The sequence below is a fragment of the Pteronotus mesoamericanus genome, unplaced genomic scaffold (assembly GCF_021234165.1).
Source record: "Pteronotus mesoamericanus isolate MK-2021 breed Mesoamerican mustached bat unplaced genomic scaffold, CSHL_Meso_final scaffold_31, whole genome shotgun sequence".
Classification (NCBI taxonomy): Eukaryota; Metazoa; Chordata; class Mammalia; order Chiroptera; family Mormoopidae; genus Pteronotus; species Pteronotus mesoamericanus.
The window spans coordinates 23,380,032-23,452,120 of record NW_026555312.1 but is presented as its reverse complement, the minus strand read 5'-3'; the positions used below and the strand labels follow the sequence as shown (position 1 = coordinate 23,452,120).

Below are 72,089 nucleotides of genomic sequence, written 5' to 3'. Positions count from 1 at the left end.
GTTGCTTGCTATTAAGGTATCTGTCTTTTTCCTGGTGCAAACCCAGGGGTCTTTCAACTTGGGGAAGTCCATAACTTGATTTGAGAGAGACTACAGTGCTGTGAGCAAAGCTGCCTTATAGAGGGGAACAAGAACAATTTATATCTGAAAACAACAACACAGTGACATTTTAAAAACATTTAAATATGACAATTAATTTTAAAGTTAATGTTAGAGAAATGTCATCTCTAATCCTATGTTGATTCCCCCCAACAGGCCAATGAAAGCCTGTCAAGACCCTCACAAGGTCTGGCTTCATTTAGCATCAAGCTGTCATTAAGAAGAAAAGCATTTCTCCCATCTAATTTTTTTAAAAAAGATAATAAAAATGAGTAACTTACAAACCAAATGTAAATTTACATTTTTTCTGTTGTCGGGCTTATGTAGGTCATGCAGTAGGGAAAGGAAATAATCTGAACAGGAGGGAGCTTGTGTAGAATTTCTTTGCCAGCAGAGTGAACAAGGTCATGTTTCCATACTGCAAAGTACTCATAGTGCCAGCTGTAGTTATTTAAGTATAAGTCTAGGTGCCTCCCAGGACATTTGATTTTCAAGCAGGTTAGAAGTGTTTCATTCAATGCTGCATGTTAAAATGAGGGTTATAGTGACAGTATTGAATGATCTGTACCTATTTATGATTCCTATTTTGAAATGTATATCCTCTTTATATGTAGTGAGTAGGATATTTTGATGATGGATATTATGCTTATCTTTTTAAAAACATAATTGTAAGTTAACCATCCTTTGGGTTCATAAAATGAGCTCATAACCAAAGCATCTCTCTCATCCTGGTCCAAATGCAGGCAAAGTACCTGGGAGAAATCAACACTTTCTCAGGGAACAGGCCTCACAGACTACAACCTATACTGTGACAGAATTGCACTGTGGTGTTACATGACATCCCTGTTGAGTTAGGTGTAAATATACCCAGATGAGAAAAAAATGATTACTGGGTATCAAATTTAGGCAGAGTAGATGTGAAGTTCACATCGGCTACTGCTCATATTCATCAGATAATTTCTGTTTGCTTTGGCAGTATATGTATTTTTGCCCTTGTTCTTTCATGTATTTGTTCATGTTATTAAATACTTAAAATGTAATCAGTGCAGTGTACAAAACAACAGTCAGGGAACCTTCAAGTCTTCAAAAAATCCTCCTGTATTTTGTTTCAGTGTGAACCCAATTTAAATGTGGCCGACATACTCTAATTATAAGATCTGGCCTATCTAAATTCCCTCTGAGGAATATTATGTTGTTCTTCCTTTGTTAAACTGCCAGTTAGTGTGGCTGTTTATTAACATAACAGTGACTCATTGCTTTCTTAAACTGATTTCACTAGTAGATAGCAGTCCCTCTGAACAGACTGTTACTCAAGATTATTAAAATCCTTTGTAACGTTATGTGCTGCTGGAGTATGAGATTGTTATCAACTATAATCCATTTGTTTTGGAGTTCAGAAGACTGATGGAGATAGGTCATTCTTTTAGAAAGAAAAGAAAAGTAAAACAAGAAAGAACTGCAAGTAGTCCAGGACTCCAGCCATAGCATGTGCCGCAAAGGCAGTGTGGTGCCAGTGGGAAAGATAGCAAACCAGCATTTCACCTTGATCTGGAATGGTCTTTCAAGTGTTTCTCACATGTCTTCATGGAAAATTAGTGACTAAGAATATTATCTGTTTCTCTTTAAATTTCAAACTAGTAATAAAGTACCAGTAGAAATACAGAGGGAATGGTTAAGTAGAAAGAGCCAAGCATCACTGACACACTGGCATGTAGACCAGTGAGGAGCAGGAAGGGGTAACTAGAACAATTGCATTGTGTTTCCTGTTTTACCTGGATGGGGGCGGGGAGGGGGGGCAATGACACCAAACTTGTCCACTAGAAATGGGAAAACCAAGTCGTAAGTGACATAGTCAATGGGGATTCCATCCAAAAAGTTCTAAAAAGAATAAGTTTGGTGCTGTTTGTTTACAGTAAGTTCAGAAATAGATTGTCTACCCAAAAAGTAGCAAAGGTAGCAAGTAGAGGTCAGTCATAATTATCTGAGACTCAAGGGACAAGCTCCAAAGTTTAAACTAAAAGGAGGTTAAGTGGTAACTTGCACATTTTGGAAAAGCTCTGTGTCTCTCTAGCAAAGTTTTCTGAGGGAAAGTGAACAAATTTATATTCTCTGAAATACATCATGTAGATAAAAATTATTAGAGTACATTGGAAAGTGTTAGATGAAGTTTAAGAAGGTCTTGGAATAACAATTATTTTATACAGTGGATATGTTACAATCCTTACACTAGAGATTCTAAATATGAAATTTTTAAGTTGAAGAACCATGATTTTGCTGTGTGTTAATAGTTATTTTAAATAATAAGCCTGGTAGCAGCATATGCTAGTCCTCTGATAGCAGACACTGTTCTGAAATGTAAATAGTAAATATACATTGGCTTTTTACGCTGTTTCAAAGTCTCCATGATCAACTTGCATAGTTGATCATGCAAAATCATAGATCCAACAAGCATTAGTACTTTGTTGTTTGGAAATGCTTTCTTCTTGGTGCATTTAATTCATTCTGAAAAATAACATCTCACAAAAAATGGCTGAGTAGAGACCTTATAGAAGAAAGTTCTGGAGAGAGTAAATTGTAAGAAAGTGGTCAGATTTGAATGATCATGAAATCATGTTGGAGTAAAACTTGTTTTTCTTTTTTTTTTATTATTAATTAATTATTTTTTTAAAAAAATTCACATACATTTGTCTCCATTTTCCCGCCACCACTTTCCCCTGCCCCACCCACCCCCGTCTCCCCCATCAATCCTTCCCCACCTGGGCTTTGTCCATGTGTCCTGCACACCTGTTCCTTGATCTGACCCTTCCCCTTCCCCTTCCAAAACTTGTTTTTCTCTTTGCTTTAACTATCAGTAAAGAGGTTTGCTGAAGTTGATTTTGAATTTTATTTATTTATTTAGGAGAACTCACCCCCATTTCCTATTAGATTTGCAGCTATGTTTACTAGTGGTTAAGCTTTTTAAAAAATCTTCCGTTTTCTCTTCAAAATCAGTGGTAAAGTTCACATATGGTAAAGATTTAGAAAAAGAACCAAAAACCTCTTTTATAAAATGTGTTTTACCTTTGGAAATACAGACTAATACTTAGTTTATTCCACAGTGGTTAAGTATGTACAGCACACCAGACAGGAATATAGCATTAATTCTTGTTTAATAAAAAGTACTTTTTGCTTAAAAAAGACATTCTTGACCAATTTTTTTATCTCTGTGCCATGGACTAATTATATTGTAGGTGAAACAGTTATAGTAGCGTATGTCTGGTAACTAGATGTAACCTTACACTCCCTTAAACGGGTATTTTTTTCTAATTTGCTATAGCAGCTTTTGTGTTAGGACTTAAACCCAAAACTTAAATTTTTATGTAATAGAAGCAGTGAGAGTCTCACTATTAATTATTTAAGTAAACTGGGCCAACAGAGATAGTTGAGACCCCCAAAGATAATATTAAAAGATCAGATACTGAAACAATGGTATCCTGAAGTCATAATGGCAAAAAAGGAAGGCAGGATAACTTGAATTAGTTTTTCTTTTTCAGTTGCCTCATAGTAAATATAAAATGGAAATAAGAGTTCACTTAAACATTTACTGAGAAAATACTATGTGTCTATTTTTTGGTTGCTAATATTATTTTGTATTCTGTAATAATTATTGCATACTATAGTGATTTATCCTTCATTTTTCTTGACCCAGTAACTTAACAGAGTATTTGTCTATAAGCACAAGTATGTATATGCTAATTCTGAGCAGCGATAGGACATCCATCTCACTGAAATTACCTTCCAACAAGCAGACTGCTAATGGGTTTGAACCACATGAGGGTGACAAGTATTTTTCTTTGTGTAAGCATTTCTGTCCATTTTATGGAAACTTGCAATACCCCTTAAATAAATGTTGAATTAACAAGAGGAGCAGGAACTGCACTACTTGTACATGGGTCATGGCTGGGAGTTACTGCCCTACGGATTTTCTCTTTACCGGACAACTCTTCATGATTCCAATCTCAAGATTTGTCTTAGAGAAAAGCCTAATTTAGAATTTGAGCCCAGGGAAATGATGGGCAACAACTCTTTTTTATTGCATCTTTTTCCAACCAAATCTCTGGGCATTCTTGTCGTTAGAGATTATATTCTGTAAACTGTTATATCCACTGAAGATAGAACTGAATTCAGCTTTATTGAAAATAGGATTTAGAAGGTCTGTGGTTCATCTGAGGAATTTACCAGTGAAAATAGCCCTTCCTTCTTGTATTAAGCAATAATCACTTAATTATATGAGTCATTGTCTTCTTGAGTGAAATTTTTCCCCAGAGTTCAATAGAAAGGAAGCATTAGTTCACATGTATATATCCCAGCCATCTATAAATATCTGTAGATACATACATTATGAGTTTATATAGTGTTCCCTTGTTAAGTATGTTAGATGCCACTAAATCTTTCTTTTTTTAAGTTTGCTCAAAAATATTAGAGAAAACCATGTCTTAATGTTTTGGAAGCTGTTCGCTTTCTTTCTCCCATTTTCCTTTACAAAAAAGTAACAACCAAACTCTTTGGGCTTCCAGAGCCTAGGTTAAAATAAAATTGGCATTTGTTGCAAACTTGATTTCCCTAGAAAGCACATCTGGTTTTGAACTGAACATAAAAGCATTAAACAAATGGATGGCTCTTCCAAGTGCCTGAAATTTTTCACTCCTATCTGAACATGTTGGCTTTGACAACTGGGTTTTTTTCCCCAATTCCTATCTCCTATTCAGATGCTATTAATAGTTGTGCTTATGTAATGTCTGTGTTGTGTATGTGTGTTTAATTTCTACTTAGGTTGACCTGACAGTTCAAGAAAAGGAGAAATATCTTAATGTGTCTCGCTGGTTTTGTCATATTCAGCATTATCCGGGCATCAGGCAACATCTGTCTAGTATTGTCTTCATCAAGAACAGACTATATACTAATTCCCACTAGAAGCTACCTGAAATACAGAAGAGTGACTAAAAATATTTTAAATGGAATGTGTATTCTGGACCAGAGGACTAATGTAAACTGAAATGCAGTCAGTCTTTATTTGCTGAAGTCGACAGAATTTTCAAAAGATAAACTTGTGTCTGAATGTTTATTTTGTTCTTTAGTTGAAATTTTGCAATTTTTTAATGTAAAAATTCAACTGCTATCAAAATTGAGTTAAGATCAAGTTATAAATTACCTTATTTTATATGAACTTTATTTTAATAAAAGTGAATCAGTGACTTAATTTTTTTAAAAAACAGTCCTTTTAATGGTTGACCTATTTGGCTGGTTGACATAGTTGGCTATTTATTGACCATTCTTTCATATTTTAAAATTCATTTGCCCCTTATGAATATTTACAGTACTTTGTTTATTAAGATCTATGATAAATTGTGCCATGGATAGAAAAAGGGAAAACAGATGTATTTGTTTTCAAGTATTTATGTGAACCAGTAAAGGTGGTTGAAAAAAAATCTTTTTTGTTTGTTTCTTTCTTTCCTGTAGTCAGTATTCATTGAGGTGAAACTCACTACTAAACTGTCCTATAGGGTAGTAGAGTAAGATACATTATCTTGAGTTAATGGTTCTTTTTTTGTTGTTGGACTTAGTGGAATATGCAGTAAATAAAAACAGATGAGAAATTCCTGCTATCCTGCTAATTTTGGACTTGATAACTACTAGATGTTTTTAAATTAAAAGCTAAGTCTCAAATACCATATGATTTCACTTATATGTGAGTCTAATCAACAAACTGAACTAATAAGCAAAATAGAGACAGACCCATAGATAAGAGAGCAAGGATTACAGCTATTGTACAGGGAGGTTAGAGGTTAGAGAGGTGGAGCAAAAAGGAAAAAGGACTCATGGACACGGACAACAGTATGGTGATTGCCACAGGGGTGGGGGGGGATAGAAGGAGGTTAAATGATAATGGAAAAATACAATAATTTTTTTTAAGGTAAAAATGCAGCTGATTTCTGGGAAATAAATAAAAGCCAACTCTTGTAGAAAGGCTGCTGTTGAAGCACTGTGTAAAGAAGGAACAGAGAGACACTTTATTTAACAGATCTATACAATGTGTAACTCACTGACTGAGTAAGCAGTTATTGAGCTAAAGAACTTACATTTCCAAATAATAAGAAAAATAGAATCTTCTGGTGCTTTACTGTTTAAGGCTATTTAGTATTTTGGTTCTAATGTTGAATCTAGGTATACAAGTAAAAGTTCAAGTGGAAAGAGCAGAGACAGGCAGTAGCCCTTTGGTTGAGTCCTGCTTTCATCATTTACTAGCATGTGACCTTAAGCAAGTCAATTAACCACATTTACTTAATCTGTAAAAATAAAATGTAAAGCCATCTTTAACTAAGTTATGAGGATAAAAGAAGAGAATGTATGTGAAAAAGCCTAACATACAACCTATGGCTATCAGTAAATTTTTCTTTTTTTGTTTGTAAGAGTTCCACATTTTTTCTCTGCATGTTACTGAGTCAAGAGATTTTCTAGGCCAAGTGTCTAAGTATATTGTAATAGATCAAGACAATTTTTACAGGATTGAACAATTCATTGCCCTTGGAAGCATTTTTAGTTTTATAAAATGGCCTTTAAATTGAAAACTGTTAACTTGTATTTGCATTTTCAAAGACTAAAGGGTTCAAGTTACTCTTGGGAGTTAGTATGTGTGCCCGAGAGGTCGGCCCAGTCCCTGACGCCATGCCCCCGCTGGGTCTGCACCAGCATTCCAAGGTATGTTTCAGTGCTGCAAATTGTTCCTGTCTTCACACCTCTCCTCTCCCCTGGACTGCAGGTGACCAGGACAGACAGGGTAGACAAAGGAAAGGCAACCCAGCCTTTCCATCCCATCCATTTCATTTTTTTTTTCTTCAGTTTAGGTTCATTGTGAGGAAAGGGTAGGAGGACACCCTTTACTTCCTTATCAAATGTCCCCTCTTCCCACTTCTACCTTGTGAGTTTTAACCCTCTGAATGCTCTTTATTGAAGTGCACAGCGTTACTTCAGCAGATGTTATATGGTGTTCCAATGTGCCAAGACTACCCTCTACCAACTTAGATCTCACTGGATGAAGGGATGGCATAAATACAAAGGCCCGGCCCCTTCTTGTCAAAGGTTATATAATGTTTTTAGTATCTAAATTGATACAATTCGTTTCCTCATAGAAATGCTGCTGTGCATCATGGGTCATTTCTGTCAGGTACTTCACTGCCTAAAATTCTCTTTGCTTTTCACTTGATAGCCTCTTTCCCTTCTTTCTAGCACTGATGGCATTATACTATTTCTGATTATTTGTCTCTTCCATCAAACTGTTAATTCTCTAAGAGCAGAGATTGTTTTTTCCCTTGCATATCCAGCCTCCAAAACAATGACTGACACATAACAGCAGATGCTCAGTGAGTGCTTGTTTGCACGAATGTAGTATTCTTTTAAGTACATTTTGAGCTGACCAAGAAAAGTAAAAGTGTGAATTGAAATTGGGTATGCCTGTGTAGTGCACAATAACCAGATAATGTTCAAAAAGGTTGTTTTTCTCTCATGTAAAAGAAGATGAGACAGTCCATGCTATTAGGCACCTAGCTCCCACCTTTCTTCATATTGAACAAGTAGTTTTCTCTCTCAAGTTCAATTTATGGTCCAAGATGGCTATCAGAGCTCCAGACATCAGGTCCATGATCAAGACCCAGAGTAAGAGGAAGGGAGCAAGTGCAAAAGACTCCTCTCCCAACTGAGTTTTGGAAGTCCTATCCTGCAATATCTATTTATATCTCTTTGGTATCCCAGCTGGAACAGAGTCCAGAAATACAGTCCTTTACCCCACACAGTGCCGTCCAGAATAAGGTCTGTGCTCTCAGGAAGAAAGGGCTATTAGGTAGGCATCTGGGTAGGCAGCTAGCTGGCTCTGTCACAGGAAGTAGTGTTTAAATGGGAAAATGCCTTCTGAATGCAAAATAATCAACTTGTAAAGTATTTTTTATTTTAAATTACATTTCATGTATCATCAATTTGCAAAGAATTAGAATGAAATAAGAATACTTTTCTTGACTACAATTTTCATGACTCAGAAACTGTTTCAGGATCCTACAATATTCAGTTACCAGGAGGATCTGTTAATGTGCACTTCTATTAATAACAGTAATAGCTAACAGTCATTGAGCATTTGGTATGTATCAGGCAGCATTTTACATGCTGTAAGTGAATTTAATTTTTATATCCTTTTTGCAGATAATGAAACTTGCCTAAGGTTACACAACCAGTATCAAGGGGCTGGGATTCAGACAAATGTCTGGCTCATACTTAAGCTATAAACCATTTTCTTGGTGTGCTAGTAAAGTTCTGCCTACTCAATTTGTGAAGTTAGTTTTTAACCAACCATAGAAAAAAGCTTCCCTAGACATTAGGTAAAAGAGAGAGAGAGAGAGAGAGTATGTGTCTTCAAGAATGAGGTAGTTACATAGTTCTAAATATACTAAAACTCACTGACATGCACACTTTAAATGGTTAGGTTTATGGTATGTGAATTACAGCACAAAAGTAATGTTTTTATAAGGAGAGGATAAATCACTGCACATGAAGTTCCTCTTATGAAGTAGAGGTAAATTTACTGATCTCATGGTTTTTGAATTTGCAATGACAGTGTATAAACATTACCTAGCACAGTGCTGGTACACAGAAAGTAGTCAGTAAAGGAATTTTTAAGGTCAAATTCTTAAACTAATTCTTTAGTCTTTTCCACCTGCCATCCTGAGGCACCTGCTCAAATGTAAACCTATCAGAGATAAGACAACTTGGCAGAGCATCTTGTGATTTTTGGTAAAACATGAATTCATCAACTTGCTTGCCAGTTTAAAAATCTCTGGTCCTCATATCTTCCAAACTGTTGAAAATGGACCATTCTGTTTTTTTCTTTTTATCTAAAATATCAATGAAACTCCTCTAAAACAAAGGGGGCCATCTTTGTCCATGTTATTCCTACTGCAAAGTAGATACCTTTTTCCAACCCTTTTCTTTCTGTAATTCCAAGAAGCCCACAGCACTGATCATTCAGTAAAACCTCAAATATATATTTAGTACCTACTACGTATGAGACACTGTGCTAGGCCTTGGGGATAACACAATTACATCTTTGCCCCCAGAGTTTATAATCCAGTGTCCTGAACAAATTTCTGAAATAGCATGTAAAGCATTCTTTGGGAGATTGCCAGCCACTGAGCATTCTTGAAAGTAAATAAATATCATCACGTGCCATTAACTGAGTGTCTACTATGTTCTGAGCTCTATCCCAGACACTTGACAACAACCATGTTATCTCATTAATTTGGGAGCTAGCGGGGTGCAGGCTAATCCATGTGGTAACCAGCATCTCAATTAGACCACGGCTGGAGTGAATGGGAACTGTACAATTTCAGAATTCAACAACGTAGTCTGTCACAATATTATGAACTGGAGTTGATTTCACTGCCCTGACTAGATAGTTGGCCTTATCTCCCAATTCTACATGATAACTTTTAAGGAAAGACCAAAAATTACAAATAAGACCCATGATTTTTTTCTTTACTTAAATACTGGTTTTTAAAATAGGAATAATAAAACTGCAGGCAATAACAAAAGGCTATTTGTCTTTAGACACAGTCATACTCAAAGCATCCATGGCATCATGAAGTATTTTGTGGAATTTCGTTGTAAATCTAAAGCTCCTGTTACAATACAGTTTAAGAAGTGACGTAACTTCAAGAATGACATAATCATCCACCCATGACTTTACTTCCCAGTTAAACTCTACCCCATCTCTGTGCAAATTAAGCCATAAGGTATTGCACTGAGATTTTTCACAGATATGTAGGCATTCTCATTTTTACTTCCTGTTAAACAGAGGTCCTCCATTGGCTCCACCAGTCATATGGGCTCATTAACTTTCCTGCCAGGGTGAAGGAGGAAGGTAGGAATGAAATAAATGGAAGATCACCCATTGCCAGGGCATCATTTGAGAGCCCTGTAAAAAGTCCTTCCAGAATAGCTACAAGATGCGTTGATAAAAATTTAAGCAGATATTATTAGAAAGGATAAAACTGTATTATATTTAGGTACATATGTATATCATACCAAAAGGTTAAATGCAAAACTAATTTGTTTATTGGCAAGTAGTCAATTTAGAACTGTAAATTGAGTTAAAATTGTAATTGTATAGGTGGTAAGTAACCCAGTTAGAATTATTGTTAAGTATAGCTTTTTCATGTATATATTTTTGCTAACATTTGACTTTTTTTTTTAATTTAATCTTCATTGCATTTTTTCCATTACTATTTAGTGCCCTTAAATTCCCCTTCCCCCAGCAATCACCACACTGTTGTCCATGTCCATGAGTCCTTTTTCCTTTCTGCTCAATCCCTCTTCCCTCTCCCCTTCCCCCCCAAAACTAGCTGTCATCTTGCTCTCCATCTATGAGTCTGTCCCCCAAATTAGATGTTACATGAACTTTTTTTTTTAATTCTCCATTTAAGTTACATTAATATTAATCTAGCTTTGGCAGGGTGTGGTGGTTTAATGGATTAGAGCATTTAGCTTTTTACCCCAAAGAGCAATATTTCTTCTTTCTCTCTGTAATTAGATAATCTGCTCCTACCCATTACCAGGGCACTAAATTTCAAATTCTCCATACACCTGAGCAGGCTGCTACATAGCTGGCCATCTTAATCTTAGTCTTGATTTATTGAAACTGAATTACATTCCTAACTCTTCCTGGAGCTCTGGGTGAATTTTATTGCAAAAGCAATGGGGAGAAAGTTGCCATCATATATCTCTCTTGCCGGGCAGAGCTTTTAGATACGCAAGGGGCTCTGTATCCCACTGCTCCAAGTCTTGTATGCTGGATTTATAACACTGTGAAGCCCAGCTCTAGGGTTACATACAGGCATATCAGAGATGGGATAGGGAATTTGATTTTGCAATAATGATTACTTGTTACTGGAGCCTACATTCCTGCAGGCTCTGCCTTTATTCCCCATACTGCTGATGAATAAAACTAATTCCAACTGCTACCTAGTCTAGCAAAAGTCATCTTTCACTTATGAGGCTAAAAAAAAAGTAGACAGGAAGTCAGGAGATTTTGAGGTGTTGGCAATTTTTGCTATTATGTCTCAAGTATTTCTGCTCCTATTAGCACAATTCCTTTAGGAATATTTTAATCTTTTAAACTTTCCTTTCTTTGTGGGGAGAAGGAAAGCTTTGCATCTTTTCCAGCCGGGTGAGTTGATTTGATGGCTCCTTCTTCCACTTCAAAGAGGCTTGGCCCCTAGGGCTAGCCCAGTTGTATAATGGATTCTGCAGATTTGGCTTGCCATTCCTGCTGGGTATCATCTGCCCTCACAGTCTTGCAGTGGATAATTTCTGGCCTCTCTAACATCATCTGCTTGAGAAATTAATGCCTGGCAGGCCTGTCTGTCCAAGTTAAGCTTGAAATAACAGTAGCCACACAACTAATTTGATGAGACATCTTTAAACAATAAGGCCACAGGCTTGCTTTGACCAAGACCACAAACTTATAGCCATTTGATTACGAATTCCGAAGTTTCTTTGGTGCAGCCCCTGAACTAGTCTCTTAATGTAATACAGATTATTCTTCTTCCACTGCCCCCTTTTCCTGACCTACAAAACACACACACACACACACACACACACACACACGCACGCATGCACGCACGCACGCACCCACCCAGCCACCCACCCACCACACCTTCTTAAAGGGCCTTAGAGGTTTTTAACCCTTTGGTTGGCGTCACCAGCACAGTTCCTGACTGTTTTCAGCATTTGACTCAAGCCCTGTTGCTTGGGTAAAAGAACTCTAGAGTTCATTACTGTCAGAAGTTTGGGGAATGGATAACAGACACTGCACTAAGCAGTGCAATGCTTCTCAGACTTCAGCCTGCATAGCCATCAGCTGGTGGCTTCTCAAGACACAGATTGCTGGGCCCCATTTGAGTTTCAGATTCAAGAGGTCTGGTGCAGAGGCCACACCATGAGAACTGCTGTATTAAGATCTGTCCGAATCTTAGGTGACAGGCATAGCATGGCTGCATTCATCCAGGGACTCATTTTTTTGTTTTTGCACAGCTGAGTCAAATTTTCTGAAGGAATGATCAGTGTGGTGGAGCACTCTGTTCTGCTTGGCTGGCCCTATCACAGGAGCACAGTGGCTGTCTCAGTAAAACACTACATGGTCACCAAGTGATGTAGCTACACCAGAAGCATCTCTATGGGGAACGAGCAGAATTCGGTACAGGAGGGTTTTACCACAGGATTTTAAAATTGCTTCTGCCTGGAAGCTCACTGATGCAATGTACCACCTGCCATTTCACACCAAACAACCTCACAGGCCTAGGGTGCCGGATGTATTTCCAAACCTTAATGAGATTAATATGCAGCAATATTCACTATCTAAACCCAAAATGCTCTCTAAATCTTTTCCCCTCCTTTGCTTTCATCAGTTTCTTCCATTTTTAGTTTTTTAACCCACTTCAAAAATATGTTAGACAAAAAGGAGTAAAAAGTAATACAGAAAATGTTCTAGAGGAAATCTAGTTGAAATGTATTTGATAAACAAAATAGCCCTAGCTGCTGTGGTTCAGTAGACTGAGTGCCAGCCTGTGGACCAAAAGGTCACCAGGTAGATTCCCCTTCAGGGCACATGCCTGGGCTGCAGACCCTGTCCCCAGCATGCGACAAGCAACCAATCTGTGTTTCTCTTGCACATCGATGTTTCTCTCCCTCTCTTTCTCCTTTCCCCTCTCTCTAAAACTAAATAAATAAAATTAAAAAAAATAAATTTAGGGGTCCCCTCCCTTAATTATGCTTATCCTTGATGGGCTTATACTAAGGAATGAATTTCAACTTTTGTTCTCAATATGCATGTAGTTATTTACATATTTTATTTTTATTTTCTACTTTTCATAAGATTCAATAGAGAATTAGCAAACCATTTACCCTGAAGTCAGAACTTTAATTCTATTAAATTCACATTATTTACTTGGTTTAGATGCCTTAACTCACAAGTACAATAATTAGAAAAGTCCCTTTACAATTCCATGGTTTTAAAGTGTCTGATATTTAGAATCTGGAAAATGATCTTATAAAGAGTATTATAAAGGTGAGAACAGCTAATCTAAAAACCATAAGGCAAAGTACTTAGTGTGTGATTCCATTTGTACAATATTTTTGAAATGACAAAATTTTGGAAATGGAGGGTACAATATAGGTTGCCATGGGTTAGGAGTGAGCAGAGAGGGAGGCAGGTGTGGTTACAAAAAGGCACCATGTGGGATCCTTTTGGTTTTGAAACTGTTCAATATCTTAACTGTGATGATGAACTTATAAACCTACACGTTATTAAATTGTACAGAGCTAAATACACACACACACACACACACACACACTGAACACAAGCAAAACTGGATAAATCGGAGTAAGACTGGTAGATTACACCAATATTAGTATCTTGATTGTGATAGTGACATTTGCAAAATGGTACCATTGGAAGAAAGCTAGATAAAGTGTACAAGGAATCCGTGTATTATAACATACAACTGTGTGAGACTCTGCAAAGATTTCAATTAAAGTGTTATTTTAGAAAAGTCTCATTAATCCAGAAACAACAAGAGCTACCACAAGACACTTTTAACTTCAAAACTCTGCAATTCCATGGGTCAGAAACCAAGGACACAGAGCTACCCCAACCTCAGCTGAAGCTGCAGGCAGAACAGTGCTGCCAGTGCGGCCCTTCTCTGACTCTCTCCTTGATGTCTGAGCTGCAGTTTAAAGATTTCTGGAAAGTGAGGGAATTAAAGGGCATACACTGAACCTGGCCATCCCAGAAAAATGACACAACTCAGTAGTGTACAGAGCAATGCAATCAAATGGCTAAAACACGTATCTACAGTCTATCAGCAACAGAATTGCAGAAAAGTAATTGTATAGTGATTTCATATTATCCCCTCTCGTGGACTGTATACTCCACAAGGAAAGGAGGAAGATGGGCAGTCTTGTCACCCTTATATCTCAGCTACTCGTACTGCATTTGACACATAGAAAGTGGTCAATACAGGAGCACTTTTTGCTGTGTTTGGATGAAAAAATGAAAATCCCACATGGCCTATTAGTTTCCTTCTCTCCAAATCTCCTTCACTTTCTCCTCATCCACCACCTACACTAAAGCACATATGCAAGGACCAAAATTGTTTCTGTCACATACAAGTTTAGCAGTCATTCAACCTGTCTGTGCCATAGCCCTACTCACCTGTGAAATGAGAATAACAACTATATCTGCTTCAGAGGACTGCCATGAGAATTAAAATGTGTATAACAATTACAACATTATCTGGTACATTGTAAGTGCCTTGTTGGTGTTTGTTCAGTTGCCACACAATTGTGACACTGGTTATACTGGAGTTAGCTTAGACCTCACAAGTGAAGGACACCATCTTCCACAAGACAGCCCTTACTTTAGACACGAGTCATAAGCTCTGGGGTTCCCAGGCTACCTGTGCTATCTACTAATTTTAGCAGTTCCCACTGCCCCCCTCCCTCAGGTTCAATAAGTCACTAGATTGACTCATAGAACTCAGTAAATCGATATAGTTAGGATTAAAGATTTATTGTAAAGGATACAGATCAGGATAAGACAAATGAATAGATGCATAGAACGGGGTCTGGGAGGGTCCCTAACACGAAGCTTCTTTGTCCTCAGTACTCCTTAGCTGTCAGCAATATCAGTGCCTGATTACCAATCAGGAGGCTCACTGGAACATCAATGTCCAAGAGGAGGTTTTTATCGGGGTTTCATTACACAGCCATGGATGATCGAATCATTGGCCACATGATTAAATTCAGTCTCCAGCCCTCCTCCTTTTCCCACTTGGGAAATTCCAAGGATTCAGAGGTTATCTCCCAGGAACCAGGGACAAAGATCAGCCAAATTCTTTATTATTGGTACAATATTAAGAAAATGTGGTAAACCGAATAGGCAGAAGGGGATGACAAAGTATTTCAGGATGGAGGTTGTCTAAAAGAGGCCGAAATAAGTCTGGCACAGTCAAGGCACACCTCCCTAGCTGACTGGGCTTTGCTATATTGGAATGCACCAACCTTGATGTCAAAACACTGATGGGGACCTCAAGAGTTGAAACGTTTTCAGTTTTAAGTTATAGTTAATAAACTCAGTAATTAATGCATGGAGAAAACTACTCTTCCAGGAACTGGTAATGACCAGACCCACCTTGACTCCAAGAGACTCAAAAGCAATTCGACCTTTGTGCCCACGAGGATTGCAAGCTATCAGGATAGTATATGAGCTATTGTGCTCCAGGGAGAGAATGTACATCTGTTGACCAGGGTGCAGATGAAGAATCACCAGTCAATGGACGAAAGTGCACTAGGAAAATCATCGGACTGCAGCTTTTATCTGATTAACCTTTCCCTGAATTCCAAACCCTCTAATCTACACTTTTCTTCTCTTTACAAAAATGGTCAGTTTGAGATAAGATGTAAGATGGTCATTTAGGGCACATAACCTGTAGTCTTCTCAGTGTGCCAGACATCTGAATAAAGTGCCCATAAAGATTCAATCCTTGTCTCTGTTTATTGGTTTTGGTAGTGACAGGCAGCACAAACACCAACTTTTCAGGTTTCAAGACCAGCACTTTGATTCTGGTCCTGCTATTCCATAACTATGGTGCCATCTTGTGGGAGTATAAGGATTATTTTAAGTCATCTTAAATCCTTTCTACAAAAGTGGGGCATAATTTAAGTACAGACACAAGTTAGGGGATTAAAACAACAAAAATAGATTATTTCTCACAATACTGTGGGCTGATTAGGCAGTTTTCTGGCTCCACTGCAGTTCATATGTCTGCAATGCATATGGCTGGTGGCTGGGCTGAAAGCTCCAAGAAGGCTGCCTCCACACATGGGGTTGGAGGGGCTTTGGTGCTGACAGCTAGGGTGTCTCAGTTCTCACCTACACAGCATCTCTCTACAGGTGAAGCCTCATCTTCCAGTGCTTCTCTACACGATGGCCTCACAACAGCAGAATAGCCTGGACTTCTGACAAGAGGGCAAAAGCAAAAACTGCCAGTTGTGTTGAGGCACAGCTCTTTTTTCCATCACGTTCTATTGGTCAAAGCAAGTCACGTGGCCAATCCAAATTCCAGGGAGGGGAAACAAACTCCAGCCTGTTGCATGTGTGTGCAAGGAGGGGAGGAATGATCTCAGCCATGTTTGGAAACTGTACCATATTCTCTGACTCCCAGTTTACTCATCTGAAAATAGATACTTTATTATCTACTTCAACTAGATTAATGAGATTAAGAGACATATGATATATGATACATGATAGCATTTTATAAATTGTAAAGTGCTAAACAAGTACAATATATTATAGTGGTAGGTAATGAAGGCAGATTGAAAGAATGAGAGCAGATTATACAGAACTATAGAAGGAGACAGAGGAGGTTATTGTAATATTAAGAACATTTATTGAGCATTTGTTGTGTGCCAGACATTGTACAAAGTGCTTTGCAGGTATTATCTTCTTTAAGTCATCACAACAACCTTAAAAGATGGATATTTCATTGCCATTTTACACAGAAGGAACTGGAGGCCAAGTGGCAGAGCCAGAATTTGAACTCAGTTCTGTTTGGTTCCAGTCTTATCTACTGTACCCAGAGTTTTTTATCACTTGTATCATAATCTATCAGCAATTAAGTAAGGGGAAATAGCAGCTACCCCAGAACTACTGAAACAGAATTTTTGAAGGTGGAACCCAGAACTTGCATTTTTAACAGCCATGGTAACGAGGGGATAAGCCTTCCACCTCACTGTGTATAGTAAGCATACAAAGGTTTTTCAGTAGTTCAAAGACAATAAGAGAACCACCTTAAGAGGAAACTTAGGATTGCAGATACAGAAGAAAAGGAATAAGAAAAGTGCCTAGCAGTCAGAGAATAATGGAGGGCTTTCAAAATAATTATTCTTTCTAGAGGCTGATGCTACAGCTGGGAAATGAAAGTAAGACTAGAAAAGTTAGTAGACAGACCCAGCAACTTGCAATTAACCTAATTTACATTTTATTTATTAACTCGTCCATTTTTCCTTTTTTGCCTTTGGGCTTGTTACTTCCTCTAAGAAACCCCAAGTTCCATCTTCACCCCACCCAACTAGTCTAACATCTCTTCATTTCAGTTCTGGGGACAAATGTGTACCTCCTCTGGGAAGTCCTTTCTGGCCGCCTCCCACCCCAAGGTGTCCCACATGTGTGCTGCATCTTCCTCTTGTATTATTTATAGGACCTATATTGTAAACGTTGGTTTATGTCCCTTCTTCAGCACCTGATCCCCGACCCATGACGGTAAGGACAGTGTAGAGAGGAAGGAGAAAAGGAGAGATTGAGATGGGTCTTATTAGAACCACTGAATATAGAGGTGAAGGAGCCACTACTAAGTTGCAGTTTGTATTTTGAAGACTTGTTGAGAGTACAAGATGAACTTTATGGAGTTTACCAAATGGCAGCAGTTTGATATATGGCAGCCCCACACGTCTCTTCATGACCAGAACAATTAAAAGCAGCCTAGAAAATCAGTCCCTTCAATACTTACATCCATTTTATCTTAGCCCATATAACAACTGGTTGAAATTTTGTAAATACAAGAGATTAGAACAGATTTTTTTTTTCTTCTTTACACGGGCACAAATGAGCCTGATAAATGATTTGGGAAAACTACTTAACCTCTAATCCTGTTTCTTAATTTGTTGGAAAGAAATGATTAAACCGTTCCTCCAAATTGCTATGGTGAACAAATATGGCAATGCACGTCCCTCAACACACTTCACAAGCTTTTGGTGGAAAGTAATGATATAGATAATATATTTATAGGACTACTATTAATATTACTCGACGACTGCATGCCCTCTCCCCAACCTCTCTAAATCACAACAAAGTCCAGCCGGTTTAGGGAGGAATAAGAGACTTTAGCTCTAACTTTCAGGCACCTTCCTATTCGGGCAGTACCTGCCCCAATGCAGCACAACAGCATCGGCTCCGTCAAGTTCACATCCTCAGTTACACCACAGGCCCCTTCCTGGAACCCCCCACAGGGTGGCTCCTCGGCGCCTTTTGATGACGGTACCCCCGCGCCGGGAAAACCGGCGGATCCCGTTCGCGCAGGCGCAGCCCGGCCGCGGGTGGGCGGAGCTGGTCGGGATGAGTGGCGGAGGGACGGAGACCGCTGTGGGTTGTGAGGCCGCCGCGACAGGAGGCGGCGGCGGCGGCGGCAGTAGCAGCAACGACGACGGCAAGAAGAAGAGAGATTCGCTAGGGGCCGCGGGCTCGCCAGCTCACCTCGTTATCAAGGGTACGAAGTGGTAGGGATACAGCGTTGGTGGACGCCAGGGCAGCTCCACCTCCGAGGCGGTGCCCTCTGACCTGGGGCGGTGCCTCAGGCCACCGCCCAGCTCGCTGAGGCCTCACATTTGGGTGTGTGTCGGGGGGCAGTTGTGGGGCTTGCCTGTGCTCCCTGTTTCTCTGCTCTGCTCCAGGGGCCTTCTAGTAACTACAAGCCCAGTCTCTCACTGCCTCAAGAAAACAAAACAAAACAAAAAACACCACCTTTTAGGATGTGAACCTTCGGGCAGCCTCACCCCGACCCCCACCCCCAAACCCGGAACCCCTGGGCCCCGAGCCTCTGGGCGCGGCCTGGACGCCGACCTGGAATGCGAACAACCGCGAGACTGGCAGTCGCGAAGGCCTACGCCTCCGGGCAGGTCGCTTAGGTGTTGTGTGACTTAGGTCGTTGGCTTTACCTAGTCTGGCCCTGTCTGCCCAGGAGTAAATGAGATAACATGAAGTGTCTTGAAATAATTAAATTTGTATTAGACGTACGCGGATATCCATTTGACCTGTGTGCCTTGAGAGGGGAGCAGATTACGACCTAGCTAAAACCTGGATTCTCACAGAACCAGTTTAGTTTGATTTCCAAAACTCACAACAGCCCGGTTTCCTGCAGCAAGATCTTTGCCAGTTTCTCATCGCCAGCCTTTCTTAACTCCATCCCTACCCCTGTCAGCCCCACCGCATGGCAGTGTTGAAGAAGCCTTTGTAGGATTCCGGAGTCTTGCAGCACCAGCCACGGAACGGCACCGGCACCCCTCGTTAAAATGCCGCGTAGGTCATTTTAACTGTTAAGATTTTTACAGCCCCAGCACGGCTGGCTGTGGCTATTCGTCTCTCAAATCTGCGATAATTAGGAGTGTGGGAGTGGTACATGAGTGTTAGGGCTAAATTATCATAGTTTATATATGTAATCTTAGTGAATTACTTAATTTTTTTTAGTTGTGCTAAAATACACGGAACAAAATTTATCTTAACTATTTTAAGTGTACGGGTCCGTGGCATTAGAACATTCATATTGTGCAGCTGTCACCACCGTCCATCTCCGTAACTTTTTCATCTTCGGAAAGCCAAAGTCTGTCCCCATTAAACACTTAACGCCCTGCAGCCCCTGGCAACCACCATTCTATTTTGTCTCTAAATGGGACTACTCTAGGTACTTCATGTAAGTGCGATTATACAGTATTTATCCTTTTGCGATTGGTGTAGTTGACTTAACATGACATCCTCAGGGTTCATCCCTGTTGTGGCATGTCAGAATTTCTTTTTTAAAGCTAAGTAATATTCTGTTGTGTGTGTATACACATGTACACACACCACATTTTGTGTATCCATTTATCTGTGGATGAACACTCCTGTTGCTTCCATTTTTTTGGTTATTGTGAATAATTTAATTATTTCAAGACGCTTTCGGTCGGTTATTGTGAACTTGGGTATCCAAATATCTGTTTGAATTTCTGCTCTCAATTTTTTTGAATATATACCCGAAACTGGTATTCCTGGGTCAAAGATAATTCAATTTTTTTATTTCTTTGATCAGTCATCATACTTGTTTTCCATAGAAGCAGTATGATATTATATTCTCACTAACAGAGAACAAGGGTTCCAGTTTCTCCACATCCTTACCAAGGCTTGTTGTTTTCTGTTTCCTTGATAGCCCCTCCTAATGGGTATGAGATAGTATCTTTTAGTTTTGCTTTGCAGTTCCCTAATGAATAGTGATATTCAGCATCTTTTTATGTGCTTATTAGCCATTTGTATAGCTTCTTTGGAGAAATGTGTATTCAAGTCCTTTGTCCGTTATTGAATCAAATAATTTGGGTTTTTTTTTAAATTGTAGGCGTTCTTTATGTATTCTAGATATCAACACCTTTTCAGATACATGATTTGCATATATTTTCTCCCACTCCATGAGTTGCCTTTTGATTCTGTTGATTATATCCATTGATGTTCAGAAGTTTTTAATTTTAATGTACTTTTTTTAAAAAAAGGTAATTCAAGGGAATTTTTTCAAGTTTATCCAAAACTGAGTTGTAATTGAAAATATGTCTAGAATGTCCTTGGCTTTTTCAGTGGAGCCATTCTTTTCATTCAGAAAAATCTATTTTCAGTTCATCTTACTTGAAAACTGTCAAATATGACCAGATGCTTGTTTAATCCTCCTGCCAGAGACTAGTGAAAGGGAAACATAAATGATTTCAGTACTTATGCCCTGGGTCTTTGAGGGATTCTGGCCCATGGGTGGGTGTTAGAGGTGGGGACTGGGAGACAGAAGGGGCTTCCTGGAGGATGGAGTATCTGATCTGAGTCTTGAGGAATAATGTATTGGCAGTTAAGAAAAGAGGGCAAGAGTATTTTGGACTTTGTTTGGAACAGCATGAGCAAAGGCATATCTACGAAACTACACATGTAGTTACAGTGGGACTCTTGAGAGAAGGGGAGTGGTAGATACCAGACCATACAAGACTTTCTGCCTTTATAAGGAAATTGGGCTTTTTCTTCAATGACAGGAAACTATCCAATAATAAGTATGAGAATCAGGTAGTTAGATTTCTATTTTTAAATAGGGCACTTGGACAGAGCGTAGTTGATCCTCAACTCATGGATTGCATTTTTGTGAATTTGCCTATTTGTTAAGATAAGTTCATAACTCCAAAACCAATGTTGGTGGTACTTTCATTGTAATTCCCACATAGGCAGAGTGGAGAAAAATTTGAGTTGCCCTATGTGCACATTTAGTTGACAATGAACTACACAACACTATGCTTTTTGTTTCATCTCTCAGATGTAAACAAGTGTGTTTTTTGCTTTCTGTTTAGTGCCATATTTTTCACATTTTTCTACTTTTTGTTGGTGATTTTGCTGTTGGAAGTGATTTTCAGATGTAGTGCTGAAGTAGCCATATGCACAAGAAGGCTATGTGATGTGCTTTACAGAATATTAGAGAAGTTTCTTTCAGGTATGAGTTACCGTGCTATGTAATGTGAGTTCAGTGTTAATCAGCAATCCAGAAAAAGAAAAAAGAAAATTCTCCAATCTGTGCGTGAGGCCACTTCAGGAAGTGCCAAGGTAACATGTACGGTGTATGAAGAAGCAACGGAAAAGCAGCTAGATTTGTGGACTTATGAGATGATGACCCATAGCGAAAGCATAGCAGATATCACTGTTGTGCAGTTGAAAGCCAAAGAAATTTATAGTCAGTTACCAACGGTCAGGAAAGTGTTAAATTCTTCTGCTGGTGCTGGCTAGAACTTTCAAAAGTGGTACAGTGTGAAAAATGTTAGACTTGTGGTGAAGCAGGTTCTGCAGATCAGGAGGCTGTAGAAGAACTTTAAAAATACCCGCTGAGGAACCTAACCAACAATACAAAGATGCAAGGAAAATAAGACCAGCAACACTGAAAGGAAAAGAAACCAACAGAGACAAGAGGGAAGGGGCGGGGGGACGGGGGAAAAGGAAGGGAAGGGGAAAGTCAAGGAACATATAGCAAGGACTCATGGACAAAACCAAAGAAGGGTTGGTGGGGGAGGGGGCAAGGGAAAGTGGTGGAGGGAAGGCAGAGACAAATGTATTTGGGGGGAAAAAAAAAACCCTGCTGAGTGTTATACAAGAAAAAGCATTATTGGAAGAGTAGACCTTCAACACTAAGGCTAGTGTGTTTTACAAGGGTCTTGGTAAAACTATATGACACAAATGGTGTTTTGGTTGACAAAAATGTGACAAGGGGCTTGCAGAAGCCTACCTGTATATCTTTTAGGAGCATAGTTCAGTGTTCTTTAGTTCTGTGCTTGTGACAACTTTATAATCATAATTACTGCAAATAATGAGAATTGACTCTGTATGGAGTGATTTATAAAGATAACTGTTGATGTAGTCCAAGTGAGACAAGCAGGGATGGAAAAGGGAATGATTTGGTAAGTTGAGAAGAACATCTATATGGTGACATCAAGGGTATTATCAGGAAAAATTGCTATGCAGTAAATTGTTCTTTAATATACACAAAGCTCCACCTATTACATTAAAAGCGTCCGAATTTAGGGCTGTGGGGGAAAACATCTTTTATTAGATAATGAGAGATCTGTAATGGACTGTGTTCCTCCTTTTCCCTAGTCGCATAGCATTTTGATCTTTTATTAAAGTGATTATCCTATCTTTGGTATGAAGGGATATTTGCCTAACTCCCACAGTAGAGTATGGACTTTCGGAGAACAAAAAATAGTATCTTTTGTTTTGCATATCAAACAACAAAAGAATACTTCCCATGTACAACAGCTGTGTGAAAATCTGTAACTTACAGTTATTTACATTATTCGTAGAGAATTTATTTGTAATCCTTGGATTCCTACAATCTCTGAATTATTATTACTATTATTATTATGTGCTTGTTTTGTTGTTGTAATGTTGTAACAGAACTAGTTAGTGGCTTAATTTCTATAGTAATGTATATTTCAGAATCCCTTTGTTTCCCTTCAAATCTTTACTATCTTAAATTTGGAGCACAGTCTTGGTTTTAGAAATGGTCGTTATCCACCTCTAAATAGAACTGAATTTTCTTTCCAAAGGTTAAGTAAATTCCCATTATATCAGGCCACAGAAACATCTCCCAAAATCAATAAAGCTTAATGACTTCTTAGTCACATAGACAATTATATGTTAATTCATGTATGCACTGTGAACAGTGTAAATACTTCGATCTCTGAGGTACTTGATGGAGGACAGAGATAATTTTAGGGCACCATGGTAAGTGGTATGATGAAAGTATATATCCTGAGTGCTTTGGGAACATAAAGTAGGGACACTCCTGAAACATAGGAGGAAACTAGATAGAATTAATGAAAATTTTAAGGAAGTATGATACCTGAGCAGTTTTGAAGGAAGAGCGCAGGGATTAGGGAGTTAGGAAATGGTTCCAGGTGGTGACAGTGTTATGAATGAGGCAGCATGGTGTTTTTGGAAAACTGCAGGTAGTTTAGAATTGCTGACAGGTGGAAGATGAAGCTGGAGCCAGACCATTGGAGGCCCTTATGTGACTTTTTAGGAGCCTTGGACTTTAGCCTCTTAGCCAGGCATTGGTGTTTGGTGAAATATGGATAGATGCCCTTTGCAAATAGATTCTCTTGTCAAATAAGGTCCGTAAATTTCTGCACAGCATAGCCCTCATTTAGGCATTCCTAATTTGTATCTGTATACTATAGGCTCCCAGAAGATCAGAAGTAAAGGAATCTGTGTAACTACATTTTATCTGTTTCCCAAACTTAGCTAAGTAGAATTTTTTTTAGATGAACTATTATCTTCTCAGAGATCTATTCTAATTAATGAACCATGGAAGGATTTAAGCAAAAGTAGTATTTTTGTGTATATATTTTTACTTACCACGACATATCCTAATAAAACTCATTAACACAGAGAATTAAAATTTGCCCCCATCGTGTGTCCGCACAAGTAAGAAATTTGAGGAACAGATTATACCAATGAGTGGATATGAATGGGACATCTTCTTTTTGGGGGGTTTAACTCCTCCGGTAATTTTGAGGTTTACCTCTTACCCTATATAGTTGTTACTAAGTAGAATGACTAGAGGACTCTTCCAAAACAGTTTAAATTCAGAACTTTTTTCTTTAATGATGACTTTTTCAGGCCTGTCAAAAAGTAGAGACTTTATAATGAACCCTGGCCACCCATCTTAACAAAGAAACATTAAAAGATCACAGTGTATCTTGCTTTAATTGCATTAATCTCCCTCGTCTAAAGGTAACTACTGTCTTGAATTTGGTATTATTCTCATAGATTTCTTTATAGTTTTATTGCTCCTGTATGTATCCCAAGAGGAAGTGCCCTTTTGCATATTTTTAAAATTTATGTAAATAGCTTTATCCTACTGAAACCTTTTTTGTGTATTACATTATATATGTAGAATTAATCTATGTTAATAAGTGTAACCCTAGTGTATTTATTTTACTTGCTGATTTACAGTATTCCATCATGAATATGTTCAGGTTGCCCCTTTTTTCTTTTGACATTACACTCATTTAAGTGTAAGTGTCTCTTTTGACATTTGACATTACATTCATTTATAAGTATGTCTTGTTTGGGTAAGTTTTTCTAGAATAGGCATGAAATTGTTAGGTATACATGTCTTCGGATTTATTACGTATTGCCAAATTGTTCTCAATATTCGTATCAATTTACTGACAGTGGATGAGAGGATTTCTTCTTAATTCATTACCTAAACTAAATTTTAACCTTCATATATTTATGGGAAACAGGAAGAGTAAAACAAGCTAGAGATTGTGTCACTTAACATGGATTAACCCAGAATTTTATTTTGTCTTACAGATCTTGGGGAAATTCATTCAAGGCTGTTAGATCACAGACCAGTTATTCAAGGTGAAATCCGTTACTTTGTGAAAGAATTTGAAGTGAGTATTTAAAACTTATTTTGTAAAAATACTTCCATAATTGTTAGTGTGTTCATATACAGAATGGACATTTTCTAGTTTTAAAGTTTCTGATTTCATATGTTCATAAAATTTACAAAATAAAACTAATTAAGAGTTATTGCTATTAATGGAAGGAGCACAAGACTAGGCAGCAGGTGACTTGGACTCAAGTTCTTTTGCCTACTCGGGCATATTTAATGTCTGTCGATGTCAGGTTTTTTTCATCTCTACAATGAGATACAGCAAAAAAAAAATTTTAAAGACTGATCTTACTTTTTTTTTCTCAGTTGGGACATCAGCACTTAAATTAATACATGAGAATCATCCTTAGGTATTCTCTCACCTTTAGGGCCCATATTCAGTGAGCAAGTCTTCTAGATGGTATCTAATAAATTGTTATCCCTTCTGACTTATGTGCCTGCTTTATCAAACCAGTCAAATCCAGTCTTTATTCTGCTGCCAGAGTACTCTAACATTATTTCACTTTTTAAAACTCTTTAATAATATTTGCCATCTACAGGATAAAGCCCAAGCATCATTTTGTGACCTGTTCTCTACCTTTCTAGCTCTCATGCCACCCACCTTGCATGCTATGGTTCAGCAATACTGATGCACCAACCTGCCATCCTATTTCATATTACTGTTATTTTGCACATATATAATTGGTTCCCCATTAAGGATTCACCTGATTAAGTCAGACCCACTAAGGATAATCTCCCCTTTTTAAAGTCAGCTGATACGGGACCTAAAATGTATTAGCAGAGTATCTTCACAGCAGCACCTTGGCCAGGGTTTGGTTCAGTAACTGAGAGAAGATCCGTGTACACTAGGGGTGGGGTCTGGATGGCCATCTTAAGAGTTCTGCGTACCATAAGCTCTTATAACTACCTGATAGTTTTCTTGTTATCTACTTGTATATTACCGGCCTCCCTCATTAGAATATAGGCACCTTGAGAATAGGGACTTACCTTTTTTATTTTCTGTTGTACTCAAAATGCTTAAAATAATGTCTGGTGCATGGTAGGTGCTTAATATGATTCAAAAAAACAAGTAGCAGAGCTGGGACTAAAACTTGGGTTTTTGATATTCAGTGATGTTATAAATCATCTTTTTTCATAAGTCATCTTTTTTGCCAGTATGGTTAATTTGAAATATTGACTAGTTATTAAAAGACAATTTTAAAAATATACCTTTAAAGATATACTCTATATAAAGAAGCATAGAATTTTATAATAATGGTGGATTCTCTAATTCAGTTTCCTCACTTCATAGAAACTGTGCCCAGAGATGGAAAGCAGTGTATAAAAAGCCATGCAGCTAAGTAGTGGCTGAGTTATCCCTAGAATACAGGTGTCATTATACTTATTTTGGTGTTCTTTAAATAGTGTGATATTTTCTATGAAACTGAGTCTTGTATGGAAGACAAAAGAAGTGTTACATTTATGCTACTGAATATGTTCTATTTAAGACCTCACTTCCTGTTGAAGCCAGTACCTCTTTCTTTGTTTTTTTATCCTCACCCGAGGACTTGTTTTCAGAGAGAGAGGAAGGGAATGAGGAAGAGAAAGAGAAAAACATTAATGTGAGAGAGAAACATCAATTGGTTGCCTCCTGTACATGCCCAGGCTAGGGATTGTTTGCACCCCAATGGGAAAATGAACCTGCAACCTAGGTATGTGCCCTGATCAGGAATCCATATCCGCAATCCTTTGGTTTTGGGATGATGCTCCAACCAGCTGAGCCACACTGACCACAGTGACAATATCTCTTTTAACTATGATGAAGATAGTTTACAGGAGCATGTGTCTAAAAGGAAAGGAATTACGGTTGCCCCTCTGTTTTCGTGGGTTCTGCGTCTGGTTTGAAAATATTCAGTAAAAAAACGTTATGTTATTGGTGTGTGTTATATATTTAAGCCTAAAATGGTTGTGTTTACTGAACATGTACAGACTTTTTTCTTGTTGTTATTCCCTAAACAATACAGTATAACAATTATTTATAAAGAACTTACATTATATTAGTATTTTAGGTAATCTAGAAATGACAAAGTATTCAGTGGCTGTGTGTAGATTATATGCAAATACTATGCCCTTTTATGTAGGGGACTTGAGCATCCTTGGATTTTGGTATCTGCGGGCGGCTCCGGGAACCAGTCCTTCACTACGCTAAGGAACAACTGTATCTGCATTCTGGGTTGTTAAACCCTCAAAGGTCTTTGTGGAGAGGAGGCTATGTTGAAGAGTAGAAAACAACATGGGCCTTGGAGCTTTACGTATCTGGGTTAAGTCCTGACACTCTTCTTACTAGTTATGATTACTTACTTTACTGAGGCTTAGTTCTCCTATTTTAAAAATAGGAACAATAATATATACTTCAGAGGTTTTGTGAGGATTATATGAAACATTTCTAAAAATTTCTGGTGTATATGTATTTGACAAATGTTAGTAACTTATTAAGAGAAAATGGTAGCAAGTACAATCAAATAAAAATGTATTGATTCAGAATGTGCAATAAGTTTTATGAATTTGGGTTCAATTTTTCATGGCTAAGGGAAAATAGGGATTTACTAAGCAAGTGGCATGAGCATTATCTGAGGAATATGTTTACTAAAGAATAAAATTTTCACCCTGGGTATGATAGATAGAAACTTACATAAATGTCTTAAGCATTGATTTTATGTGAGGCAATGTCAGGAACTAATGCACGAAGTGAGGCATTCTTATGTTGTCTTTGAAAAATGGTCTCTGAAGGGCTCAAAAATATTTTGTCAGCTAAGTTTGAACCATTATCTTCAACGAAATATATTTTCTTTTCTTGAAATGTACCTGATCCAGTCTTTTTACACAGTGACCTCCCCAGATGGTCGTCTTGAGGGTTTGGTGGAGAAAAGCTGAAAGCATTTTAGACTTTAGAGTTAAAAGGATATATGCATTATTTACAGTTCTTTTCTATCTTGGTCCAGACAATAATATCCTTTGATTCTAATTAGTCCAAGTGCTCTTCACCCAGAATTGCATGATTGGACAGAGAGGGGTGGTAAAGCAGAGCTATCAGTACATCTTCTTTATACCATTTAATTGTAGTTCACTTTAAGAAAAACTGGCTAGTATTTAAAACTAAAGTTGTTTATAGTGTATATATTTTAAAAAATTAACACACATAGCAACAATCATCTTTTTCTATGCAAAATTTATTTCTAAAAGGAGGGAATAAATGCCACATGGTGGCAGCATTACTTAAATTATTGAAGTTCTAATACCTATGTATTATCTTAAGCTTTCTTTTTCTGTGTTTCCTAGTATTTCTGGACATTGACTCTTTCTCCTGACTTTATACACATCTTTTATTCCCTTGATTCCAGTGACCACTGTGAACAGAGATTCCAGTGGGGCCCTTTCAGTGAGTACCAATTTGGTAGTGTAAGTGGATAGAGACATTATCTTCTGCACCATTGTCTTTCTATCCGAAGGAAAGGTGATAGTCCGTCTTGTGAAGAACAGAGGAGAGACCTGTGTTAGTCAGCATTTATGAAGTGCTTGCTTATGGGGTCCTGTACAAGTTTCACAGTTTATTTTTAGTAAATTTTGTTCTTTGCATGCTTTATTGAATAGTTAGTTATTGAGTACTTAGGTATATCAGTAAGGAATGTGCTTAGTTACTAGTGAAGATAGCTGAAAAATAGTAGCTTCTCACAATGCCCAGAGCCTATGGCTGGCATGGTGGCTCTATGATGTCACTCTTTTTTCCCCTCCCTGATTATTTTCCTTCTGCCTCCCTGGGATGTTGTCCTTATTCTTATGTTTATAAGGTGTCTTTGGGAGCTCCAGCCTTGACATCTGCATTCTGCATTTCACGTAGCAAAAAGGAAGGCAGGTGGGAAACATCTAGCAGTCCCTGTTATAGGCAAATTTACCACTCCAAATAATATTCAGGTGCTGCTAGGAAGATGGGAGAGGAGAATAGATCCAGAACTACCTGTCATACTAGATATGTAAAAATAAATAAGAAACAGTCTCTACCTCCGGGAAGTTTGTAAACTAGGGAGAAGAAAGACATTAAACAAAGAGCTTTTAAGGGTGGAATTATTATGATAAAATAAGCACACAGTACTTAAGATCGCAGAGGAGGAACTAGCGTTCAACAAAGCTGGGAGGAAAATTTTCATAAAGGAGGTGATGTTCGAGCTGAGAAAGAAAAACATGTTATCCAGATAGGGGGAAAAAATGCATGATTAAAATTAGAGGCACAAAAAAAGTGTTCAAATAAGTATAATAATTATAGGAGTTGGGAGGGATTGTATTGGTGAGTTTGAATGTGAGTTGAACTGACCAAGAGGAAATCCCTTTGAAGGCAGAACAAACTAGAATTTCACTTGACATCCTGACCTCTCATTTTTAGTTAGCTTATTAGAGTAACTGTCAGGTTATTAAATATGAGTATAAAGTCTATCTCATGTAACGTAATAAATATATGCACAATATGGTTTAAATCTAGAGGACTAACCAATTTTGTAATTGAAAGAAAATTTTAAATTACTGGTTCTCATTTTCTAATATTATCAAATTAAATTTTTAATGTAAACATTACAGTAACTATACTAATATTATTAATAATTGCTAACATGTTTAAGTGCTCAGTTGCCAGGCACTTTTTTAAGTACATTACATGAGCACTTGTATTACTTTCAACCTAAGAAAAATTAACTATATGAAAATTTTAGGGATGTGACACATTGGAAACCAAGTTTCATTAGTGCCAATCTTTATTCTGAGAATTTTCACCCCAGAAATAACATGAATATACAAATAAAAAGATGTCTTAGTTTTCATTTTGTAATAGGTGTCAGTAGCATACCTTAGTCAAAAATATCATTGTAAAGACAAACACAACCCAGGACAGGTGCCTCAGGTGGTTGGAGCGTTTTCCCTTACACCAGATTGTGGGTTCAATCCCAGGCAGGGCACATACCTAGGCAGGGCACATACTTAGGTTGCAAGTTCGATTCCTGGTTGGGGTGCTTATGGGAGGCAACTGATCAATGTTTTCTCTCTCTCTGTCTTCCCAAAATCAATAAATACATCGTTGGGTGAGGACTTGAAAAAAAAACAAAAACAAAAACAGGCACATACCAGGTGGTTAGCTTATTAATGTAACTGTCAGATTATTAAATAACTGTATAAAGTCTATCCCATGTAATATATTACATATATAAAAATTTAAGGGTAGAGACTTTCTGACATCTTGTCTCATGTAACACTATCATTGAGTCTATTTGTTGTTTAAATTAATTATTGTCATCAATAGGCTGTTACAGAGGTGAGGCAACAAATTCTCTTACTACAATACGTGACTACCAGTTTGCCTGCTACAAGAAATAACTCTTTAAATAAGTGGTTTAAGTTTAGGAGGTTGTGGACTCCTTGGAGAACTTTTCCCCCAGAAAAACAGAGGACATGTATTCAAGTTGAGTGCAGTTTCAAGGGGATTCTTGAGGAAGACCTGTACCCTGAATGGAGCTATAGAACTCCCCTCTCTTTTCTTTCTTGTTTTTCTATATCAGTTGAGGTATCATTCTTTTGTAGCCTAATAAATTAATGTACTTTAAGGGGTGAACTAATCTCTAGTCTTTTTTTCCTTTTTAATCTCTAGTCTTGATTCTTCCAAATTCCAGATCCATCTGGAGAAGATGGCATAGCTGTGGTTTAGTGTTTTTTCCTCCTCAAATCTGTTTGTAAAAATAGAATTAGGATAGTGAAACCAAGCAACATCTATAAAACCCAGGGGAAAGTCACTCTCAAAACATAAAATAAGCAAATCACCAACAGCTGAAAAGCTTCTGTGGTATAAACAATTGCAGGAAAAAGAGGAGAGAAGACAGAGGGTCTTGTGAAACCTTGAGTGCTAGAGAACCTCACAATTACTACGAGGTATCTCTGGATCATTTGATGGGCCAGTCTGAGAACAGCAGCAGAAACTGGGGAGAGACTTCACAGGCTCCAATTTATGAGTGCTAGCAAACCACAGGAAAGTCTCCTGGAGTTGAAGCAAGCAGTCTCTGAGCTTGAAAGTCACAAACCCTTTCCAGAACAAGGTCCTGCGCTCTGGAGGAACCTTAGGAAATTGAATGCTTTCTGAAACAGCCAAATGGGAGTTTTAGAACTTTGAAGTTAGACAGACATGTCCCGACCACTCCTCCCTTCTAAAGACAGAGGAAAACTTTTAAGCAAGAATCAAATTCCATACAAATTTATTAGAGGATGAAGAACAGATAATATCCTTTAAGACAATGAGTAAGAAAAATATGACCACAAAAAAACATGAAAACTATGACCTAATGTTTTCAAATGAGCTTGGGGATATAAGAAAATTATAGAAGCAAGGAAAGAATGGTATAAGTCAATTAGCAAACTCATAAATGATTGCATAAAATAGAAATAGAAAACATAAAAGGTAAAGTGAAAAATATCAGGAAAAAAGAAATTCTAAAAAGTGTTTTAAAAATGAAAACTAGAAAGCACACAAGGATGAATAAACACAATGAATTAAGTGACACTGAAAATAAAGTTTAAAGTTTGAAAGACATGTCTAAAGATATAAAAAGAATTCAAGAGAAAACTAGTTATGGTAAATACAGAATATTAAGTATATCCATTATAATGAACCCCTAGAGAAGAAAATTAAAGCAATGTAATAGAACAAATGTAAAAACTAGAATACAAGAAAACTTTCCCGAAATAAATATTAATGAAATTGTATTAAAGGATATACTGCCTTCAGGGAAAATCAACCCAGAACAGCCAACACTGAGACATTTTTAAAATAAATTTTTTGGACTTCATAGAAAAAAATTCTTTGGACAACCCAACAAAATGGCTAAGCCCTTTATTAGTGGGAGAAAATCTGATTATTAACAGATTTACCTGTCTTATGCCAGAAGACAGTGGAATAACAGCCAAGGGTTTTATATCTAGCCAAACTTGACCCCCAGGTATAGGGAGCAGAGATACACTGTGTTCGGGTCATGTGAGGACTCTGGGAATATTGTTCACATGAACCTTTCCTGAAGAATCTATTATATAATCAGCAGAATGAGTTTTAGATAACAAAATTATTGGAGAAACTTTTACCTAATGACAATTTGTAAGCATTAAGTATATATTTACTTACAGAACTAAGACTAAATTATGGTTATAGGGGAGAGAGTATAACATGTCACAGCTCTGTTCTGATAGTGTAGATACAGTCTGTCAAAAAGTGGAAGGAGAGGGAAGGGTACATGAAAGGTAGAATGTCCTATTTGTTGCCTTATAAATGTTAACTGAGAATAAAAGGATAGTTCAAATTGGGTCCTGAGGGAGAGGGAAAGGCTGTAGAAGAAACAGGTAACACCTATTAACATTGCTTATTGTAGGCAACTAGTAGACAACAGTCAATAAAGTGGATACCATAAAGTATTAGTATAAACATAATCATGAGAGCAAAAATGTCAGCTTTTCTAAATACTAGAATAAACAGGCCTCATGACCACATAAAGGTTACATACATTATGTTTGTAGTTATGAATCACTTATAAAGTGAGATAAGAAAAGTTTGTATATCTTGTTTCTCTTTAAGAAGGGAAGAATTGAAAAAATATATGTACACTCATACATATGTTTATATGCATTTTATTTATGCATGTGTGTATATGTACACATATCTATGTGGATGGATGTGGATGTGTATCCTTATACTTAAAACAATGGTGGAATTCAAAAACTTAAATAATTACCTAAAGAGAAAGTAATGGAGTAGGATATAAAGAATAGGGACAGAAGTGAGAGAGACTTTTTGAGTATATATATATGGTGATAATTTGGGAGCCATGTAAATATTTTTCACAATTAGAAAATTTAATGAGCAATTCCTCCCAAGTAAAAAATGTAATAAAGCAAACCTGTGTTTGTAGATATTGGAATTGCCATGCAGAGAAATTATTCCAAGGAACTTTATTTTCTTTTTAAATACTCACTTAAGGATTTTTTTTTTTTTATGAGTGAGAGAAACAGAAAAAGGCAGAGAGAAAGAGAGAGAGAGAAATGCGACAGAGAAACACTGATTGTTTACATCCAATATGCACCCGACCCCACGGGGGCCAGGGCTATTCCAAGTAACTTGAAAACAGTAATTTGACTGTACATTCCTTATGGAATGTCCCTTCAGAATGACAACAACAAAAAAAAACTCAAACTGTTTTCACTAGTCATTTTGTTGATGCTTTATTAGTATTGTTTCATTGAATTGGTGATAAAGCAATTAATTATGTTGTTGATTTGAAAGAGAAAAGACAGAGGGTAATTAAAAACCATATAGTCCTGAAATTAAGTTTTACTATGATTATGAACTTAAAATGTATCTTTTCTTTAAAAACAAAAACAACAAACCTATTTCCTAGCCTCGTCCACTGAAAGGCCTAAAAACAATGACCATCCCAGAAGCAGTGAGCACCCCTAGTGCTCAGTCTCTAAATACTATTATAAAATACTGATGGTATTTAGAGACCTACTAATTCCAAGTCTGGGCCAGGAAATGTACAAAATAAGCCTGGAGCATCAGGTCATACTAGTAAGCAAAGAAACTGCTAAAGTGCACTAGAGTTTTGTCTAAAGCATTCCAGAGCCAACTTGAGTAGGTGCTTACTGAACAAAGACAGGGAAATTTAAGTACCAGTAATGAGACTACTGAATAAAAAACTTCAAATATTTAAAATTTTTGAATTACAGAAATATGTAAAAACAAAAACCTTCAGAAAATACTAGGGAATCAAATCCCTAGTTTTAGGGAAATGATCAAGTGTCTTATTTTGCCTTTCATATGTAAGCAATCCTCAGAATAACCAAATAGTCTCTTTACAGAGCTGCTGATAAATGAAGACAGAATGCTAGCAACATCCTGTCAGAAGTATACAACCCACCTCTGAAATGTTTTTTATGAACAAAAAATAAAACCCTGAATCTGATCAAACCTCTAGTTCTAACTACTAATTTACAGGAAAGTGAAGAGACAAAGGAACATGTTTAATTACACCATAGGGATTCATTCAGCAAAAAACAGACTTGTAAACTGCAGAACAAATGACTCACTTTTTTTATTTTTCAACAAATTGCAAGGGGTGAAAAGTGAAAAAGGACAAATCTATAGATTAAAACATATTTAAGAAACATAATAACCAATTGCAATATAAGAATCTTACTTAGATTTTGCTGTTTTAAAAACTATATTAATTATGCTATTACAGATACCCTGATTTTTTCCCCCTTTGCCCCCCTCCACCCAGCACCCCCCACTCCCTCAGTCAATCCCCCCACCATTGTTCATGTCCATGGCTCCTGAGTATAAGTTCTTTGGCTACTCCATTTGCTCATGGCTATCCTGTAACTACCTATTTGTACATCTTAATCCCCTCATCTCCTCACTCATTCCCCCACACACTCCTCCCATCTGGCAACCATCAAAACGCTCTCTGTATCATGATTCAGTCTCTGTTCTTCTTGTTTGCTTAGTTTGTTTTTTAGATTCAATTGTTGATAGATATGTGTTTGTTTTTGGTGGGTTGTTTCTGGGGTTTTTTTTGCCATTTTATTGTTCACAGTTTTGATCTTTTTCTTAAATAAGTCTCTTTAACATTTCATGTAATAATGGTTTAGTGATGATGAACTCCTTTATTTTTTTCTTGTCTAAGTAGCTCTTTATCTGCCCTTTGATTCTAAATGATCCCTTTTCTGGGTAGAACAATCTTGGCTGTAGGTCCCTGCTTTTCATGACTTTGAATATTTCTCTCCAGTTCCTTCTAGCCTGCAAAGTTACTTTTGAGAAATCAGCTGACAGCCTTATGGTAACTCCCCTGGAGGAAACTAACTGCTTTTCTCTTGCTGCTTTTAAAATTATCACTTTATCTTTAACCTTTGGCATTTTAATCTTGATGTGTCTTGTAGTGGGCCTCTCTGCACCTATCTTGTTTGGGAACCCCTGTGCTTCAAACAAAGCAGAGGGTTAAAACATTTATGGAACATTTGAGGGAATACTAACCTTGATTTTTAATGATAAAGGTTTGTTGAGTGTGCGGGAGAGGGAGAGGGGGAGGGGGAGGTCTCGTATCTTTTTCAAAAAGATTTTTTGTCTTTTAAAGGTAGATGCTGAAATATTTATAGTTGAAAGAATGTATTTCAGCTATATTCTGGGATTTGCTTCAAAAGAATCTAGGATGTGGGTAGGGAGGGAGATGTATGGAGTGTTATAGAGGGAACAAAATCAGCCACGAGTTGAGAATTTTTGAAGCTTGTTTATAGGAGTCTGGGTCTGTTGACCTACTCTGGCATATAAATGATTTCAGTATTTATGCCTTGTGTCTTTGAGGGTTTCTGGCCCATAGGTTAGAGATGGGGACTGGGAGACAGGAGGGCTTCCTGGAGGATGGAGTGTCTGATTGGAGTCTTGAGGAATAACGTATTAGTTGAGAAAAGGGCCCAAGTCACCTGCTGCCTAGTCTTGTGCTCCTTCCATTAATAGTAATAACTCTTAATGAGTTTTATTTTCTCAACTTTTGTAGAAGTTTTAAATTTTTTATTATGGAAAAAAGGGAAGAGTAAAAATATGGCCACAGCTGCTCCATAAGAATGGCTTAAAACAAAACAAAAACCCTGGCAACATAACTAATTTCTGAATTCCTTAAATCAAGTTTACCACTCTTCTTTTTTGAAGTAAACATTTTGTTTCGTATTTATTTTAGATTTACAATACATTTGCAAAGATAGTACGGAGGGTTCTTCTATACTCTTCCCCATCTTTTCTCATTATTAATGTCTTATATTACTATGCTTCATTGGTTAAAAACCAAGAAACTGACATTGGTAGGTTGCTATTAATGAAACATAAACATTATTTGGATTTCACCAGTTTTTCCATTACCATCCTCTATCTGTTCCATAATCTAATCAAGGTACCACATTGCATTTAATTGTCATGTCTCTCTAGTCGTCTTTGGTCTGTGATAGTTTCTTAGCCTTCCTTGTTTTTCATAATCTTGACTTAGCATATCGTTGTCCTGGTGACTAATGTGTTATTACGGCAAAAGAATATAGAAGAAAATCATTAAAGGGAACAAGTGTATGGGGAGGAGTCTGGGTAAAACCAGGCAGAATCTTCCAAAAGTCTTCTCCCAGTGAAGTCACACAGTATGTGCTTCATTCCCTCAGCAATGGGCTGTAACAACACACTTGAGGTGTTACCTACCAGGAAAGCTTGTCTCAGCCTAGGAATCCAGGGTTTTTATTGGGGACTGGTCAGGTAGGCAGTCTCTGCCTAACATGTATCCAAATTCCAGATTCCCTGAAGGAGAGGAGCATCTTATCATTTATAGAAAGTTTTATACCAGTATAAGGAACTATTTACTGGTCAAGTTCCCAGCCCACAGCCAAAGACCAGTCTTGCTCTAAGGATAGTAATTTTTGGCCTTCAGTGTTAACTCTTTTCTGCATAGGAGAGTATTACCTTTACTTCATATTTTTTTTGAAAAATGGAATCAGATTTAAAAATAAAGAGTATAAGTAATATAAGAATGAAAAAAATGAAATTTAAAATCAAATCAAGTCCTCTTTTTTTCTTTTAGTATTTCTTATGCCCATTTTAAAATATTGCTGTAAAAATATTACTCATATTGCAACTTTTCAGCTTTTGAAGAATTTCATAATAAAAAAAATACCTCCAGATTGTGACCTTGTTTATTGCCAAATAATTAGAAGGCTGTGTAAATTTCGGTAATAGGTAATAACATAACAACCAAAAACCTGGGTGGAAATCCCAGAAAGTAATTACTAAGATTTAAGGCACAGTATGTACTAGTCACTTACTTTCTTTTAATAGGAAAAACGTGGTCTTCGAGAAATGCGAGTTCTTGAGAATTGGAAGAATATGATCCATGAAACGAATGAACATACTCTTCCCAAATGTAGAGAAACAATGCAAGACAACTTAAACCAAGTTCTCCAGAAATGTAAGCCAACTATTTTTTTGATACTGCTTTATTTCAAATGAGTACTATGCCAAAATATATCTCCTTGAGTATTCTGGTGGGTAAAGAGAGAGAATTCTTAACCAGAACTTATAAGAGGTATCCTGTCACAGAGAACGTGGTTATCTAGTGATTAGTATGTGTTGCCATTGATGTTAAGAGCATTTATCTCCAAAGTGAGCTGTGTGCTTCTGCAGCGCACATGATTATCCTTTTAGGATATGAGAAAACTGAAACTTTTTTTACCTTAAAAATATGTACTCCATTAGAAAAATGTTGATAACCAACTATTAAGATCTGAAATAAGACAATTTTTTTCCAATAGGCTACTAGAGGGTTTTTTTTTTTTTAGCCTTTTTCGAAAATAATTCTGTCACAAACATTAGTATTTTACCACTTATCTTCATTAAACAAAATATTTTCATTTGAAGACACAGCTGATTTAAAAGATACTTATTAAACATACCAAATCATAACATAAAAGGGGTTTTATTAGTAACTGATTTTAAAATTAGAAGTACGTCAGAAATGTAAGGCTTCTCCTTGTGTCTGTGTTTACACTCTTCAGCTTTCCCAAGGATAATCCTGGTAAATAATGATGGATTATTGAAGTGCAAAATAAAATATCTTTCTGGGGAACAAAAATAAAAAAACTGACCTTTGAAGGAAAACAGCTGAGAGACCTTGGCTAATAATTGAGTTAAGTCTTTGTGTGCAAGTCCAAGTAAGTCTTGTGTACTCTAATGCTAAAAAGAGATTGAAGAGGACAGATCCCCTAAGGTCACATTTGGTTTCTTTGAGGGAACAGCAAAAAGCCTAAAATTAACCTTAGGCTTTTGCATTTTACAATACTATAAACTTATTTTTGTTTATTCATACTGTCACTTCCTAAACTTGACATTCTTGATAGCATGCTAAAAATAAAACTTATTATTAATAAGGAAGCTTATGTATGCATTTGAGCTGTGCCTATAACTTTCCTTTTCCACACTTTGAGTATATAAAAATACATTGGGTAAATCCTGGTAAAAATCTATAAATGGTTATTTCTACTTACCTCATTCTGGGGCTAGAGTTATTTCTGATGTGAGGACTAGCCTCTTAAAAGTATAGTCTTCAGCCCTGGCCAGGCAACTCAGTTGGTTGAACACCAAAAAAGGTTTCAGGTTCGATTCCCAGTGTGTGTGTATATGAGAGACAACCAATCAATGTTTCTGTCTCCCCCTCCCTCTCCCTCCCTCTCCCTCCCTCTCCCTCTCCCTCCCTCTCCCTCTCTCTCCCTCTCTCTCCTTCCCTCTCCTTCCCTCTTCTCTACTCCTCTCCCTTTGTCCTTCTCTCCTTCTCCCTCTCTCTCTCTCTCTCACTCCCCCCCCTCCTCCCCCCACCCCCCGCCTCTCCCTCTCCTCTTTCTCTGTAAAATCAATAAACTTATCTTTGGTGAGGATTTAAAGAAAAAAAAAATAGACTCTTCATAATGAAAGAGTCTTCAAAATGAAATAGCAAAGTATTACAGGTAATACGGAATCCAAAATTTAAATATATTCTCCTGAAAGGAAGAATTAAAATATCATTTATATCATTTAACTTGACATAAAATGCCAAGTTAATAATTAAGGTTTTAACATATGTGAACTGCTTTCAATCTTATTGTTAGCTTTAGAAAGTAACCAATGGCTTTTGGAGGTGCTTTTCTTCTAGAAGCAGCAAAGGCTTCCTAAGTAGACTCCGATAAGTATTTTCTTGTAGCATTTATCCTGAGCAGCACAGGTATAATGGAGATGATTACCTGCTTTTGAAGCTGATGTAATTTTAAAAATTCACCTAGGCCCTGCTATTGTTCCTAGGGAAGTGCGTATTTAAAACCTTGACATTTTAAGTCATACTGCCAGCTTATTTATTTTCACTACTAAATGGCAGGAAGTTGTGCAAAATCATTCAAGTGAATTTATATATGGAATATATTCTGATCTAAGTAATACTTTACGAGAATAGTGATGAGTCAAGTTTTGTTCTGTGCCTGCTAGTAGAAGTGCCATGTTCATCTCTTCTGTGCATGTTTGAGAAGTGTGCTGGCAGTGCCATCAGATGCTTCTTGGAACGCTACTGGTGTGGATCTTGGTCTGACAGGGCGCATAAAACTAACTGTGGAACAGTAAAGTGGAGACATCTCAAATTCTTTGAGTGGAGACCTATTACGGAATCTGCAACTCAGAACTATTTCTGCTTTTGTGGGTGTGGCACCACCTACCTCACAAAGTATCTTTGGGTGAGCAGAGGCTTTTTAGACTAAAACTGTCCAGTGGTTCCTTAACACCACAAAAACTAAACAAGAGCTCTAGGACAGCAATTTTCAGCTTTTTCATCTCATGGCTCATATAAATTAATTATAAAAACTCTTGTGGCACACCAAAAAATATATTTGACCAAAAAATAGGTGTAATTTTGATTCATTTACACTAGAGGCTATTGTTGTGTTGGCTGTTGTCATTCTTGTATTTGACAGTCTAAGGGAAAAGAGGTCAGTGCCCCAGACTAAATAGTTAAGTATTGCATGTTTTAAAAATTCTTGCAGCACACTGGTTAAAAATAGCTGCTCTAGGAAAATACATAAAAGCAACTCATAAAGTAACTTGTCCTCAAGATGCAGTCTTTACTTTTTTCTCATCCTATGTTCTACTCATTGGTTATTTAATATACTTTATCAAGTTTGTTATCTAGAGATCTTGTCCTTGAGGACAAAAAACCTTTAGGTTATCCCTGATTCAATTTAACTAATATAGCCATAGTTTAAAACAAAAAAAACACACCTCCTTTCCTGCCTCCCTCTCTTTTTACAAGCATTGACTACTTTTTTTAATTAAACAAGAGATAAATGTTAATAAGAAAAGGAAATGAAGAAAATGGAAAGAAGGAGAAAACAATAAATCACCTTAATAACTACCTAAAGATAACCATTGTTTTTTTTTAATTAATTAATTAATTTTTTCAAATACATTTGTCTCTGCCTTCCCCCCCACCACTTTCCCTTGCCCCCTTCCCCTCCCTCCCGCAACCCTTCCCCTTTGGTTTTGTCCATGAGTCCTTGCTATATGTTCCTTTACTTGCCCGTTCCCTTCCTTTTCCCCCTGCCCCTCCCCGCTCCTTCCCTATTGTCTCTGTTGGTTTCTTTTCCTTTCAGTGTTGCGGGTCTTATTTTCCTTGCATCTTTGGATTGTTGGTTAGGTTTCGCTTATCGGTGAGATCATATGGTATTTGTCTTTCGCCCCCTGGCTTATTTCACTTAGGATAATGCTCTCCAGTTCCATCCATGCTGTCGCGAAGTTTAGTAGTTCTTTTTTTCTTTCTGCTGCGTAGTATTCCATTGTGTAAATGTACCATAATTTTTTTATCCAGTCATCTACTGATGGGCATTTAGGTTGCTTCCAACACTTGGCTATTGTAAATTGTGCTGCTATGAACACTGGGGTGCATAGGTTCTTTTGTATTGGCGCTTTGGGATTCTTAGGGTATAGTCCCAGCAGGGGAATCGCTGGATCAAAAGGCAATTCCATTTTAGCTTTTTGAGGAAATTCCACACTGCTTTCCACAATGGCTGCACCAGTCTGCATTCCCACCAACAGTGGACTAGGTTCCCTTTTCTCCACAGCCTTGCCAGCACCTGTTGTTTGTTGATCTGTTTGTGATGGCCATTCTGACTGGTGTGAGGTGGTACCTCATGGTGGTTTTGATCTGCATTTCTCTGATGGCTGGTGATGCCAAGCATCCTTTCAAATGCCTCTGGACCCTCTGTATCTCTTCCTTGGAAAAGCGTCTGCCCAGGTCCTTTGCCCATTTTTTGATTGGATCGTTTGTCGTCTTGGGGTGGAGTCGAGTGAGGTCTTTATATATCTTGGAGACCAAACCTCTATCTGATGTATCATTAGCGAATATATTTTCCCATATGGTTGGCTCGCTTTTCATTTTGCTGATGTTTTCTTTAACTGTGCAGAAGCTTCTTATTTTGATGAGGTGCCACTTGTTTATTCTTTCCTTTATGTCCCTTGCTTTAGGAGACATATCGGTGAAAATATTATTGTGTGGGATATCTGAGAGTTTCCTGCCAGTGCTCTCCTCTAGGACTTTGATGGTGTTGTGACTTATATTTAAGTCTTTTATCCATCTTGAGTTTATTTTTGTGTATGGTGTCAGCTGATGATCCAATTTCAATTTTTTGCATGTAGCCGTCCAGCTCCCCCAACACCATTTGTTGAAGAGGCTATTATTGCTCCATTTTATGCTTCTGCCCCTTTTGTCAAATATTAGTTGCCCATATAGACCTGGGCTTATTTCTGGGCTTTCTATTCTGTTCCACTGGTCTATGGGTCTGTTCTTGTGCCAGTACCAGATTGTTTTGAGTATAGTGGCTTCGTAGTATAGTTTGATGTCCGGTATTGTGATCCCTCCTACTTTGTGTTTCTTTCTCAAAATTGCTGAGGCTATTTGGTGTCATTTATGGTTCCATATAAATTTTTGTAATGTCTGTTCTATTTCTGTGAAATATTTCATTGTTATCTTAATAGGGATTGCGTTGAATCTATAAGTTGCTTTGGGTAGTATGGACATTGTGATGATATTAATTCTTCCAATCCATGAGCACAGTATATGCTTCCATTTATTTATGTCTTCCTTAATTTCTTTCTTCAATTACAGTTTTCTGCGTACAGGTCTTTTAGCTCCTTGGTTAAATTTATTACTAGGTACTTTATTTTTCTTCTTGCTATATAGAATATTATTTTTTTCTGGTTTCTTCTCCTCTTTCATTGCTGGTGTACAAAAATGGCTTTGATTTCTGAATATTGACTTTGTATCCTGCTGTTTTGCCAAATTCACTTATTAGGTTGAGGAGTTTTTTGGTAGAGTCTACAGGGTTTTCTATGTACACTATCATGTCATCTGCAAACAGTGATAGTTTTACTTCCTCCTTTCCTATTTGGATGCCTTTTATTTCTTTTCTTTGTCTGACCTCTGTGCTAGGACTTCCAATACGATGTTGAAAAGAAGTGGTGAAAGCGGACATCCTTTTCGAGTTCCTAATGTTAGTGGGAAAGCTTTCAGTTTTTGCCCGTTGAGTATGATGGTGGCTGTAGGTTTTTCATATATGGCCTTTATTATATTGAGAAATTATGTATGGGAAATTTATTCCCATTTTGCTGAGTGTTTTGATCATAAATGGGTGCTGTACCTTATCGAATGCTTTTTCTGCATCTATCGAGATGATCATGTGGTTTTTGTCTTTTATTTATGTGATGTATTACGTTTCTTGACTTGCATATATGGAACCATCCCTGCATCCCTGGGATGAATCCCACTTGATCATGGTGGATAATCTTTTGAATGTGTAGCTGGATGCAGTTTGCCAATATTTTGTTGAGAATTTTAGCATCTATGTTCATCAGTGAAATTGGCCTGTAGTTTTCTTTCTTTGTAGGGTCTTTATCTGGTTTTGGGATTAGGGTGATGCTGGCCTCATAAAAAGAGTCTGGGAGTCTTCCCTCCTCTTGGATTTTTTGGAATAGTCTGAGAAGGACAGGGTTTAGCTCTTCCTTAAACGTTTTGTAAATATCTACTGTGAAACTGTCCGGCCCTGGGCTTTTGTGTGCTAGGAGTTTCTTGATTACTGCTTCAATTTCCCCAGCTGTTACCAGTCTGTTCAAGCTTTCTGTTTCTTCCTCCTTCAGTATTGGAAGATTATACTTTTCTAGAAATGTGTCCATTTCATCAAGGTTTTCAAATTTCCTGGCATATAATTGTTCCTAGTAGTTTCTTACAATCCTTTGTGTTTCTGTGGTATCGGTTGTTATTTCTCTTCTTTTATTTCTGATATTATTAATTTGGGTCCTCTCCCTTTTTTTCTTGATGAGTCTGCTTAAAGCCTTGTTGATTTTATTTATCCTTTCAAAGAACCAGCTCCTTGGATTGGTTGATCCTTTGAATTGTTCTTTTTGTCTCTGTGTCATTCAGTTCTGCTCTAATCTTGACTATTTCCTTCCTTCTACTTGCTCTGGGATTTATTTGTTGTTGTTTGTCCAGTTCTCGAAGTTGTAGTGTTAGGTCTTTTATTTCAAATGTTTCTATCTTTTTTAGGTAAGCCTGTATTGCTATGAACTTCCCTCTCAGCACTGCCTTTGCTGTGTCCCATAGGTTTTGGACTGTTGTCTGTTCATTTTCATTTGTTTCCAGAAATATTTTGATGTCTTCTCTTATCTCATTATTGACCCATTCATTGTTTAATAGTCCACTGTTCAGTCTCCATGAGTTTCAAGTTTTTGAAGTTTCTCTTTGAGGTTGATTTCCAGCTTCAAGCCCTTGTGGTCCGATAAAAAGTTTGGTATTATTTCAGTTTTCCTGAATTTGCTGAGGCTTGCTTTGTGTCCTATCATGTGGTCTCTCTTTGAAAAACTGCCATGAGCATTTGAAAAGAATGTGTATTTTTCTTCTTTGGGATGTAAGGTTCTGTATATGTCAGTTAAGTCTCTTTGATTCAGTGCATGATTCAGCTCCACAATGTCCTTATTGATGTTTTGTTTGGAAGACCTGTCCATTTTTGACAATGGGGTGTTGAAATCCCCTGCTATCAGTGTTGCTGTCTATATCTTTTTTAAAGTCATCCAAGTTTTCCTTATATACTGGGTGCTGCTATATTGGGAGCATATAAGTTTACAATGTTTATGTCTTCTTGATAGATTCTTCCTTTAAGTATTATAAAGTGCCCCTCTGGGTCTCTTTTTATGGCCTTTGTTTCGAAATCTATTTTGTCTGATAGAAGTATTGCAACCCCTGCTTTTTTCTCTTGCCCATTTGCTTGGAGTATTTGTTTCTATCCCTTTACTTTCAGTCTGTGTAGGTCTTTTGCTCGGAGGTGGGTCTCTTGTAGGCAGCATATGCGTGAGTCATGTTTTCTTATCCATTCAGCTATCCTGTGTCTTTTGATTGGGGCATTTAGTCCATTTACATTGAGAGTTATACTGATAGAAACCTATTCATTTTTTCTCTTCGTACCTGTGTTTTTCTCTTTCTTACTCTTACCCTTCGTCGTCTTAAACCAGTCCCTTTAGCATATCTTGGAGTGCTGGTTTGGTAGAGATGTATCCTTTTAGCCTTCTTTTGTCTGGGAAACTCCTTATTTCCCCTTCTATTTTAATGGAGAGCCTCTCTGGGTAGAGCAGCCTTGGTTGTAGGCTCTTGCTTTTCACTACTTGGAATATTTGTTGCCATTCCCTTCTGGCTTGTTGTGTTTCTGCTTAGAAGTCAGCTCCCTTGTATGTTACTTTCTCCTTCTCCCTTGCTGCCTTGAGGATTCTCTCTTTGTCTTTGATAGCTGCCATTTTAATGATGATGTGTCTTGGAGTGGACCTCCTTGGGTCCCTCTTGAATGGGGGCCCTCTGTGCCTCCTGGATCCATGAGACCTTTTCTCTCCTCAAATTGGGGAAATATTCCGTCATTACTTTTTCAAGGAGGTTCTCTATCCCTTGCTCCTCTACTTCTCCTTCTAGTATCCCTATTATGCGGATATTATTGCGTTTCAGGTTGTCCTGCATTTCCCTAAATGCCTCTTCATTTTTTGTGTGTCTTTTTTCCGTTTCTTTTTCTTTCCCGGAGCTTTTTTCTACCTTATCCTCCATCTCACTGATTTGATCCTCGGCTTCATCCAGCCTGCTTTTGATTCCTTCTACTGTGTTCTTCAATTCAGAAATGGTATTCTTCTTATCCTCTTGTGTCTTCTTGATAGTTTCTATTTCCTTTTCCAGGTTGATATAGTTTGCTGTAAGATCCTGATAGGTTCTCTGCAGTTTCTCATACTTATCTTTGAGCTGGCTGAGTTCATTGAGTTTCCTTAGAAACATTGTTTTGAATTCAATATCTGATAGTTCCCTTGCTTCTATTTCATTTAGCTCTCTCTGTGGGGAGTCCCCTTTTCCACTTATTTGGGGGGAACTTCTTTTTCTTCCCATTTTTGTGTGAGTCTATTAAGTAATTTATTTATTTATTTATTTTTGCTTCTGTTTCAATTGTTCCGTCTAGATTTCCTAACTTTGTGCATTAAACTTCTATAATAGTAGGCAGGTCTTTTTTTTTTTATTTGTTTGTTTGTTTGTTTTTTATTTTTTTTCTTTACTTTTTGGGCCTGCCTCTGATGATGTCCGTTGTTGACCCTATATGACCTTGGGTGGTTTGAGCTTTCCAGGAATCTATTGTCTGTGTCTGACTCCTGCTTTGGGCAGCTCTGACCCCTTCGGCCAGGGATCCACTATTTCTGTGGATTGCTCTGCACTCTCACACCAGGTCCTTGAGCGCGCTCCCCGGCCGACAGGATCCCCAGCCGGCCTGGGCGCTTATTCGCCCAACCTTGCGCACTTGTCTCATGCCCGTGCCCGTGCCCATGCCCAGTGGGTGCCCCGGGACTGGTCAGTTTAGGGTCTTCTGTTGTGTGCTTTCCCTGCTTTTGGCTCTTTAGGGGCGTCGCCTGCCCGTGCAAAATGGAGACTATGGAAATGGGAAGAAGTCAGCTCCAGGACTCTCCTATTAATCCTGTCTCCAGTCTCTCCTCCAGGGTCTCTGGGCAGCTCTGTGACTCCTTCGACCCAGAATCCACTATTTCTGCAGACTACTCTGCACTCGCCAGCCCGCAGGGGCGCCGGTTTACACCTGCCCTCCCCGATCTGTGCACTCCCTCACAGGCCCCGTGGACCCCAACCTGCGTGAGCCCTCACCAGCTCACACAGTCGCGGGTCCACACATTCGCTGTCCAACCCTCCCTGGCTACTCGGCATGTGTGTGCCCCTGCACTGGGTGGTTTTGGGCTGTCTATTGTGTGCTTTTCAGCTTTTGGCTCTTTAGGGGGGTGTAGCCTGCCCGTCACAATGGAGACTGCAGAAAGGAGAAGGAGTTGGGACTCCCCGGTTCCTCCTCCCGTTCTTTCCTCAATGCCTCGGTTTCCAGTCTCTCCTCGGGGGTCTCTGGGCAGTTCTATGACCCCTTCAGCCAGGGATCCACTATTTCTGTGAATCGCATTGTATTCGAGGGCTGTCTGGCTCCTGCGCACTCCCTTCTGCCTCTTTGAGGGTATGCCCTGCCTGTGCAAAATGGAGACTATGGAATGGTGAGGGAGTTGGGACTCCAGGACTCCCCAGTTCCTCCTCCCGTTCTTGCCCCAACGCCTCCGTCTCCAGTCTCTCCTCAAGGCTCTCCCAGCCAGTCTGCACTTAACCCCCCAGCTCACACGCGCACAAGCTGTGTGCGGAGCGCACAAAAGGCAGGTTAATTGATTCCCTTGTGCCTGAGGAAGACGGTAGCTGCAGAGTGGGAGGTGAGTTATCACCTGGGCTCCGCCGGCCGCTGTCTCAGTTCTCTTCACAAAGTTTTCTTCACCAATCTTTTCCCAGGCACCAGCCCACTCTGCTGCTGCTTCTACGCAGAGATCATGGAAGGCCGCTGCCACTGCAAATTTTTACGTTGGCCCTTTAAATGTCTCTGCATCCCCAGCCGCGTGTTTCTGGCAGAGAGCGCCCCTAAGCTTTTTGGGGTTGCGTTTTGTCTGTGTTTTCCTGGTTTCAGCTGCTGTAGTCTAGGGGTCCCTGTTTATGATTCACACCCTGTTCTTCTCAGGGGGAGTTAACTGGCCATTTCAATGTCCCTCTGGTGCTGGTGCCCGTGGGGCACCCAGCCCCCGCCCCCCCACCTCGAGCCTCCACCGCACTTCTCACCCGTTGGGATGTGTGAGAGTTGACTCCACTATCTGTCTGCAGCTCCAAGGCTCCTCTCCTGCTATCGTTCCATTGTTTTCCAGGTAATTTCTCCACTATTTAGTCCCACTTCCAATTTGATCTTGGGAGGAGATCAGCGTGATTCCCATTCACTCCTCTGCCATCTTCCGATAACCATTGTTTTTGAACTTTGGAGAACATCATTCCAGATATCTTTCTGTATTGTATATCCAGATGGAAGGATGGATGGTGGGATAATAGCTGAATGAACAGATGGGAGGGTATGAGGGGGAGAGAGTACTTCTGATAAGAGTGAGATCATATTCTTTTTAAGTTAAGGTATTAATTTTAAATTTTATTTGAATTTAACAGAACAGAAACTTAAATAAAGCTGAACGAAATACCTTAAATGACATGTTTTTTTACTATAAAAGATAGTAGTTACTAAAAGGTCATTCAAAGAAAAGTAATGAGACATTTTGAAGTTATTAGCATCATTTTATTGCACTAATTAATGCCACGAGAGATCAAAGGGTTTGGACTTTTATACCTTTTCTCTTGCATCTTTTCCCCAACCTTTCACTTGTGAATTTTAGCTTTGGCAGGGTTCATAGTATTTGCTTTCCATTCTGCAGTTATAATGCTGCTAATTGTTTATTTAGTTGTGCACTATTTAATTCCTTTCTGTTTCTGGTTTATTGATTAGATCTGTAATGATGTCGTGAAAGTTTTCAGTTTCCTTAGCTTTATAGTTGTCTCACTGTCATTTCATGCTGTACATTTGATCTCTTTTAATAAATTCTTTTTTATTTTTTTTGTATTACAAAGTGGAGAACTTCATTTGGTTTTCTTTCAGAATGGATGCTTTATGCTTTGTCTGTCTTATCTGCTTTTCACATATTTGTTCCTTCCCCCTCCACCACCCATATGTGTTTCTATATAAATGTAAGTGTATTATACTTCTAAGAATTTTGTCAACTTATTTTCTTTCTCTAACTTTTGGAGATGGAATAGTTAGGGTGGTGTTAGAAGTCTCAGTTTTTAATTGGAATCTGTGTTCCTATTCTTGGCCACCACTTTTCAAAGTTTTTAGTATGCATTATTAATACTTTCTTGTTTAGTAAAATATGGAGGTTCCCCCCCCCCCCTTATTCTGTTAGGGTTTTTATGTAGTTTGTGAGGTATTTAAGGGATGAAGGTTTTCTGTTTTGGCTACACTCTCCTCTTTACCTAGAAATCTTTAAGGACTCATGACTTAAAATACTATTTTTATAGCACTTTATTAGTTAGAATTTTTACCGGTATCTTCTTCATTGACTATCATAACTCTGTAAAATAGTTTTCATCCTCCCCACTTTTATAGGAACTAAATATTTTTTAAATATATTTTATTGATTATGCTATTACAGTTGTCCCAATTTTCCCCCTTTGCCCTGCTCTGCCCAGTACCCCTATTCCCTCCAGCAATACCCCTGCTTAGTTCATCTCCATAGGTTGTGCATACAAGTTCTTTGGCTTCTCCATTTCCTATACTATTCTTAACATCCCCCTGTCTATTTTGTACCTACCAGTTATGCTTGTTAACCCCCGTACTTTCCCCTCTAATTTCCCCCTCCCCCTTCTCAGCTGATAACCCTCCAAATGATCTCTATGATTCAGTTCCTGTCCTTTTATTTTAAGATTTTATTTATTTATTTTTAGAGAGGGGGGAAGGGAGGGAAAAGACAGAAACATCAATGTGTGGTTGTCTCTCGCACACCCCGCACTGGAGACCTGACCTACAACCCAGGCATGTGCCCCGACTGGGAATCAAACTGGCGACCGTTTGTTTCACATGCTGGCACTCAGTCCACTGAGCCATACCAGCCAGGCTAATTCTGTTCCTGTTCTTATTGTTTACGTAGATTGTGTTTTTGTTTTTGGTTTGTTTTTTTTTTAGATTCAGTTGTTGATAGTTGTAAATTTGTTGCCATTTTAATGTTCATAGTTTTGATCTTCCTTTTCTGAAATAAGTCCCTTTAATATTTCATGTAATAATGGCTTGATGATGATGAACTCCTTTAGTTTTACCTTGCCTGGGAAGCACTGTATCTGCCCTTCAATTCTATATGATAGCTTTGTTGGAAAGAATAATCTAGGTTGTAGGTCCTTGCTTTTCATCATTTGAATACTTCTTGCCAGTACCTCCTTGCCTGCAAAGTTTCTTTTGAGAAATCAGCTGACAGTCTTATGGGAACTCCTTTGTAGGTAACTCTCTGCTTTTCTCCTGTTGCTTTCAAGAGTCTCTCTTTATCTTTAATCTTTGGCACTTTAATTATGATGTGTCTTGGTGTGGTCCTCTTTGGGTCCACCTTCTTTGGGACACTCTGTGCTTCCTCCACTTATATGTCTATTGCCTTCACCAAAGTGGGGAAGTTTTTTTTCATAATTTTTTCAAATAAATTTTCAGTTTCTTGCTCCTCCTCTACTCCTTCTGACATCTTATGATATGGGTATTGGTACTTTTGGAGAAGTCCCAGAGGCACCTTATACTATCTTTATTTTTTTTCTTTTTTTCATTCTTTTTTTCTTCTTGCTGTTTTGGTTGAAAGCTTATTTCTCTCTTATGTTCCATATCGCTGATTTGAATCCTGGCTTCATCTCCTCCACTGTTGATTCCTTGTAGATTTTTATTTCACTTTGTGTAACCTTCATTTCTTCCTGGGTCTTTTTTATTTTGTTGCCATACTCAATGAGTTCTTTGAGCATCCTGATCACCAGTGTTCTGAGCACTGCATCTGATAGGTTGGTTATCTTTGTTTCATTTGTTTCTTTTTCTGGGATTTTGTTCTGTTCTTTCTTTTGGGCCATATTTCTTCGTCTCCTCAATTTGGTGGCCTCCCTGTATTTGTTTCTGTGTAAGAAGTAGAGCTGCTTTGACTCCCTGTCTTAATAGTGTGGCCTGTTGTAGAAAAGGCATCTGTAAATTGTGTGGGGTGGAGCCTTAGGTAATTGCCAGGGCGGGCAGCTTACTTGACTGCTTTGTGGCTCTGTGTGGAGGTAGGGCTCGAAGAGGGGCCAGTGCGGCTGCCTGGCTTCTGGAGGTTGGCCTAGCACTTGTCCTGTTTGACTAGCGCCCTTCCAGCTGTTGTGATGCTGAATCCCAGAGAGGGGTGTGGGTTTGCGTGCATTTTAAGTCAATGTGAGCCCTTTAAGCACAGTTTCCTGAAAATCTGGCAGTTTCTTCCGCAACCCCAACCCCCACTGATTTTTACAGCCAGAAGTTATGAGGATTTATCTTCCTGGTGCTGGAACCCTGGGCTGTGCGGTCTGGCCTGGGGCTGGGATCCCTTACTCCCAAGGTATGCCTTCCGATTTTATCCACTGTCACGTGAATGTAGGACCTCCCATTCCACCCCTGCCTTTCCACACCACACCGTGTCTCTGCACCTCTCCACCTGTCTCCACCCGTCTCCACATCTCTGCCCCTCCTACCCATCTAGACAAGTGGCTTCTTTAAATCTTTGGTTGTAGGACTTCCATACAGTGTGATTTTCTGACAGTTTTGGGTGTTACTTATTTTAAGGTCTAGTTGTAATTCTTTCTGTGGTTACACAAGGAGGAAAAGCATGTTTACCTACACCTCCATCTTGACCAGAAGTTACTAGAAACTGAAATTTATAGTGTCTCCAATAATAATTGGATGAACATTCATGAAAACCTAGTTCTCCTCCAAAGCTCAAGTTCTTTTCAACTTCAGGATATTGCTTCTGTGCAATTTTTTTGAGAAAGTAATTATAAATGTATATCTTTTCTTCGGAGACATCACTTTCTCTTGGATTTTCTCCTACAACACAGACTCTGCCTTCTCATTCTACTTTGTTAGTTCCCACATCTTTTCCGGACTTGTAACATTGGGGTGCCCTAAGGCTTGGTCCTGGGATATCTTTTCTGTCTGTACTATCTTGCTTGGTGATCTCATATAGAATCACAGCTTTAAATATTATCTCTATGTCAGTCATTGATTCCACATTTATGTTTTCACCCTAGACCCCTCTCCAGAATTCTAGACTTTTACATCCAACTACCTAGTCTACTTAGATGTCTAATAAGCATCTCAATATAACATTCAGGACCAAACTTAAAATCTTTATTTCCTCAGTTCTGCTTTTACCTCATTTTATCCCATTTTAGTAAGGGCATCACCATTCCCTGTCTGCCCAGGCTGAAAATCTTGAACTCCTATATCTCTCTCCGCTTCCCTACCCCCCATTTCTCTTGCTCTAGAGTGCTTTCTCTCCCCCACTTTATCATCTTTACCTCCCTCTTTCCCTCTTTTACTCTTTCCTACTCTCTGCACCTTCTTCTCCTCCCTTACCCTCTCTCTCTCTCCTCTCATTTCCCCTCTTCATCTCTCCTTTTCTCTCTCCATTCTTCTTCTCTTTTTCACTCTGCCTCTTCCTCCCCTCACATGTATTTTATTATTGAATCCTTCTGGCTCAGTGACTTTTATTTTCTACCATTTTCCTTTTCCCTTACTTTGTTGTAGCTACTCTGGTCCCCTTATTCTTCCTCTAATATGCCAAGCACATTCCCACCTCAGGACCTTTGCACTTGCTGCTCCCTCTGGAATACTCTTCTCTCAGATTTCTGTACATTTTCATTTCCTGTTCATTTCTGCTCAGATGTCAACAGTGAGACCTAACCCAGCCACTTTTAACATTGATCTCCCCTCACTCTGGCGTTCTCTGGTCTCCCCTACCTTGCTTTGTTTTTCTTCATCACCTTCTGACATGCTAAATATTTATCTATGTGCTGTCTCCCCAACTAAAATAAAAGTTTCATGAGCTCAGGGACTAGTTCTCTGCAGTATCCTTGGAACCTAGAACAGTAGTGGCTGGCACATTGTAGCCACTAAGTAATTATTTGTTTATTGAAATGAATGAATGAGAATTCAGCCAACATCTGCTCCTAATACCAAACTAGAATTATTTTCTTATGCCTGTATTTGAGGTTCACATATACACACCATGACAGGATGAATTTATTTCTTTTATGTGAAGACAGTGGGGGACATTGTTAACTATTGTATATGGCACAATTACTATATGTGATGCTAATCTCCTTGAGTAATCTTTTGGTTGAGAGAAAATAATTCGATAAATTTTTTAGTCAGTTATAGTCTCCTAAAGCACGGTGACAACAGGAGAAACTGCTTCCTATTGACCAGTAAGTCCTTGTGGAAGTGTTAGGAAGGTTTGGATAAATGGACCTTTTCCTCTTTGAGTCTCTAATTGTGAAGAAAAGGAATGTTTGCTCTAGTCAGGTGATCTTAGACTTTAGAAAAGCAGATTTTATTAAATTCAGAAAAAATGAACACTTTCTTATTGTATAGTTAAAGAATTAAAGAGTAAATTACTTCAAAAGATCTGAATTTTCTAAAAATGGGCATTTTGCCTAAGCACCAAGGCAGTCCTGATAGGGAACAAAAGTATGACTTTGTCAGATGTGTTCTAATTGAATTTTTAAAGAATATAAAAAAATGACAAAATAAATGTCATAGTCTTATAACTCTTGTTAGATTAAGCTAAGAAAAACCTGAAAATAATGAAGCACCTAAAGACCACAAAATAGGTTTTCTTTAAAAGTTATGTTCAGAGCTTGGGGAAAAAAAAAGAAAACCCAACCAGGAAATGATAAAAACCACTGTTCAGGAAAGATGATGTAATATTAATATGTCACAGAAAGAAGGCAGATCTAATCAACTCCTATTTTATTTTGTTTTCATCTTTCCTGTTAGATCAAACAATGATTGGGAACCTAATTTTCAGCACTAAAATGATACAACTAATGTGGTTACTGATAAAAATATAACTCTTTCAAAGCAGAGTCCTCCTCTTTATTGTCTTTTCACAGGGCGGTCCCTAACATTTTTCTGAAAGAGAAATCACAGTCCCTGCCCTGTTAATGGAACTGTGTCCTTGCTAAGGCCAGATCGAGGTGGGCTAGGAGGGCATCATTGTAAAACAGCTAGGTAAACCTCTGTTTAAGCAAATGAAAGACAAGTGGTAGGGTATTACATACCAAATAAGAGCAAATTCTTATAGGGAAAGAATTAATCTGGGAGGGTTTTATGAAGACAGTAAACTTTGAACTGGGCTTTTGATACAAAAAAAAATTTTAATCAGAAGAAAAGAATAAAGAAAGCACTTTCAGTAGAGATATTAAATAGAATAATAGTTCTAATAATAGAACAATAACATTTTTTGACTGCTTACATCAGTATTACACATGCCATTAATTCTACACATGCCTTATATATACAAATAAAAAAGTATTTACTTTGGTAAGAAGTATCAGGGTAACAGCTGTCAGTAGTAATTTTAAATAGAATATTATGTTCTGATCTATTACTCTGCTTACTGTATGAAGAATTGCCCTGAGTGACTCTTACTAATATTTAAATATTTTTAAGCATAATATCTACTGTATTACCTCATTTAATTCTTATGTCAATTCTGAAGTCTTATTAGTTATGTTTAATTTACAAATGGGGAACTCAGGTGTTGCAGAATTAGCAGCACAAGCAATAACAACACCTTAAGGTTATTGCAAAAAACAACATTGCAAATAACAACACCTATTGAGGATTTTGCAAAAAAGCAAATCCTCAATAAATATTTAGCAAATGAATTAAAGAATAAGTAAGCAGATGTGCCCAGGATCAGTTATACAACTGGTGAGTGCTCAGCTCTAGATTTTACAGTACTAAGTCTGACTCTTAGCCTGTACACTAAACAGTCAAGTAAGTGAAAACATTTGTCCACATGAATAAAATGGATCCAGTAAATGAAGAAGTTTGAGTAACTGATGGATTAAAACCAGCTTCATTGAAATCGTAAGAGAAGTAGAGTACTGAGGATAAGAGTCAAGTCTTTAGAGTCAAAGATCTGATTTTAAATGCTGCTTTTTGTACTAATTAATCATATTACCTCCTTGAGTAATTCTCACCTATTTACACCTGTTTTTTTTACAGATACAAAATTCGGTAAAATGTGACAGTGATTCTCTCCTAAAGAGGAAAGTGGGATTAAGAGGAGTAACATGTAGAAAGTACTTAGCACAGGCCTTGGCACATAGTAATACTCAATAAATAATTATAATGAACTGAATATATTGGCAGAACTTCCCTTTTTTTTTCCCTTGCCACCCGACCACAACCAAAATAATACCAGTTTTTTTTGCATAGCTTTTGGAGATCTAAAACAATAGGATTTTTTTTTTTTTTCAGGTAATTCTTTCTTTGAACAAGGGCCTCTGATTGAAAACCATTCTCTGTTTTATTTCAGTGCAAGCAGCTACCAGCTCAGTCTGTAGACTCCAGCAGAGGGAACAGGAACGAAAACAGGTAAAAGTAGATCATTTGGATTTTGGAGCATGTAACTCCAGGGCTTTTATTACCATCATATTATTAGCAGTTGCTTTCTATAAAGAGAAATTTTCTTAATTTGCTTTTTTATGCAGTGATTTTAAAAGCTTTAAAAATGGCTAATTCAAGATGTATTGAAGGAGTATGGGCACATGATTGTACCATCCATATTTTTATAATACAGATTACAGACCTTTTTTCTTTCTTTTTTTTTTCTTACCTTTTCAATGTCTTCATCTTTCCCTTGAAAGTAGTATTTGTCTTATGGAAGAGAAAGAATAGGACTTTTACATGGAACAAAAAATACCCACCAGATTGGAAATATAAATCTTTCCTTCACACCTGAAGCGCTGAATATATTATGTATATTTCTTCTAGAAAAGGAAGCATTCATGCCTGTGGATGGGTTATTTAATGAATAGTCATAAGATTGTGTGAATCACTTTCTGGGTAGTGCTTTGTTTATTTGAATTATATCTTAACTAAATTCAGATGTGGAAAAATAGCGCAAGAATTTAAGTTCCTGTAATATAATTATCATGAAGTATTTATATAACTTATTTATTGCCTTAAGCCAATAAAGATACACTTATTAAGAAATGTTGAAAATACTAAGTCATTCTGAAATATATACCTTTTTGCATGTGGGTGCATCAATGAATGTTACTGTGTCCATTTCTCTGGAATGTGTTGTGGTTAATCCACGATAATGGTTCAGATTTGGCACTGTATAAAAATGTAATGGAATGAACCTTGCCAGAGTTTAAATTTCTACACCCTTTGCTCCATTTTAAATATTGATATAAAGTTTGAACATTGAACAAATTGATGAACAAGCCTCCTGAAAGGACTTGACATTTAGGCCAGGTGGAAAGGCTGCCCAAGACAAGTAGGATTGTATCTAGCAGATCAGGTCAGGAGGCAGTGCCATTGCTGAACACAGTGATAAAAGGGCAAGGCAAAGCCATGGGCAGGAGAATCTGTGTGAGGGTGGAGTGTTTTAGGGTCTAGAAAGCACTGTACTGACAGGCACAGGAGCTTCAATGGGTCATTCCTGGTCGGACAGATTATTTTAAGTCCTCTACTAGGTGACACTGGAGGGTGAAAGATTTTAGTTAAGTTTAAGGCAGTTTACACACTCGGGAGGTAAAAGTCTAGGGGTTCCAAACCACTAGCACTAATATAATATAGGGTAAAATAAAAGCTGTGGTCAAGTCACAGAACTTCTTAGGATCTTGGCAAACGGAGTAATTTATTAAGAAGATGGTGGCATTTGAGCCCAACATTGATCAGTGAGTTAAAATTCAATTGATAGAAGATGAGAGAAAAGATATAGGTTGAGGGATACTGTGTAAGTAAAAACAAAAGATATGAGACGTCAGTAGTCTCTGGAGCTGGGATGTAGAATATCTAAAGGGATATATCTGAAGATGATTGTGGAGAACATTGATTGCTATATTAAACAATTTGTTGCTGAAGGCATCAGAAGCATTTCTATGTCTGAGAAGCAGACCTTTTTTGTAGGGACACTGGTTGTACTAGCTGTTACTGGCTGTAACATGAAATTATTTTGGCTTTCAAAATAAAAATTTAAACAGGGTGTCCTGTGCCAAATGTTGCCCCTCTAATGTGTTGCTGTGTGATTTAAGCAGATTCACGTGAATATGCTCTCACATGTTATTGGTCTTTCTAAGATTACATCATCTAAGTAGTTACGATTCTGATAAAATGGCAACTCTTTGCATCTTTGAGCAGAACTAACCTAAAATTAAATTGTAATTGGAATGGTTCCTCTTGGCACTTTGAACTTTTTTCACATTTAGTGTGTTAACCATAAATAAGGAAAATGACTAGATTAGGTAAAAAATAATAATAATACTGGTGTCTTTTATTTCTGGCTGTTTCCATTTTTTGTGTGACTTTCAGCTGGTAAATTTTATTAAAATATTTTGAGAAAAGAAAATACAGTGGCTGATTATGCATGTAGGTTTCACAGACTCCATACCAGTACTTAGAGAAACATTTCAGCACATTCTAAAATAGTAACTTTAAGGTGTGTTAAGTAGTAGTCGTTCTTGGACAATTCCTTGAGCTTCAGGTTCTTCATCTGCAAAATAAATACCTGTTCTACTTAATCTGGTGAATTAATATTCTACTTACCTGATGTAATGTATTATATAGTTTATGTGAAATGGCTTTGCAAATTTTATATCGCTCTCTAAATGTAAGGTGGCACTTTTTACCTGCCAGCTCGATCATATGTTTAAAATGCAGGCAATCATTTTGTGGATCAGAGCTCTGCTGTGGTCTATTAGAGTTGGCAAAGCCCTTGAAAATCATGCCCATTTATGGTTTTCTAAATTAAAAGATACTGTTCTATGGTTTAAAAAAAAAAAAGTGGCCTCAATAAATAACAAAGCCCTAAGAACAGTTTAGTCTTAAATATATTTCTTATAGGTATTATGTCATAGAATGTTACTGAACTATCTTTTTATGGAGTACACCTTAAAGTTACTCTTTTAGAATGTGCTGAAATGTTTCACTAAGTATTGGTATGGTGTCTGTGAAACCTACATGCATAATCAGTCACTGTATTTTCTTTTCTCAAAATAATTTAATAAAATTAACCAGCTCAAAGTCACACAAAAAATGCATTTTTCAGACCTGAGAGAAAAGTAAAAATTCTTTATATTACTCCAAGGTAGTAAACCTTTAGTCTTTATTTCTCTTTCAGTGTTAGTTTAGTTAGCAAAATATCTGAAATGAGGATCTTTTAAGGATTCTTTTTTCTGTCATATCCATTTGCCGAAACTTTGACATGACAGAGGTTTTAAAGTACACATATATAAAAGACATAAAGTTTAATTTCTCATCTCGGAAATATGTACAAAGCAAAATTGACCTCTAGTTGCGTTTTGTTAATGGTTGCCCTTAGTTATACTGTTGGCTACATTTTGTGTATTTGAATGGCTCTCAGAACAAAGAAAGATGGGAGTAGTAATGGAATAAAATACTCTTGCCATTAATCATTAATTCTTTTATGTCAAGACAATTTGTGGAATTCTGTGGGAAGTAAATTATGATAAACGTCATTCATCCAAACCACATTTCCCACAATTGATATCTAAAAGTACATTCAGAAGAACAATAAATGCACATTCCCTAGTTATTTGACATATGTTTTGAAAACAACCCACTAACACAAAGTTGCATTTTGGGTACTAGCAATAAGAGTAGTGCAGTGAAAATACAATTAGCTCATAAAATTCACTAACTCTTAAAAATATGCCATCAAGGGAGATGAGCTTTTTACTATGTGTGAATAGTTTAAACTTAGGTTCCATACACAAACATCAACTTTTGAAGCCATATTCAACCAAACTAGAGGTAGTATTAAAGAAAACATGGATCTTTTGCACCCATGCAGGAAAGCAGTAGTTTTGTCAAGTGGAGTGAAAGAGAGGAAAACATGGGCAAGGGCTTTTATTGTGGTTTCCACAGGAAGTAACATGTAAAGCAGGACAATCAGGTTTAGGATTGTCTAGTTTGAATAGTTCCATCAATTTCTGGGGCATAGGGGCTGCCTGTAGTTGTCTGGTACCTGGCCCTGGGTGATTAGGGCAGGTAGATAGTGGCCCAGAATGTGCAAGCCCAATAAAGAAGGTAGTTAAGGTGTGGTCTTTGGATTGGTTAGTTTGCACATAGAAGGTATGTATGCTCACAGGGGAGTTGTTTACTATATCTAGGAATAGGATAGCTCTGGGAAGGACAGTCTCTCCAGGATCAGCAAGGCCCCCCATATAAAACCATCATGAACACATGAATACAGTATGAGACATCCAACTTTGTTCTTTTTCAAGACTGTTTTTGTTTTGACTATTTGGTGTCACTTGAAGTTTTATATATATTTTAGGATGGATTCTCTTTTTGCAAAAAACATCATTGGGATTTTAATAAGGATTTCATCAAAGCTGTAGATCACTTTGGATAGTATTGACATCTTAACAAAATTAAATCTTTCAGTCCGTGAACATGAGCTGTCTCCCATTGATTTATATTGTTAATTTCTTTCAACAAAGTTTTATAGTTTTTAGTGTACAAGTCTTTGGCCTTCTTAATTAAATTTATTCCTAAGTATTTTATTTTTCAATGCTGTTGTAAATGGAGTTATTTTCTTAATTTCCTTTTTGGATTGTTCTTTGTTAGTGTATAGAAAAATGCAACTGATTTTGAGTGTTGATTTTGTATCCTGCAAATCTGCTCAATTTGTTTATTTTTTTCTAGCAGTTTTTGGTGGATTCTTAATGGTTTTTGACATGTAGACCATATTGTCTGTAAATACAGATAATTTTACTTCTTTCTTTCCATTTCGGGTGCCTTTTATTTTCTTGCCTGAAAGCCCTGTCTAGGACTTCCAATACTATGTTGAATATAAAAGCAGATTCCTCATTTTGTTCCTAATATTGGAGGGAAAACAATCAGTTTTTCACCATCAGATATGGTATTAGCTGTGAGTTTTTCACCTATTGCCTTTATTATGTTGAGATATTTTTGTATCATAAGTAGTTTGTGGGTTGTTTTTATCATGCAGGGTGTTGAACTTTGTCCAGTATGTTTTCGACATCAGTTGAAATGATTATGTGTTTTTTTTCCTACATTCCATTGATGTGGTGTATTTTGGCGATTGATTCTCATGTGTTGAACCATCCTTGCATTCCAGGAACAGATCACACTTAATTATGGTGTTTGATCCTTTTAGTATACTGTTGAATTCAGTTCACTAGTATTTTGTTGAGGATTTTTGTATCATTTGGTATTAGCACAGTGCTGGCCTCATGGAACGAGTTTTCTATCCTCTTTGATTTTTTTTGGAATAGCTTGAAAGAGATTAGTGTTAATTGTCTAAATGTTTTGTAGAATTCACCAATAAAGTCATCTGGTCCTTGTGTGACTTGATTTTTAATATCATATGCTTTTTATATAATTGTTTGCTAGAAGAAACAAAAACTAGACCAACGTTATTTGCACTTTTTTTTAAAGTCCCACGTATAAATCCCTAAGTCATGCATATTGTGTGTGTGTGTGTGTGTGTGTGTGTTTAAAGATTTTATCTTATTTCTTAGAAAGGGGGGAAAGGAGGGAGAAAGAGGGAGAGAAACATCAATGTGTGGTTGCCTCTCACTCGCCTCCTACTGGGGACCTGCCCCACAACCCAGGCGTGTGCCCTGACTGGGAAATGAACTGGCGACTCTTTAGTTTACAGGCTGGCGCTCAATTCACTGAGCCACACCAGCCAGGGCCGTATTGTGTATTTTTTTTAAAGCTCTTAAATACTTTTGAAATTGGAATGTGAAATACTAGTGTTTGCCATTTAAAAAACAATGCCTATCCTTGAGACTCATAATATTTGGTTTAAACATTATATAGCAAAAAAGAGGAGAAAACTGGATTTTTACTCTTGATTCTACCTCTTTTTCACTGTGTGACCTTGGAGAGATATCCATAGGGGCAGTGTACCTATTATGTTTGACATCTAGAATAGATCAGTTTAAATCCCTTGCAGATAAAATTATTTTTAATAATCTGATGCTAAAGAATAATGAGAAAAATGCAGATAGTATTTTTTTAACTTAACGTACATAGTCATACCATTAAAAAATTAAAAAATTTAAAAAATACTATAACACCAAAAGGAAAAAGTAAGAGATTAATAATTTTAGGTGCATTGATATAGTTTTTGTTAAAAGGAGGAAAAAAATATTGATCTGTTTCTGTAATAAAAATAATGTTATAGTTTGCTTTTGTTTCTTACGCAAATTTATTAATGACCTCATCAAATTTGATCTTTGCATATTCAATTTTAAATAGTATATCAAATTTATCAATCTATTTTGACTCATAGTTGCTTGAAAATACATTTTATTTTAAATGTGGGAAAGTTCACATGAAGCAACAGGTACATAGTTTGGAAAAGTTTTAAACATAGTAATAAGTTTAGATAAGATTCATAAAAGTTGCATTTTTATAATAAATTCTAGAAGTTACAGTACTGTCTTTGTTTATTTGGAAATAATTGTCGAGGCTCTCAATGTCTCCATAGGATAAAACTTTTAAATACAAATAAAAACATATACAAATTTAAGTACAAAAAAATGGTAACGTAGTACAATAGATTTGAACTAATTTGGATTTTATTTCAGCTGTCATTCTGTTATCATTGTTTAAATGCAAGAATATTTAATTACCAAGAGGTTGGAGGGGCTATGCATCCAAAGAAAGCTGAAATGATTCTGAGCTACTGGGAACTTACTTTTGAAATGAACGTGTGTAGCTGACTTTACCTTTGTCCAGGACTGTCTATGTAACTGGGAGTTCTCTAAATTATCTCCTTTGTGGAATACAAAGTTTATTAAAGATTAAACAGGGAAAGGTGTTAATTTGTAACATATATTATTAAAATTCAACAATAACCTCAGCAATTGTTCAGAACTTAGACCAAAGAAAGATTTTTGATTTAGATGTATTTTATCACTGACATTATTCAGAATTACCAGTGCCTGGTGGTAGTGAAAAACAGTCTTTCCGTTGTTTGTGTCATTGATTTAAATTCTGTACAGATAGTGCACCCCCTGATTGCTTGCACCCAGGGCAGAGCTCTCCCACGCTCCTGCTGTTGGTATGTTACTAGTACTGATTATATCATTATTGAAAAAGGAAAGCTGCAGACTGTCATATGTAATATGACTTCTTTTTGTTGTTATTAAAGAAATATGCTTGTATAGGAAAAAATCTGTGGGTACCCATCAAACTATTAATACTAGGAAAAAAGATAATACTTGGAAAGGATTAGGTATTTAAGTGTGTGGGTAGGGGGAACTGTCACTTTCTCTTAGACTTGTATAAATCTGTTTGGACATTACTATGGCAACATGTTACAGCAAAATAGTAAATAGTTGAATCATCAAAAGGGATTGAATTGAATATGGGATGGGAGGGGGAAGCTATTTTATTTGAGTTGCTTCTGTTGTTTGAATTATTACAAGGATCTATTGCTGAAATTAAATTACTAACATTAAAGAACAAAAAGCTTAGATTGGAGAGGATAAAAAAAGTTTGATATGCCTTCCAGATTCTTTGCTTGTGGTTTTGTATAATACTAATATTGACCTTTTATTAAGACCCACAGACACCAAGTTAGGAACTCAACATATATTACCTTTGGTTTTCATAAATATTAGTTAAGAATATAAAGTATTATTTTCCTCATTTTAAAGTTACAGAAACTTTAACTTGCTCAGGATCATACCACTGGTAATAAGTGAACCAGGATTTGAAGTAAGGTCTATGTGCCTCCCAAATCTTCATTTTTCTCCATTGAGCTGCACTGGATAATGTGCTCCCTGGTGGGAAGTGGGATCATGGTTGTTGCCTTGTCCAAATCGCAGGATCAGCTGAGCTAATTGTGGTGTTTCAAATAAAAAGAAAAGAGTACTCTATTAAACAGCACCTGAGTTTGGATGTTAATATTCTCTGTATTTATTAAAAATTACTTTACAGCTAAAGGAACATACCATTTTGAGGAAGTTTATTTGCATTTTTCGTTTCTTTTTAGTCTAATGGCTTAGAATATAATAGTTTTTGCGAAAGTTCCATGAAAAGAGTTTAATGAACTCATCAGGTTATTCATCTTATGGAGGATCACAATCCATGAGGCTAAAAAGTTAAAAAGTAATGTTTTGAATTTTGCTTAACCTGCCTTCCAAATTTATTGGATCTGCAAAATCCTTCTTAATCCTCGTCACTACTGTAATGCCTGTTTATATGCCAGTGATCTGTGGGACATACTTAGCATATTTTAGGGGAATGTTTTACTATAACTCAAACTTCACACTGTCAGCCTCTTTTCACTTGAAAAGCCTCTGTGCTGAAGAACCTCAGATAAGATTGGCAGAAAACACTCTTGCAATAGCCCTTTTTTTTCTTTTTTTTTTTTTTTTTTTTTTTGCCTAGTGAAAGAGATTTTTAGCTACTTGTGTAAAACCTGTGGACAAATTAGATTTGCACTTTGTGACAGACAAGGCATAGGTGTTAGAAAGACCTAAGTTTGAACCTAAGACTTTGTAGTTGAGTGATCATGGAGAAGTAAATTGAGTGTCCTTCAGCCTTCATCATCTGTAAAATGAGAGTAATGTAATCTTATGATGAGTTTTTAGAGGTAAATAAATATGCATTTCTAATAGTGTAATGGCTTATCCAGTTTTTCATCCTCATTCTCATCATATTCCAGAAAAGAGAGGAAATAGAGCAGCAAGGACATTATGGGCTTCATGAAAACCCAGGTTTATCTTTTTCCTAGTAGCTCTCATCCAGCACCTGCATTACCAGTGTGTAAGTACACCAGATGTCCTGTTTACATTAGAGCACTGGAATTAGTAATGACTTTCAGTGCTTTGTAGGTTTTTATGGTTTGCTTCTATGACATTTTGCTAGTTTGTTTAAACAGGATTTGCTTGTATCAAAACTTAACTTCTAAAGACATGTATATAGAATATTTGAGGCAGATATAGTTATTTTTCATCCTATCTTTTTCTGTTTAGCTCATTGCTTTACGTACTCAAAGATAATGAAATTATACTAAATTTATGCCTTTTTTTTTTTTAAGGGAAGCGGGTTTGGGGTTTGTTTTTTTTTTAAGTTTTTTACATTTATTTTTAGAGAGGAGAAAGAGAAGGGAGGGAGAAAGAGGAGAGAAACATCAATGTGTGGTTGCTTCTCGCATGCCCCCTGCTGGGGACCTGGCCTGCAACCCAGGCATGTGCCCTACACTGGGAATTGAACTGGTGACCCTTTGGTTTGCAGGCCAGTGCTCAATCCACTGAGCCACACCAGCCAGGGCTCTTTTTAATTTCCTATAATAATCATTCTTTGGGCATATTACTTTAAACTTGATTTAAAAGTTATATGCAGTTAAATGGAATTTGAGGAGAAATAGCATGAAAATTTACTTGAATTATTTTTTATTTTTGTCATTTAACGATACAAGACATTTTTGAAATTTCAGAAATGTGAATACCCATGTTCAGTCGTAGTTAACAAAGCCTTAGCCTTAGATGTTTCTAATATGTCAGGTTCTTACTGGACATTTAAACTATAATGCAGTTTTATCATTGTGACTCTCAAGCTGATTACTCTAGTAACCAAGTATCAAGAGGTAAAGTTATCTTTGTCTCTTCTACATAGAAAAATAATTGTCTGGAAAATGTTACATGACTTTCAAATTTTCTTTTCTCAGATTCATAATGACCATTTAATAGCTAGTGAAAACCGGCATGTAATCCAGTGGGATGATTTCATGAAAGAACAACACAACAAACAAGCTGAAGTGGATGAAGAGCACAGAAAAGCTATGGAGAGGCTTAAAGAACAATATGCTGAGATGGAGAAGGACCTAGCAAAATTTTCAACCTTTTAAGAACTTGAAACACAACAGTGACAAACTAATAAGAAAACATTGACTTCCCCCAAAGACTATTTCCACCAAACCATTTAGCCTTTGCTTCAAGCTTAGCAATATATTCAGTGGTACTCATTCAGAAGAAAGAAACTTCTACTGGAGTCTTAATGAAATGTTTAGTGGAAGAAGAGTGCTACATCTTTCCAGTTTAAGTGCCTATATATGATTATTTGAATGGGCAAGAGTAGGAGAAAAACTTACTCTTTGTTAATCAGAATTGCTTTTATTGATTATCTCAGAACTGTAAGTATAGACTTCTTAGAAAAATACTTTAATTCATTCTTACAGGGTTAATGTTAGTTTATTGTTGTGGCTTATAAAATAGATATAATAGTTGCCCGTTTTAGCTTCCTTGACAATTGGAAGAATGTGTAAAGTTGTATTCCAAGAGTAATGTAGACAAAAACAACTGTCTTTGGAACAGAGATCACCCTTACGAGAAGTGAGAGGAAAACAGCTTCTGCTATGGCAAAGGTGACCATGTTGGTCTTTGAACAGACTGAAAGGTTACAGATTGTATAGGGCAGCATAATGCCATGTGTTTCCCTCATGACAAGACAAACTTATTAAGTTTTGTGGCCTTCCAGCAATTAATGTTTTCAGCTTTTAAAACATGCCTAGAAGGAAAAGATTACCAAAAATATAGTTGATTTGTAGCCTTTCCAAGAACCATAATCTTGCCATAATATTTACCTCATTTTTGTGTCTGTTTTGCAGTGCGTGAGCTTTATAAGACAAGTAACATCTATACATGTTTCAACTGCTTAATGAGTAATCAGCAAAATCTGCCAAGGAGTCCCTCTGGAACCATACTAAGATTCTGGCTCTGAATATACCAGAAGTATTTGCCCACATGACAAATGACCCATGTTCAATGTAAATCCTTTTTAGTGTTTAATGTCTGTTCTCATAAGCAGGTGTATTATGATGAAACATGTACCAACTCTGTCATCACTATGCTTTTTAAAAATCTGCATTTAACCGTCTAATTGAAGAACTAAGCTGATTTTTTATTTACCATAAATGAAGCAAAATTAAGTGCGATATTTCAAGAGATTTATGGCAAATTAATTTGAGGTATGGATAAATCTTTCAAATGTTTTTTATTGCTCTTCAATAAAGAAAGGCACAAGAAAGAAAATACCCAACTCTCTCATGTTATCTCAATGTTGCTAGCGCAGAAAAGTGACAATGCTTGCTTGTGTAAATTTATGGCTCACTGTCAAAGCTTCATTCTTGGCTGTATGTTGAAAATGTGATTAAAGTTAATAGAGGAGATGAAATAAGTATTTGAGATTTCTTTCAATAACACTGAACTTCTGCCAACTTTCTCTGTCCGCTACTGTAGGCTTGACAGGTTCATCAATCATCCTCTGGTACCTGGACTAAAAAGAGCTCTTGCTGACACTAAGGCATGTTGGAATTTTCTTAATTCTCTTTCAGTGGATGAAAAAAAAAAAATACTTCCAAAAATATCCCGTAACTGAAAAGCAAGGGGAACCTTAAGTGAAAATTCCCTTTGTACCATAGGCAGTTTTTGGAATGCTATTTATTGCCAATGCACCACTGAACAGATGCTGTAACCAAGAAAACAGGACTGTGTGTGAGCAGGAACATAGTCTTAGCTGTGGTTACTTAACTTGTGCAACAAGGATTTCTGATAGTATTTGTTCATCTCATGAATAATAAATAACTTACCATATGAGTTTGTATATATGATAGAAGAATCTAAGGGACTTCTTAAACCAGAAAGAATTAATGGACCCTTTAACTTTTGAACATTTAAGATATGTCTTTCTTTAGCTGTTCCATGTAACTTCTGAAAGAAATAGTTGATTTGCCTTCCTTTCAATATTTTAGTAGTGAACACTTTTACTTATATTTCCCAGTTTCCAAATCATTCTTTGATGTGTATTTTATATATATAAATTAACTTTTTGTATAGTAATCATGTAATGTACAACATTGTTGCTGATTATGCTGTTGAACAGAGATAAGAGATAAAATGGATTCTGTAGCTTACAGAATTATTTTGTGATGAATATTAAGTGGTATAGAAATATTTATTTTTAAGTTCTAAGTGTTTCTATTTTTCATAATGTTTCTATTTTGACTCGTGTGTGTAGCTTTTGTTCATTTCCTGACAAGTAGTTGTTTTTTAATTCTGTTCTTACAGATTTCTTCTTTAATTGGATTGTGGTCAGAAAGTAGTTCATATAAAGTTGTTATAGTGAAATTTGCTGAGATTTTATTACCTAAATTATGGTCAGTTTTTATAAATTTTTCATTAGTGCTTAAAAGTCTGCATATTTTCCAGGTCTTGAGAGTCTATTAGACCAGAATTGTTAATTATGTTGTTCAAATTGTCTCCATTTTACTGTTGTTTTTCCTTCTACTTGATAACTCATATTCTAAGATATGTTAAATTTTTTGATTTTTTAATTTCTCCCTGTAATTCTGTCAGTTTTTGTTTTGTATATTTTTAAAGCTTTATTATTAGGTACATACAAGTTTAGAATTATCTTCCAGGTTTAGAGTTGCATCTTATAGTCATGACCTCTATTTCTAATAATGTTTTTATTTCATTTTGCATTGCTTTAAAGTCTCTGCTTAAAAATATATGTAGGCCATACCAGCTGGTTAGTATTTATATGATATATATTCTTTGTTCTTCTGTTGGACCTTTCTATTATGTTTTAGATGTGCCTCTTAAAAACTGTATTTTTTCTTTCCATGTGATTATCTTTTACTGAGAGAGTTTGATCAATCTGTATTTATTGAACTTACTAATATATTAAGATTTATTTATCCCATTTTACTGTGATTTATGTTTCACTTTTTCTGTTTCCTTACTGCCCTTGTGGTTTTTGAGGGTTTTTTTAAGCCTTCTTTCAGATCAGTTGTTCTGTTTTTCCACTCACTTTTCTCTTTCTAGTTTCGAAGGTAAAAAAAAAATAGTTTTTATGTTTTTGTGCTTACCAAGAAATTTAATTTGCATAGTTAGCATAAAATCTTTACTCTCTTTGTAAACATAAGAGACTTTTAAACAAAGTCTGATTGTTTTCCCCCTCAATTTATAAATTAGTGTCTAGAATTGGTTTTATCTCAGTTTAACTCCAAAAATAATTAGGCAGTCAATACTTGTTTACATTTACCTGTAAGTTTACCATTTTATTATCCTTGAAAGTTAGCTGGGTGGATTGACAGTTATTTTTTTCTAGCATTTAATATTATTCCACTGTCTTCTTGCTGCCATTGTTTCTTCTGAAATGACAGCTGTCAATGTGATCAGATAAGCCACTCCTTTGCAGCTTATCTGTCTCTTCTTTCATTATGTTTAAGGTCTTTATTTTTGGTGGTCTACAGTCAGATGTCATTATACTACAGTGTGTCCACCTATGCATTTCTTTTTATTATCCTGTACAGATTTATTGAGCTTTTTGAATGTGAGAATTAGTGTCTTTCATACATTATAAAAATTCTCAACTTTTATCTCTGAATATTGTACTTTCCCCATTCTATCTATTTTGTTATTCTGTCCTTCAGGGAGTTAAAATTAGACTTATGTTTCACTTCCTTACTCTGTTATCCATATCTCTGAGTCATATTTACTGTCTCTTTATGTGTTGAATTCTGGGTTATTTTTTAAATCTGTTGTTCAGTTCACTAACTCGATCTTCTCACTGTCTGTAACCTATTTAACCTATCAAATTTTTAATTATGGTTACATTTTATTCATTTCCACAAGTGTTCTTTGGTTCTTTCTCAAACTTTCCTGGTCACTTGGGATAGTCCTATTATTCCCTCTTTTCTCTTTAAAAACAGTAAATGTACTTTTTTTTTTTATAGCTCTGATTCTCTACAGTTTATTGTTTGTTGTTTTTTAGGAAACATGTATGGTGATGTATTTTCTAATGTGATCAGTAATTTTGATTATGAATTTCATATTACTTTATTTTGGGGGGATTTTTTGTTTAAAATATGTTTCTACAGAGATTTCTTCTTCTAGCACTACTGGTTTGTTTTTTGTGGCACTGCCAACCCTGGACCACTTCAAAGTCAATTTTTACCTTGGGTTTCCTTCCTCTCCCTTCCCTGTTCTTCAGCACATGCACGCTCACACACAACTCACAGATAGTGTGAATTTCATCCTTAAACATATGTGAGTGTTGTGCTATAATAGGCATCCCCAGGGGAGAGTTTTTCCCCCTTCTCAGCTCTACTTAAAGTAAGGAAGAGAAACTTTAGGTGTTTTCCTAGTTCACTCACTGGAAGTGGTGCCTTATGTGTGTTCAACAGTCCTGTTGCTCATACAGTTCAGTCCCTACTATGAACTGAATTGTGTCCCACAAAATTTGTGTGTCAAAGCCCAAACCCTCAAAGTGACTGCATTTAGAGGCATTTACTTCTAGGGAGGTGATTACTGGTAAATGAGGTCCTAAGGGTAGGGCCCTAATCTGATAGCACTGGTGTCCTTGTAAGAAGAGAAGGAGACAACAGAGCACACTCTCTCTACACATGCTAAGGGAAGAGGTCGCATGACAAAGCAGAAAGGTGGCCATCTGCAAACCAGGAAGAGAAAACTCACCAGAAAGGGAATTTTCTGGCACCTTGATCTTCAGACTTCTTTCCTCTGGAACTGTAAGAATATAAATAATTTATGTTGATGCTGTGTTATCTATGGTATTTTACTGTGGCAGCCAGAGCAGACTGATACAGTATGCCCCAGACCATGATTCTTGTCCCCCGTGCAGGCATGGTTCCTTAGAACTGGGGTCCTGCTGGCTGCAGGGAGAGAGAAATGCCTTCGTGACAATCACAAGTTCCAGAGCTAAATGACCCTATAGAATTTCACTTTTTTCTGATCTTCATTTGTTTTTAAAGTAACTAGTGAGATTTCACTCCACATTTTATAATTTGATCACAGAGCAATAAATTAATAAATACACTAACACTTGATCCTCACGAAAATTCAAGATTCAGATTATCTCTAAATAGTCAAAATCAATTTAAAGTAAATAAACACAATAGTTCCATTTATATAGCATCTTACAGCTTGCAGTTTACAGTATACCTTTAAGAGGCTAATATGTAATTTAACCTTTATATTTAAAATTTAGATGTATTCACTTTTTATTTTTTTCTCTCTTATTTTTTAAATTACATTTTCTTGAGTATGCTGTTACAGTTCTGGTTTTTCCCCCTTTGCCACCCCCTACCCAGCACCCCCCACTGCCTCAGTCAGTCTCCCCACCATTGTTCATGTCCATGGATCATGCATGTAAGTTCTTCAGCTACTCCATTTCCTATACTGTACTTCTCATCCCCATGGCTATTCTCTACCTACTTGTACATCTTAACCGCCTCACCTCTTCACCCATTCCTCTACACCCCCTCTCATCTGGCAACCATCTAAATGCTCTCTGTATTCATGATTCTGTCTATGTTCTTCTGGTTTTCTTTGTTTTTTTAGATTCAATTGTTGATAAGTATGTATTTTACGTATTTTTTTGTCATTTTATTGTTCATAGTTTTGATCTTTTTCTTAAATAGATCCCTTTAACATCTCATATAATAATCCTTTGATGATGATGAACTCCTTTAGTTTTTTCTTGTTTGGAAAGCTCTTTATCTGTTCTTTGTTTCTAAGTGATAGTTTTGCTGGGTAGAGCAGTCTTGGCTATAGATCCCGGCTTTTCATGTCTTAGTATATTTCTTGCCAGTCCCTTCTAGCTTACAAAGTTTCTTTTGAGAAATCAGTTGACAGCCTTATGGGAACTCCCCTGTAGGTAACCAACTTCTTTTGCTGCTTTTAAGGTTCTCTCTTTACTCTAACATTTGGCATTTTAATTATGATGTGTCTTGGAGTGGGCCTCTTTGCATTCATCTTGTTTGGGACTCTGTGTTTCCTGGGCTTGCATGCCCATTTACTTCACCAAATCAGGGAAGTTCTCTTTCATTATATTTTCAAATAGATTTCCAATTTCTTGCTCTTTTTCTTCTCCTTCTGGCACCCCTATGATGCTATTGTTGAACCTCTTGAAGCTTTCCCAGAGGCTGCTTATGCTATCCTCGTTTTTTTGGATTCTTTTTTCTTCTTGTTCTGATTGGTGGTTTTTTGCTTCCTTATGTTCCAAATCATTGGTTTGATTCTCAGCTTCATCTACTCTACTGTTTCCCTGTAAATTGTTCTTTATTTCAATTAGCATATCCTTCATTTCTGACTGGATCTTTTGTATGCTGTTAAGGTCCTCACTAAGTCCCTTGAGCATCCTTTTAACCAGTATTTTGAACTCTGCATTGGATAGATTGGTTATCCCCATTTCTTTTTGCTCTTTTTCTGGAGTTTTGATCTATCCTTTCATTTGGGCCATGTTACTTTGTCTCCTCATTTTGGCAGCCTCCCTGTGTTTGTTTCTATGTATCAGGTAGAGCTGCTTTGACTCCCTGTCTTGGTAGTGTGACCTAATGTAGTAGGTGTTCTGTAGGGTCCAGTGGCACAGCCTCCACTATCACCCAAGCTGGGTACTCGAGGTGCACCCTTTTGTGGGCTGAGTACACCCTCCTCTTGTAGTTGAGCCTTGGTTGCTGTTGGCAGATTAATGAGAGGGATTTACCTAGGCCAGTCAGTTGCAAGGATTGGCTGTGAGCACTTACTGCCCCATGAAAGATAAGCTATGCAGGGGCATGGTGGTGGTGCTCCAATGTGGTCTGTAGCTGTCCACGAGGTGCATTGGCACCTGGGGTTTCCAAGGTGGTGCGGACCAAGATCAGGCCCCACCTGTGTTCCACACAGTGCCACCCTGCCTCAGCTATAAAGCAGCCTGAGATGGCTGCTACTTGTGCTGGGCTTGGAGATTCTCAGACAGAGCCAAGCTATGAACCTAGGCTGGCTGCTTCCAGTTCCTGGCCTGGGGCTCACTGAGGCCAGCTGTTGCTTGGTTGATAAAATTTAGGAAGTTGTGAAGCATGAGCCAAGACCAGCCCTTCATATGGAAAAGCAGCTTGGGTGGGCCTGTAAATTGGGTGGAGCCTAGTCTCTGGGGATCTCCAAGGTGGGTCAAACAGTGTTAGCCAGGTTGATGGGAGTCTCAGATATAGCACCAGCTTGCTGCAGGGAGTGTTTAGGAAAGGAACAATGGTCTTGCTTGCCTTGATGCCAGAAACTTCAGTTTCTCCCTGTATACCACTAGTGCATTTCAAGCTGCTACCCCAGTGCTGGAGCTCAGAGAGAGTGAGTCTGAGAAGGTGAGCCCATGTGTAGGTTCTTTAAAAGGAACTGCTTGGGGCTCCAGCAGTTTGTTCTACTGACTCAATCGCTGCTGACTTTTGCAGCCGGAAGTTGTGGGGACTTATCTTTCTGGCCCTGGAATCCTGGCCTGGGAGGCCTGGTGTGGGTCTGGGACTCCTTGCTCCCAAGATATCCCTCCCAAATTTTCATCCACCCACACATGGGAGTAGGACCAGCCCATTCAATATCTGTGTCCCTCCTACCAGTCTGGATGGATGTTGTTTCTTTAATTCCATTGTTGTCAGACTTCCATTCAACTTGATTTGTGACAGTTCTGAACAATGGTTCTGTATTTTACTTGTAATTTTGATGTGATTATGCAAAGAGGCAAGCTATGTCTGCCTACATCATCATCTTGACAGAAGTCCCTCACTTTATTCTTTTAGTAAAAGAGTACAATGGTAGAAATACAGGGACTTCAGTGTATTGCTTACTTAACATTGGGCCAGCAACAAAATATTAGATAAAGTAAATGATATGTTTAATAATTAAAAAAAGTTCCATCAATTATATAATGAAAATCCATAGTACAGATGTATCCCCAAACTTTTCTTTACATAGTGTTTTATCAAGAATGCTTCATGTACTTCAAACATTAATAAGTTAATATGTGAAATTTCAGTCTTCTTAAATATTCTGAATTACTAAAGGTATTTACTACTGTTTCACAATCTACTGGGTGGTCAGTCTGTGCTGCAGCATAGAATATTACATGAGTGCCACCTAGGGAGAAACCAATGTGTGGTTCAAGGGCACTGAGAATAGTCAACATGCACCACATTCAGTTGGTCCTGCATTTTCTTAAAGCAAGTGCGGAAATGGAGTGAAGAGAATCCAGCCCTTCCAATGCATCAGCCCCCTGTGACCTATGAAACTACTCTGCAGCCAAACCAGGCAGTAGTATACTTTTAAAAAATTGAATTGGATGCAGAATATCTGGTTTCCATCATTGGGTGGGGGAGGAGGAGTAATTGGTTTCCCCCCTTAAACTTAAAAATCAAATTTGGTTGAGACCAGGTGGACATAGAAAAGTTAGCCTCCATAGAAACATTATTACTATTTATAACAAAAATTTTGATTATGAGAAGTTGATGTTATCTGCAAA

At 37.3% G+C, this 72,089-nt stretch overlaps 2 protein-coding genes across 4 annotated transcripts in view; both read left to right on the top strand.

Annotated features, from left to right (window-relative positions):
• EEF1E1 (eukaryotic translation elongation factor 1 epsilon 1) overlaps positions 1 to 5,265 on the top strand; it is a 25,428-nt gene extending 20,163 nt beyond the window's left edge. For both annotated transcript variants that reach the window (XM_054592092.1, XM_054592093.1), the window contains one exon: positions 4,912 to 5,265. In XM_054592092.1, coding sequence (XP_054448067.1) covers positions 4,912 to 5,052 — 141 coding nt within the window. In that variant the 3' untranslated portion in view covers positions 5,053 to 5,265. The remainder of the gene's footprint in view (positions 1 to 4,911) is intronic.
• Positions 5,266 to 18,320: 13,055 nt separating this feature from the next.
• BLOC1S5 (biogenesis of lysosomal organelles complex 1 subunit 5) lies at positions 18,321 to 64,979 on the top strand. Of its 2 annotated transcripts, XR_008530732.1 has the most exons (6): positions 18,321 to 18,503; positions 24,875 to 24,957; positions 36,880 to 37,009; positions 54,100 to 54,158; positions 63,472 to 63,936; positions 64,411 to 64,979. XR_008530732.1 is itself a non-coding variant. In XM_054591936.1 (5 exons), the coding sequence occupies exons 1-5, from the start codon at positions 18,353 to 18,355 to the stop codon at positions 63,649 to 63,651; spliced, it is 603 nt and encodes a 200-aa protein (XP_054447911.1). In that variant the 5' UTR covers positions 18,321 to 18,352; the 3' UTR covers positions 63,652 to 64,979. The 2 variants fall into 2 exon arrangements, 1 of the variants encoding a protein (XP_054447911.1); XM_054591936.1 differs by having other exon boundaries at positions 63,472 to 64,979.
• Positions 64,980 to 72,089: the final 7,110 nt, after the last annotated feature.

What these genes read in the sequence shown, in the direction of transcription:
- BLOC1S5 (XM_054591936.1), top strand. Translation starts at nt 18,353, where the DNA reads ATGAGTGGCGGAGGGACGGAGACCGCTGTGGGTTGTGAGGCCGCCGCG. An exon ending in AGCTCACCTCGTTATCAAGG is followed by an intron (nt 18,504 to 24,874) that starts GTACGAAGTGGT and finishes TTTGTCTTACAG; the next exon opens with ATCTTGGGGAAATTCATTCA. An exon ending in AAACCAAGTTCTCCAGAAAT is followed by an intron (nt 37,010 to 54,099) that starts GTAAGCCAACTA and finishes GTTTTATTTCAG; the next exon opens with TGCAAGCAGCTACCAGCTCA.